Source organism: Poecile atricapillus, chromosome 1, assembly GCF_030490865.1.
Source record: "Poecile atricapillus isolate bPoeAtr1 chromosome 1, bPoeAtr1.hap1, whole genome shotgun sequence".
NCBI classification, from domain to species: domain Eukaryota; kingdom Metazoa; phylum Chordata; class Aves; order Passeriformes; family Paridae; genus Poecile; species Poecile atricapillus.
This window is the reverse complement of record NC_081249.1, coordinates 48,677,150-48,749,238: the sequence shown is the minus strand read 5'-3', so window position 1 is coordinate 48,749,238 and position 72,089 is coordinate 48,677,150. Positions and strand designations below refer to the sequence as shown.

The following is a 72,089-nucleotide window of genomic DNA, read 5'->3' as shown; positions in this document are numbered from 1 at the left end:
CGGACATCCAGCAGGACTGCAAGGAGGGGATACACCTAGTTCAGGAGCAGTTAGTAGCTACAAGAGTAGTTTTTATTTTTCAGATATTTTCAGGGCTTTATCCATTAAAAAAGATAAATTAAAAAATGCTTCTATTTAGTTTTTATTTTTTCCTAAAAGTTAAGGTTTTATCCCATAATCCAGATCATGAAGCTGCAACTTCAACATATTCACCTTTCCTGAGATGATCTTGACTCCTGCCACTCATTTGGCTGAAATTCCGTGTTTGGAATATTATAAGAACCTTTCATTCCTACACATGAAGTATTTAAGAGTAAATGAAACAGTGTTAGTAAAAGACAATGCATGAAAGTATTAAAATACCCCAGGTCTCTAGAGGTATATAAGGTATTTAAAATATTAAAATGAATTTTAAATTATTTGTTCAACAACTGCATATATATATGTATATTTATATGTATATAGATGTATATATATAAATAAATATAAAGTTGTGTGCTGAGGTGGGAGTTCTGCCACCTAACTTGAAAAACATTCACTTTGATTGGTGCCAGATCAACCTTTCCTAATTTTGCTCTAAGTATTGCCCATTTGAGCCTGGGCTGAAAACACAGATTCACCAAGTTTCAGTTTTCTGTGTTCCCTCCAGCTGTTTGTTACTGCCTCTATGCTATTTACTGCCCTATATCCAGCCCTAAAGCAATTTGTGAATACTTAACTCATTTCAGGAAAAACTGATTGGATTAATTTCTTTAGTTTAAGCAGTTTACCTGGTTTGCTTTGTCTGAAGTGGATTAGGAAACCCTAATATAAACTGTTCTTCTAGCAGAATTGTAGAAATGCTGAACTCTTTGGCAGTGACTTCCGTAGCAAGACCTCACTCAAAGGAGCAGGGCAGGGCAATGATCTCCAGGGACAACTCCTCAAAGCACAAGAGGACCATCCGGATGTGCAGGAAACAGCAGGTGTGGCAGGCGGCCAACTCAGCTGAACAGGGAACTTGAACTCCTGGCTGAGCTCAAACACAAAATGGAAATACACAGAAAATGGAAGTTGGGATCAGCTAGGAATTATGGGAATTGTAGCTTGAGCTTGAAGGGGTGAAGTCATGATATCAGGCTGGAGTTTAAACTGGTGAGCGATAGGAAGGGCAATGAGGAGGACTTCTATAAGTGCATTGGGAGCAGAAGGAAAAGCAGCAAAAGCACAAATCCACCACTGAATAGGATGGATGACTTGATGAAGGATAAAGAGAGAATGACAGATTGACTTGGCTCTTACTGGCCAGGTCTGTTTTGCAGCTTCCTAAATCTCTGTGGCAGAGTCTGGGGTGAGAGAACTGTTACCTGTAGTTGGGTATGTTGGAATTAGAGACCACTTAAACAAATTAGATGTGTGTGTTCTGTCCATGGGGCTGGACGGAATGCCTCAAAGATTGCTGAGGGAGCTGGTTTCTGGTATTGGGATACTCTTCAGCATGGTCTTTGAGAAGCAGTAGAGAGTGCAGGAGGTTCTTAAAGATGTAAGAAAGACAAATGTCATGTACACCTTCAGGAAGTGCAAGGAAGATAATCTGGGAGACTACAGGCTAGTAAGTTTCACTTCAGTCTGTGGAGAAGTTACAGAGCAAATCCTTCAGGAGACCATTTCCAGGTACATGGAGGAAAATAATGTGATTTAACAAGGGTAAATCATGCCTAACCAAATCTGACTGCCTTGCCATAATAGAATGTCTGGATGTGTTGTCAAAGGGAAAGCAGTGGGTGTCCATGAATGCTGAAAAAAAGTGGAAGGGATCTCTGTAGGCACTGGCATGTAGAAAGAGACTTATAAAAAGGCAAAAGACAATGTATTTCATAACTTTTCTAAAACATATTGCTCTTTATTTTTAAATACATCAATTTAATTGACAGATTTAATCTATGAGAAGACGTGAAGGGTTTTGGTTTGCTGAATTTATTACGCAGTGATGAGTAAGTGTTTATGTTCCAGATAATTCTTCATTTTCTTACCAGCTGATTGCCAAATCAATATAGTAGATGGTAACAGTTTTCACTGGAGGTATTCTGTTCCAAGGATCTCAGACATTCTGTATGGGCACATCCTTTTTCTAAAATAAAATATTTCAGGTTTAACAAAAGCTGTGGTTTTAGCTTAAGGGAGATTATTTCCACCTGGCCTCTGTCACCATGCTGCTCTGTCATAAAGCTGGTGCTGAGAAAGCAAGTTGGCATGGAAGGCTAACGGGAAGAACACCAGAGCCACACATCAAAAGAACAACTGGGATTTGTAACCGTTGAATTCATTTTTGCAGCAGTGTTACAGGAAGTGTTCATGCTGGCAGCCTGGATGTGTGGAGCCAAGAAAAAGAATGGAATGATACTCTGCCCTTTCCTGGGATCAGACAACAGGGTAAGTTGTAGCCTTCATTTTATGTCCAAACATGCACACTAAAGCTTCTACTTACCACAGCTAGAGAAAAAACAAACCAAATACTGTATGAGGCATTTTTCTTTTTATTTTGTTGCTTCCTCTCATTGCCTCAAAGTAGGCAATAAATATAAAAAAATAAAACACATTTGAAGCATGCACAAATAGTTAGTACACATTATTAAAAAGACTACTAATTTTCAATAGAATTTTATTTTTTTCATATCTGACACTGGTCTTGTGTATGCATTATGAAGTTATGAAAATGTAGTTGTTGAATGATACATGAGTTTAATTCTTCAGTGCCAGCAAAGCTTTTCTATATGTCTTTTTCTGTTGACATGAGGGTGGTACTGCTGTCTGGTGATGGGGAGGTTTTCACTGCTTTCTGTACAACGCAGTGGTAACTAGATCCTTCTGAGGTTGTTTCTTCTTGTTAAACCTGTGCTGGTCCATTGGGAGGTAGCTGAAGCGGCAGGATGTCTGATTCATCCAGGAGTGGCAGCTTTTGCTATTCAGTCTGCATCTCTTAGTTGCATGCATAGTACTGATTCCTACCACTCAATATGATATACATATAACTTAGAAGAAAAAATATGAAAAGAAACATGAATAACTAAGACTTGCTTCAAAATATGTTACTAGAGGTTGAAAAAGCTACAGTATCCCAAGGAAAACAGTGTTGTATCTAAGAAAAGAAGAAGTTTTGATGTACGAGAAATCAAAGCAAACAACTAATAAAAAAGAAGACATATTTATGAGTGATATCAGAGATATATTTATGAGTGGTGTCAGTGAAAAGCATAGAAGCCAGCAAACAGAGAAAACCAATGAAAACAGATTATGGAATGGAAGAGTAACCATCTGGGTTAAAGATAAAGTATTTTCTGAGTAGATCCAAACAAGACCAATACCAACAATAACAAATGCAGGATGACCCTAGTAGAATTGCATTGACTGACATAGAGAAAATAGAAGCATTCCATAAGTGCTTCAGTTCTTTATTATGGACCAAAGAGAAAAATAAATTATTTCTTCCTGTTGGATGATGCTGATCTAATATCCTCCAGTGGTACTAAGCATAGCTAGCAGGTGCAAGACATCACATGATTTTAAGTTGGCAGTTCCAATAATCTTGCAACCAAATCCTTGTCAAGATTAATGTTGAGATTAGTGTAAAGAACCTCTGGTTGCTTTTCAAGAAGCTTTGGAATTTCCAGAGGATTGCAGAGAAGGTAACATTGTGCCATTATTTTAAAACAGAAAATGGATAAAAGTCCAGACCTGAATAATGCAGGTCTGGCAGCCAGAGCACAGTATTAGGACAAATAATGGAGCAGTATGCATACACAGATTAAAAATATTAAAATATGTTCAAATACTTAATTTCAGTCAGTGAAATAAAATTTCTCTCAATAAAATTGAGAGAAATATATCTTGGCAAAGTTAATGAATATTTTGAATGAAGATCTGAGTTTGGTTGGACAACTGAGAAAATTATGGTAGAGGTTTGAATTTGGAATTGTGTGAGATTTTCACTAATATGCAACAGGTCGATGCAGCACACATTCAACTGATGCAAAACTGTTTATCAAGAATAGGAATAAAAAAAAAAAAAAAAAAAAAAAAAAAAGACATTTCTCTACAGCCAAATAGAGGATCTATCATATAGGAATAGAAAAGTAAGCCATATAAACAAGAGAGAGGACTTTCCTGTGAAATAGAGGTTCCGAAGTGGACATGTTACTTAGACCACATGGGAAAAAATTAGGAACTAGTATCCTTAGGTATATCCACCAGGCAGAAGTGGAAGGTTACAGGGTTGCCACACTTGGCAGAGAAGCAATTGCTACTGGAATAGAGTGTCCAGTTCTAGTGCTCAGAATTCATGATGAATGTGAATAATTTGGAGAAGGGTCAACAAAAAGCCATGGGAATATTAAGGACCTGGAAAGTCTCCAGCAGTGCAATCTACTCAGTTTATCAGTGTGATGACTTAAGGATAACTGGTCATGGTACATAAAACAGGACGAATAGCAAAGAGCTGTTCAGTCCAGCAGTCAGAGGTCTGACAAGCTCCTCTGTCAAAAAGGTGAAGTTAAAACCCAAACACAAAATAAGATACTATTTTTCTTAGTAATCCATTAAATTAATGGCTATATTCACTCACTGAAGAAGTCTGGTAGCACTGGCAGTTTTTAAATCTAGATTGGGTGTGTCTCAAAAGGCAAGTTCACTTATCCTGAAGCAGAAAGAACCGTGTGAGACTGTGGATTCTGTCATTGATGGGATCAGACTGGGTATTTGAGCTCTGCTGCTCTTTATCTATGACTGTATGGATATGTGCCCTGAGAGAGCTGGTTATCTGTATGTCATGACATGGGGATGATGCTACCTCAGATCTGATAAACAGTACAGCAGTATTATTCTGGTAATGAGCTCTGGCTAATTAACTGTGTCACGCACAAGGACCAGTCAGTCATCTGTGGTAATGTGACTCTGCTGCTTCCCTTTGTGGAGCTAGCTCTGTACAGTCCAGGGTTGTGCAGCTGTTTGATGTATGTACAGTTCAATATAGACCCTAAGCAAGTTTGTTTCCATGCACTAAAAAAATGGTGACCATAGAGTGCTTCACTCTTTAATGAAGGTAGAGTCATTACTGTAACTTGTATTGTGGTATTTTAAACTCTTTTATGTATGCAGATATATCTGAGACATTACAGGGTATCTGGTTCCCTCTGCATATCAGCCACATTAAAACACATTGTTCCTGGTTTTCTTAGCTGTTTTTTTGGCTCTGGCGTTCCTACTTGTATCATTTAATGAGAATCTTTGGACAGAGGGATTTATTGTGACATTATTCATACTGAGAAGAGGAAATAGATGATGAGGAAATGAATAACTTTTCTGTAAAAAACTGTGAAATGACAAAAATCTAATGGAGACATTTTTGCAGTTGTTTGTAACTGTTTATCATATCAGTCAGTAGGTGAGTCATTGCACCAGAACCTTTCTTACTCTTTATTTACTCCAGATAAATATTTGCAACATGCAAATAATTATTTGTATTACTGGGTCTCATCCCTGGAATTTTCCAGAGATGTTCTCTGATTCCATGATACCTGTGTGGGCTAGGGGTGTATATGATATACTCAGCCTTTAACAAGGGTTTCCTTCATGTTATAGTCACTTGGAACTTTACATCTTTCTAAAAAAGATTCCCTAAACAATGCCAATACACAAATATATAATGAAAACTCAAAATTTAAATTACAGCCTTCTCACTAAATGCAAACACAGAAATACTTTAATAAACTGAAAAATAAATAGGAATTACACAAAAAAATAGGTGAGAAGGCTGAGGATGAGTGTAAAAGTAGTGTACACATATGTAGGTTAAGTCATGGTAGACTAAGAGAGTAAACTGTATTTAAATTTAAGATGCCTGCTGAATTATTCTTCCTAAAGTAAATGTTTTTGTCTGTTGTCTACAGCAGTTTGTAAATAAGCCCCCAAATGTTCTTCACATGCTGGGATTCCGTTTGATCCTTAGGGCAATTTTAGTGGTTTCAAAGCAGATTAGTTTTGCAAGAAACAAAATCAATCTCCATTTGAAGTGTCCTCTAGTGTCTGGCAGGGATATTAATGTGTGAACTTACAGAGTGCATGTCATGCCCAATGCATATCTGACAGACAAGTGACAATATAAGGCTGCTGAGAAATCCTGTGTCACCCAAGTGGGTTTTGTGCTATACTAGGGGTGATGTCCTGTGACTGTGCTTTTTAAAACCTGAGGACTATGAGGTATAAAATATAATCTACAGAGCACCTAGCTGCACCAGGAAGTGTTCCCCCCGCCCCTGTCCTTTTTGTTCAAGAAGGTATTTCTGTTATAGTTTCATGAACTGAGTGAGCTGCTCATGTAGCAGCCCTGAAAATAGATTTTTGAGTTCCCTTCCCTTCCCTTCCCTTCCCTTCCCTTCCCTTCCCTTCCCTTCCCTTCCCTTCCCTTCCCTTCCCTTCCCTTCCCTTCCCTTCCCTTCCCTTCCCTTCCCTTCCCTTCCCTTCCCTTCCCTTCCCTTCCCTTCCCTTCCCTTCCCTTCCCTTCCCTTCCCTTCCCTTCCCTTCCCTTCCCTTCCCTTCCCTTCCCTTCCCTTCCCTTCCCTTCCCTTCCCTTCCCTTCCCTTCCCTTCCTTTGGATACTATTCAGTTCAGCACTGAGAATCCTGTCTCTCTCACACAAGAAGCCATTTCTTCAGACGCAGAACCTCCAGCTGACTGTGCTCAGAGTAGTAGCCATGACAGGGACACCAATTCTGCTTATCTTCTGCTTCAGAGAAAGGGATACCCCAGAAAACAACTCTTTAAAGGGGGTGTCTTGCTGGGATATCCAGGGTTGGCCATAGGACTGTTTTCAGTCCTTCTTTATTCTTTCTCACAATCTTACTGTCCAAACTCAGAGTGTGAGGTATTTTTCAGCAGAAGGCTCCACAGAATCACTTGGATAGAGCATGAACAGGAACCAAAAGAAAGGTCTGCTCAAGAGATCTCTATATTCAATGGTGGCTTGAGCAACGATACATTTGATTTATGTGAGACAGAAATAAGGACTAGCTTAGAGGTTGGACTTCAGCTTTTCCTTGACCTTGTCTCACATAATGTCCTCTTGAACACTCCAAACAAGATTTGTCTGAAAAGTAATCACTCTAAGGTTGTTCTGAACTGATGATGTTCTAAAACCACTCTTAAGCAGGAGCTATCTCTGTCAAGCTGAGAGATCATTTCAAGGAAGACTTTGTGAGATTCATTTCTGTGTGTGGTTCTGTTCAGCACTTTTGAAATTTTGGGCTGTTTATACACAGTGTGCACTTAAGAAATTGTGTATGAAATAGACTCTGGAAGCAGTCTGGGAGATGGTACTAGAATTCAAAATGGTCTTGATGAATCACAGACCGCTAAGGTGGCTGCAACCATCAGTGTGAAACTTTGTAAATGGGAGTAGTATATGCTGCTACAAGAAGCAAAGATCAGACCAATGTATAAAGATAATTTAAAGTTTTTATTATTTTAAGGAGAGAAAAGTCTCATTCTGGGACATACTGACAGAAGAATCATATGTATGATAAATATTTTGTAAAGTTCCAGCGTGAGATAACTTTGATTTTAATAGCTTTCAAATATTGTGCAGTAGTTTGTCAATGTCTGTATCACAGCAAAATGTCACAAGCTTAGGTACTTACACTGCAGTTGCAGCTGCAAATCTATAACCCTGTCTTACATAGAAGTCTGGTGGGTTTTTTTTTAATGTGGTATATATTTTCAGGAGTAATGTAAAAGTGTATTAATGTAAATGAGGTAAAGAAACTGACAAGCCTTGTTGAGTAGGGAGCCTTGAAGAGAAAATTTCTAATCCAAGTAGACAGTGTGTTCACTCCTCCTGTTTAGTTGCTATTAAGAAATGCATCTGCTTATCTTCATTAACTGTACTTGACATCTGTATATATGTGATGTGTGTTTCACAACTTCCTTCCTGCTTTTCAAGAACTGCAACAAAATCAAAGGTTTCTGAACAACAGAATTGGTACTTCAACGTCACTTGAAATGCATACAAGTGTTTATGAGACAAAATGGAGGAGAGTGTAAAACTATCACTGGTGTCACGTTACAAATAAGATATGCCTTTGCTTCTCACCCTCTCAAAGATGCAGGAGGTTCATCTTATTTAATCAATTAATAGGAAAAAAACTATCAGAAAAAGAAATTCTTGAGAGATCAGGGCTTTATATTTCCTATACAGTGAAATAATAATGAAGTGAGGGACACCATCATAACTTAATTCCTGTTGAAGGATATAAAAGAGTAAACAAACCCCAGACAGTCCACAGAAAGAAGACACATAGATTTTGAATATTTAAAATAAAAAGTAAATATACTTGCCTTGCATTATTAGCAATACCTGACATGCATTTGCCCACACTGAACTAAACTAAACTAAATTAAACTAAACTTAACTGAACTAAATGAAACTATTATCTAAGAACGTTCAACACATTTGTCTGCCAAATGTCCATTGATTTCAGCTGTCTGGCTATCTCACAATTAAGTCAGTTTTGATGTGTTTTAAGAGAAGTTTTCCAAAGTATCCACTGAATACCAGCACATATTTATACACATTAATTATATCCTCCCAAGCCCTCTTTTCCCCAGGGTATGGAGTCCCATTTCTCTCAACTTCTTATCTGTCAAATCCTCCAAAAGTGCATTTAAGAAATTAGATATCTTAAAGCAAATATTGCCAGTTCTTTGTTGATTGTTTCAAACAAATGCAATAAAGTATATTGGAGAGGCCCTGGAGAGGGACTATTTACAAGGACACATGATGATGGAAGCAGGGAATTCAGCTTTAAACTGAAACTACAGGTTTAGACTGAATATTAGGAAGAAATTCCTTTGTGGTGAGGGTGGTGAGCAACCTGGCCTAGTAGATGCTGTTCCTGCCTTAGTGCTGTTTCTTCCTGACCCAAACAGTCTATGAGATTTCTGAGTTGAACAGAAGTTAGTCTGGTTTGCTCTGGAAGCAGTGCAACTACTTCAGCCCGAGCTTGGAGAACACTGATCTCTGCAGCTCATGGCTTTCTACACTCACCCTTGTAGACATTCTTAATGCCTTTTCAAATATTTGAGCACTTTTTAAAAAATTGCAGATCATAATAAATCTCTCTAACTATAGAAATAAATGATACAAAAAGTTTTAGAAGCCTTTTAAGACATGCTTATAAAAATTAACAAAGTCAGTAAAAAAGGGGTGATTTAGATTCACTTAAACTTGAGTTGACTGACATATGCTTAAAGAAATCCTGAGATACTGATTTTACAATTAAATTTTGCTTTTCATTCAGACTCTACAAATTGTCAGCAGATTTGGGAGGCTCCCACTTTCTAGCATGGAAATGTGGTCATGTCCAGCACATGACAGGGCAGATGTCTTTATGCAGAGTATGAAACTGAAGAGTGGGGCAGGATGCTCTGCTAACCCATGCTGCAATTGGCTGGAAGAGAGAGGAAGACAGGGAACAGACTATAATTATTCAATTTGGAATTTGGCCAAGACACCATGGCTGGCATTCCTGCTCTTTTGCAGGAGTGCCTTGATGCAGGTTTTACAACTCACTGGGAAGACTGGAGATGGTCAAACCTTGATGAGTTGGAAAATTTGGTTACTTCTAGCTGAAAGTTGTAAGCTTTTTAGGCAAAAGCACAGTAGAAATCTCAGCAAATCACACATGCTATATATTTCTTGTATTTTTAGCCCCAGCTCTAGTTTTTTCAGTATGTTTTATACTGTGACCATTATCCTGACTTACATAATTTATGTATATTTGTGTAGATATCTACAAACACAGAAGTAAAAATGCATATATGCATGGATATGTTTACAGAGTAATTTAAAGGCATTTGACTTGCACATTATTACAATATCAGTTTATTCTTTTTCAGTCAACTAAAAATAAATTGTTGAATTCTTGCATAAACTGAGTGCTATCTAAACAAATATTAAATGGCCTCACCTTATATTACAATATTGTGACATATTGTTTTTCTTCTGCAGATATTTGTAAGTGACACATCTCAACTTCTGTATGAACACTGTTATAAGGATCAAATGCTTCCAGATACTAAATAATGAGTTAGTATCAAGAATATATCAAGAAGCTTGCCATATTCTGTCTATTTGTTCTTTAACATGAAATTTGGGCAAACAAATTTAACAAGAGAATTTTAGTAGATAGTTTGACAGGAAGTGTCTTTGTAACCTATTCAGAGGTGCTCAATAGAGAGCATTAATGCCATGGGTCATTTCACAATCTGTTTTTCACATCTTTCATGCTGTACCTATACCTTGAGACCAGTGGGGCCAAATTTGTAGGATGTGCTACCTGCTGTAGGTGCATTCCAGGAAGAAGCTCCCTGTATCTTTGGCAAGACCCACTCCGGTCCTGTGAATACCTGTTAGCAATTATGATGCTTGTTCCAGTTTAATTTAAAAAAAAAAAATAATTCCAGTTTGCTTGAAATCTGCCATTTCACTTGCAGCTCAAACTAAAACTTATGAAGTCCACCAGTTTTGGTTTTGTTAACTTGGCATGTTTCTCTCCTGCTCCTGCAAAGGCTGCACATGTTGAACCCATTTATCTGGGGAAGATGTGAGTTTCCTGGGGATTTGTCATTATTCTTTTTCCTGATAGCTTCAAATGAGAGCCATTGTCTGACTCCCTTGGTTTCACCATTGATCTGTTTCTTCAGGGTAATCCAGTGCATGACTTACACAAAGTCTGGGAAATGAAGATCATGACGAGGTAAAAGGGCAACAAATGCTTCCCCTCATCCCGTTCACCCAAGAACAAAACAAGCAAAAGCAACTTCTGCATGATGTGGCACCTGAAGAAGGTCTAGTTACCCTAATTACTTATCAGTGTGTCCTTTCAGATTTTACTGGATTTCGGGATTTGACTCCCACTTTTTTCCAAAGCACTTCTCTAGGGGGGCTACACAAGATGCAAAGTTTTACAGCAGCTCTGAAGATATCTACTGATATACCTATCATATAGATATTGATGCATCTGGCTACTTGCCACATTGTACTTTAAAATTCCTTCCAGATACTACCTACTACAATCAGAACATCTTTGGGTTGTCACAGCAATTTCAGGAAGATTTAGGATACTGATCACTAAGGTAATTAGTAATTTATGAAGGTTTTACTTTTCATTACAGTAGATTTTCCTTACTGATAGCAAGAAAAGGAATGGGGCAGTGGTGCCTTTTCACTGCCTGTGTAGCTAAATGACAGCATGTTGGAAGACTGAAAAGTCCAAAGAGATGTCATGGTTTTATTTAATGACAGCACTTTTAAGTCCTTCAGTCTGCCTTGATCTTCTGAAGTGTTCAGCAACTTGGCTTAGAGACTTGAACCCAAGAGCACAGCACGTACATGGAGAACTCTGTTGCCTTCTTGAGCAGAGTACAAGAATGTGGTGGTCAGAGCAGCAGGCTGCAGGACAGTGCAATAAAATGTGAACCACTCTGTGGACCAGACCCAGCCACAGGTTACCAGTCGGACGACCCTGCTCCACCAACACCAGAGTGCCAAATCTGCCCTGCTCAGGAGTGCTCAGAGCAAGTCAGTGTTTGAAGAATGTAAGATACACGTACATGAGCATTGCTGGGAAAGTTCTAGCACGTTTAGAAAACTGACAACATGCTGCAGTTATGGCTATCTGTAGAAGGCTGTAGGATCTTAAAGAAAATGTATAAAAAGTGCTTCCTCATAATGAGTGGCTGGTGAAGACCTTGGACCATAGCACAAGATAGAGGGAAAGGAAGTGAAGAGGCCATGAGAGATACTAAGTAGAACATTTACTTACAAGGGATCTCATCTCCACAGGTGCTTCTGCTCCAGGCACAGGAGATTTGAAAGTATGTGCTAAAGGTCCTGGGACCATGAAAAAAGTCAAATCTATGTGGATGCAATGGGTCACCAAGTAAACAGAAGGAAATTTAACTATTTGGAACAATACAGTAGTAGCATCAAACACATTTTGGGATGTACAGATACCACAAGCAAATAGAGCTATGTATTTGACCAGTTACAGCATATTTAATCTGATACAGTTTCCCACTGCTTCAAGGAAGGTAAATTAAAAAATACACAAAATTACACTGTCAGCATACAAAGGGATGATGGTTTTTATGTGGCATATTCCAGCACTGAATGCATAAACTTCTAAATTAATGAACGAAAAGCTTCTTGCCTTTTATTTGTGATGTCCCAAACACAAGAGAATTTGTGACTATATAAGGGTGTGTAGAGAACAGATTGCGACTGACATTCTGAGCAAAAACAAGCAGAGCAAAGATAGGCATGACTGTTCTAATAAACATCAGACAATTTTGCAATGCATATGCAAGTCTGAACTCTCTCCAATTTTCAAACAGCTATATAAAACCATCCCACCCAAAAGCTTTGATATTTATATTAGGATTGCTTACTTTTTTTTCCATCACTGTCACTGTTTAACAATTAAATGGGACCCCCTAGGAGAGAAAAGGTCAGACATCTTTTTGCAATGAATCAAAATTACAAATATTTTATTGGTAATTTAGAATGTTTACACTGCTTGATCCACAGAAGTTGCTATTTTAAGTGATCACAGAAAATGAAATATAGAATTATTTTACATAGCTATACAGAACAATTTTTAAAAATCCTTTAAACATTAGTTCAGTACATACAATATTCTCTTGCTAAGCCAGCTGTGTCTTAAGACCTGTTTGGGACACTGAAACATCACAGCTCACAGCAGATGCTCTACAACCGTCAACTTTTGCATTTGATTCTCTGAGGTTTAGTAGCAGTGTTTCAGTTCAGTTTTGGCAGAATTCAGAGCAGCTGGAGAACTTAACTGCTATCTGAAGGCCAAAACCCAGAGTTGTGATGTAGTTCTTACACGTTGTTTTTTTTTTTACCTTGAGCCATGCTGTGTGAACTCTTCAGACCACTGGGACAGATGACTCTTACTCTGTCACACCACTCTGGGCAAGCACACCGAACTCCTATAAAGACGCCTGTGTCCCTGTGCAGTTGTTCTGCTGCCTGTGACTCCGTCTGAGGATTAGAGAGCATTGGACTGGATGTCTTACCCCACAAGCTGATTTCACCCTCTTTTCCTATGTTTTCTAATCAACTCCTTAAAAAAAAAATGTATTTAGCTTTTTCTCTTTATTTGTTCAAAGTAGCAAATATCAGATGAGTTTTTAAAGAGCTGTGTTGGGCCCTAATTCTACTTGAACTGAGTTGAATGGTTAAATGTTTACTGATTTCAGTGAATGGAGGAACAAACCTGTTCTGAAACACCTGTGTGGAGTATTAAGAGATTTGACCTTAGAACTGTGTAAGAATGGAAGTTTTAAAATGCTTTATAACAGTAAATGAAAGGTTCAATAAAAATAGTGCTTTGAAGGATACTGAAAAAATAACAAACAGTGTACTTATATATGAACCCAAGAAGGAGGCAGTATATATGATCTTTATTTGCAAAACCTAAATATCTGACTTAGCAAGACTTAACAAAGAATTAGTCCAGGAAAAAATGAAAAGTATGTTACACAGTTGCCAATACAACAGCTATATTTTAAATAAAAATAACAATAATATACATGTACAATATTGCAGCGATAGAACTTGATGAAAATAACACTGATCAGTATCAAATCTATGATTCCACTTATTATTCATCCTTAACAGATGAAACACATTTCACAGAAATAGATGCAGGTAGGGTGATGTGAAGTGATATTCATGGCTTACCGTGAGAAAGTTACCATGAAAATTAAGGTAAAAGTGTAAAGAAGGAAACCTAAAATAGATTTTTATTTATAAAAGTTCAGCATTATAACAGCTGCGTGGATGTGCTGCAGCAAGATGGTAACAGCAACTTTATGGCACACACCACACACTCACACACACTCATGTGCCCATGCTCAAATGCATGAGCAGGGGTCCTCCTCAGCTTGATTATACAAGCATTCACTTTCCAGCTTTTGATGGGGGCAACATCAGGAATGGGGCTTATCACCCCATTTTTAGTTGTCTGCAAGGTAGCTGTAGCTACCTAGAGTCAGAAACCCACCTAAGGCAACATCAGCTGAACATTTTAATAGAAGCTGTTTTCATCCTGAGCACATTTAAGGCACTTTAGTAAAAAATCTGAAGTTAATCAAGACTGGAAAAAAAGGTAAAAATCCTTACATATGAGATCTGGAAATTTAAAAGAAAAAAATTCCTGAGTTTTGATAAATAATTTTATTATAATAAAATACCAAGCCTATTGAAAACACGTCTTTTATAAAAGCATGTTATATGACAATTTTTCTTGAAAAAGTCATGCCTTAGAGCATGAAATATGTTAATAAGTCTTTGGGGACATCTGTAACAAATTAATAGGAAATGAAAAGTCAAAGAAGGACCTGTCATGTATATACAAAACATGCATTGCTCCCGGCAATGCACATCGTGTTTACTACAGGCATCTTTATCTTTTTCTGTTCTTGCAGGGTCCTGCCCACATTTTAATACTTTACAATTAATTACATTTCACTAAACTATTTACAAAAGCAGAAACTAATCACACATCTTCTTACACCCATAAATATGGAACTACAGAAGTAGAATATATTTTAAAACAGTATGGTGAGTATGCTACATAGTACTGTTCTCTAGAAGTACAGTTCATTAATTATTTCTTTATGATGATTTAAATCTAAATCAAGATAGAAGTTCAATTTCTCTCTTTTTACCTTGGTTACATTTTTTTCCATCCAGTATTTCTAAAATATTTTGCCCCAAGACAGTATTTGGATTGCAAAAACTGTTTTAAATTGTCACAAAAGTATCTCCAGTAAAGAACCATCAGGCTCTGGAATGCCCACAGGATACAATCCATTTGTTTTCAACTAAAAACAGCCAAAATAATAGCTGTTGTCTGTATGTTTCTACTAGTATTAATTTTTTGCTTTTGGTGTGTTTTTCTCTCCTTTGCTATCAGTAAACTCAAATACTTATACTCAAAGTGCTGACAAATGCACTGAAGACACACAGTGGCTACAGAAAGGAATTTATAGAGCCCTTGGGAGGTTTCTTACAATAATAGGTAAAAACAATCATCAAAGTAAAATGCACTTTTGGATTTACTGCATCCTTTAATATTTTCAGCTGCTAACTTATAATATACCTGATAAAAATTCTACTTTTTAACATTTAGACTTCTATTACACAGTATTTCATGTTTTATTTAAAAAAAAACTCACAATAGTGATGGTGGTTAATTTGCTTTATAAAAGATAATACATTGAGTTATATATAATAATGGCTTTGATCCAATTAACTTGATATTATGCTGCTTAATAATTACTGTGACTTCAGTTCCTACAACTGTTACAGAGAATACAAATGATCGCTTAATGTACAGGAAGTGGGGATCATTTGGAAGTGCTGATTCAGAAGTATTCAAGTGCTAACAATGACTCGTTCTTTCTATGCTTTTCTTCATGTTCCATAAATGATGATTTCATAAATGTCCGTGATTTTCAACATGACACAGTTTTAGGGCAATTTTTTTTAACGTTCTTTTTTTGTGCAAATACAAAACTAGATTTTTCTGGATGTTACCATCTTGTTAAAAGTAATTGCCACTTTTACTTAAAAAGGCACCAGCATTAATGTAAGAGAATATACCTTTTATGCTTGTTTTATGAAGAGCTGTACTTGTTACTGGAGCGGAAATTATCATATCCGTGATCATTAGCTTTGAACTTTAAACAGGACTGCCTTTCCTCCAGGGACAACAGATCTTTGGATTGGCACCAGCAACACAAGCATGACTGTTAAAATAAAAGAAATAAACATTTTACATCATTCTGTTTTTGCACATGTGGCAAAATCCACTGAAAAGCTGCCCTTTTTCAGGAGTAGAGTAGGAAATGGCAAATGTGCAAGCTGCTGTTCTGGGACTGGAGCATAAAGCACAGAAATGGGGTTGAACTCTGAGCTGCTCAAATGGCACCATTAGCAAATTTACTGCTGGAGTACAGGAAGAGTTATACTGAGTAGTTATACACAGTAACAGCCACACACATACCCCTTCAGATCTGGCCTGCAATTCTAAATACTTCTGAAAATAAAATTATGACTCCTTGTTGTTCTTTCTCCTTTAATCTTTCTTGGGGAAGAAAAATGTGCTTTCTAAGCACAATGCTGCTATTTAGCTCATTGTTCTGAGGTGGAAAAAAGAGATTTAGAAGGGTGAAAACCTACATACAATTCACACTTTTACTAAATGTACTGCAGACGTTTTTCTCATGGTCCTGTCTGGTCTTTGGGAGCTGGAAGTACCTTCCTCACACCCACTTACTTCCACTCTCAGGATGCTGGAGATCTCTTATGTTCTCTCAGCTCCAGTGACTCTTTCAGGGAGCCAGAAGTATAGACAGGGAGGACAAGACCAACACTAAGACATCTGCAACCTGTGCTGACACAATTACGTGGCAAATACATTAACAATACTAGATGTAGAGCTGCCTGGCTTCTGACTGAAAGATGTTTTCGTCTTGCTAGTAAGGAATTTAAACAGCCAGGCAATAACCGTAGTTGTGGCCAGTGGTTAAATGTTTGGCAAGAAAAGAAAAATCTAACAATTTGCCATAGGCAATGTAAGGACTCTGATACAGTGTCTAAAGATAGTAAGGGTTCATGAAAAAAAGCCCAAATCTTCATATTTTCCAAGCAGACATGAAGGCTGAAGGACTGATGGGCTGCAAGCCATGTGCAGTCCAGAGCCTGAAATCCTGTGTGGATAATTAGTGCCCAGCTCTATTCACGCAGACCAAGCCAGAACTATGAACAGGTCTGTCTCACAAAATGTTGGTGCTGGAAAGGGACAAGTAGAGATTTGCATCCTCTGCCTTACATGACTGACTTAAATGCTCAGTCAGGATGAGGGAGGCCAGGGTCAGCACCCTCCCTGTCAGGATGCAGCGGATATGGCTATGTGAATCTCTGCAGCACAGTCTGAGTCTGCTTTGTCAGTGCTCTGGAAGTAGCTGGGTGCCAGCTTCAGTCAAGAAGTGATGTAGCACTGATTAGCATGGTCCCCAGAGGGTTTATTGTACACTCTGCTCTTTTGCTTTCTCTTTTGGTTCCCATCAAACCTTAGCTCCCTCAGATGGAGCTTCAGCAGGAGAGGGAGAGAACATTTACCATAACCCAATTAAAATTTAAAGTAAAATGTAATGACCATTTGAAACACTTTGTGCATGTTAAGAAACGAATTTAAGGAACTACCGACATCATCTTTTAACCAGAGAAGCAGTTCCCAGCAGCCACTTACCTTAAAGCAGTTTTGGAATCTTTTGCTCACCAAATACAGAGCTATTGGATTGATGCAGGAGTTCAGTGAAGCCATGTTAATACCGATGTAGTCCATCACAAGAAAAAAGCTGTAAGGAAATTAAAGTGAGACTTCTCATTTGCTCTGTAACGACTTAGTAGAGGTTTACAACTATGGAAATTGGACTTGGTTTCACTCAATCAAGACTAGCTATTAAATGTAATAGTAATGGAGCTTAAATCAACAGGATTAACTCATGCAGGTGTTACATGCAACAAAGTCGGAATCAGAAGATTCTTGTGAAAGTAATTTCAGGAGATCCAACCATCTTAACTTTTGGAAGATGTTCACAAGATCTTTTTGCACATATTGAATCCTAGCTGCTCTGTTGAAAGGGAAAAAAGGAACAGAAATCCCCTTTAATTCTCATAGCACCACATGACAAAAGAATAGTCCCAAAAAGGATCAGGAGGAAGATGGGGAAAAGAAAGGGAAATTCACACAATTTTCTTTCTCTGCTCTTGGAGTGAAACCAGAGGGTCCTGGATGAAGAAGCAGGAACAACTCTATACATACAGAGTAAGCCAGTTCAATAGGAAATCCAAATATGCTTATGAAGAATGCCCACAATATACAGACATTTTATTTTTGCATTCTTACCTTAAAAGTTCACATCTGTTGGGGTCCTTCTGATCATAAATAGTGAGTTTCAAGATTCTGCTTAAGTGAAGTGGGAGCCAACACAAGGCAAAAACAAGTACCAGACAGAACACAGTTTTGGCCACCTCACGTCTCTGAGAAGGAAAATTGGACAGAACAGCGTTACAGCTCCTCCCTCTCTCTCTGGATTGTTGCTGTCTTCTAATATCCAAATGTTTAATAAACAGAATAAAAAAGCCTATTAAAATAGGAGTTAGGAAAACATCAAATATCTTATTTTCTTGGAATGTGTGCTTGATCTCTTAAATTGTTTTAGATGTCTCGCAGTGATTCAATGTATCTCTTATTTAAAGAAATATGAATAATAATATGAAAAATCGAGGTCATGAAAACATTAATTTAAGCAATAATTTAAATTAAAATTAGGAACATATTTGTCTCCCTGATCACTTTCAAATACCAACTTGTTTTCAATTGCATTTCCTTGTGCTTTGATCTCACATCTTATTTTAAATGCCCCAAGAGATTCCAATTACAGCTCTAAGCAGGTAGGAGGAAAGGAGCATAAATACACATAGAACAAACATAGTTTAATTCTAGTGACGTCTGATGTTTGTGTCTGGGGCACTGGTACCTTGGAATGTATGCTGGAATATGTTATATTCTGCTAACATATACTGCTAACCTCACTAGGGTTCAGCAAGAACTTGCTTCAACATAATTAACAGTTTTATAGCACCACCTTCTAGACCAGAGCATGACTTCAGCTTGCATTACAAAATAACCAACTCTGATTATAGTAAAGAAGAAATAAAACTTATAAAACCTGAAACATTAAAACCAAATAAGAAAGAAGCAATTTTGTGATTTTCAGTTAAAATCTTAGGTTCCTGAGGGTTCTGATATACACATATGTATATGAGATCAGTAGCACCACTGCTAGGAAAGCTCTCTTTGCTTCTAAACCTGAAATCATACAAGAACAGAATGATGTGGCAGGAAAATCAATAAAGTTATTAGTTAGCCTGTCTACAGTTAGAGAGTGGTCAGGGATAAATTTTTACCTGTTTTAAGTGGTCATTTAAAGCAATCTGCATCCCACTTTTCTTTCGTAACATCTCACAAGTCATGAGAGTATAGAAAAATGCTGTGATAGCCAGTGGCAAACAGAAGTAAAAGCTGAACAGCCACCAGTCTTTAGCTTGCTTGTAGAACTGTAAAGAAAAGAGGAAAACAAAAACATGGTTAGGAATTAAATGCGGAGCATTTTGCTAGGTGTACTGTAACTAATTGGTCAGTCTGTCCTGAAAAGCATTTCTGTAAGGTGTACATTACAGGTGAGAAAAGAGGACAAGACAGCAGCATGTTCAAAGCCCACAAATAGCCAAAGATTTCTGAAAGCTCTTCTTTGAACCAGAATGCTTCAGAAATGTATTTCATTTGAACATTATATTCACCTACATGTCACATACACCTGTGCACATTACAATCCGCACAACACTGTGAAGATCCAAGGAACTCTCCCAGGGATTTTATCAATGTTAGTGACTTACCATCATAAAGGATGTTTTCTGTGTGGGGTGAAGCAAGCAGATTCTAAGATACTTTCCTCTGTACTCCATCGTAATCATGTCAAATGCAATAGCTTCTGGAACAGCCAGTATCACTGATATGACCCAGATCAGGACGATTTCCACAGCAGTCCACTTTGGCACTCCAATTCCTTTAATGCGACTCCAAGAAGCAACTGCTCGGTACCTGAAGCAACACCACACCTTTACAAATTCAAAGTATGAGAAAACTCACCCAGTTTAACTGGCTTAAATTCATCTAATTTGCATTGTACTGGCTGAGTAGAAAGGTGAATTTGAGCCAATGTTCATATAGAAAACAAATTAGAGACTTCACTGAAAAATGTGTCTCACCTGTCTATACTGAGGGCACACAAACTCAGCACTGTGATGCCCACCGACGCCTTTTGAATGAAGGGCACTAATTTGCACATTTCGACACCAAAGGGCCAGTCCTCTGCAAGCAGCTGTGAAAAGAAAACAACAATTATTTAAAAAAAAAAACATTCCAAATGCTGAAACATGGAGTTCTGTCTTGACTGTTTTCCAACAGGTCTTGTCCTACAAAGACAGCTGAATGGGGTTTGTTCAGTCTGGAGAACAGAAGGCACCAGGGAGACCTTGTAAGAACTTTTCAGTACCCAAAGGGGACTGGAAAGAGGGCTGGAGCGGGACTTTTTACAAGGGCATTTAGTCATAGAACAAAGGGGGAAAGGCTTTAAATTGAGATATTGTGAATGCCCCACCTCTGGAAGTCTTCCAGGCCAGGTTGGACAGGGCATTGAGCAACCTGGTCCACTGAAAGATGCACCTGCCCATGCCATACCATGGAGTTTAGAACTAGACAACCTCTAAAGTTCAAGTCAAACCATTTTATGATTCTATGCAAAACTTAGTCGAGAAGAACCTTTTCACAAGGGAGACCCTGAGGTGTGTGTCCTGAAAACTAGACAGTAGCAGTGTAGTCACTCCCTGGTGGGAGAAGGATATCACTTAAGCCTTAGTCCTGGCTCCTTAAGCCCTGCAAACTCCACTCCTCTTGCTTCCAACTTCATCATGCCAGCGTTTATGGGAAAAAATGACAGAGCAGGTCTTCCTCATCTAAGAATTGCCTTTATCTGCCTTGAGTGTTCATTGCTTTTCTTATTCCAAATAACACACCCTTGACCAGAAATACAAAAAATTACTTTTTTGGCTGATCATAATAGGGACAAAGTCAGTAAGTAGTGTGCATATCTGGGGTTGGGTTTATTTGAAGCTTAGTGTCTAGGCTCCATCAGCTGAGAAGTCAGGCAACACTGGAGAGAAATGTATCCCCCACTGTTTTTAGCTGACCATCTGATAACAAAATTAAATGACCCTCTGGACACTCCAGGAGCATAGGCAGATAAAAACAGCAGGTAAAATCATCAGATGAATCCCTCACTAACGGTCTTTATTGACCAGTTTACCAACATTCTGTATAATAATACCAAAAGGACTATCTGCACGTTCAGCATACCTCTAAGTACTAAGAAATAGAGAAAAACAGCACAATGCATTTCGGGTTGGCTCACTTACACTTTGAATCATGCACTTTAATGGAAATCTTGTCACATTCCCAGCTGCACATTTTATCTGATTTAGAGGAAAGGATTTACTGAACACAGAAAACACCTTCGTCACAGCTGATTCTATGAACAGACAAACGTCTGTAGCCTCAGTTTAGCAACATTTAGCCTTTGAACTCTGCTGTGAGCTTCTTTGATGGTCAAGTACACCAGAACAGCAGCCAAATCTTCCAGTTTTCATTAAAACAACATTCTCCACAAGGGTTGTGCCAAGAAATAGACGCAATTGTTATACAGAAGAGTAAACTTTTGGAGTTTCTGTAATTAGATTATCTAAGCCCATCTCTGTTTTTCATAACTTTCTTCAAATGAGGTCTTTGGAATCTATTGCAGATATAGGGCTACAAAATGGAAAAGGAGAAAGAATGAGGACTACCCAAAGGAGACTGGAAAATCTTTCCCTTGGCTTGGGTCTCTCCCAACAACTCATCTAAGAGGATTGTAAGAATGGAAGAACAGCTCATCCTACTGTGTGGATGTTTCTGCAAACCAGAAGTGCTATAAAGTCTCTAAGGTGGGTTCTGGACAGGTTGGATTGATGGGCCAAGGCCAAGCGTACGGGGTTCAACAAGAATTGGGTCACAACAGCCCCATGCAGTGCTACAGGAAGGAAAAGTGGGCAAGTGACTGGAAAGATCTGTCAGAAAAAGAACAGAGAGTGCTAGTAACAGCTGGCTGCACATGAGCCATCAGTGTGCCCAGGTGGCCAAGAAGGCCAATGGCATCCCAGCCTGTATCAGAAGGACCAGGGCAGTCCCTGTATTTGGAACTGGCGAGGCCACACCTCAAGTGCTGTGTCCAGTTCTGGGCCCCTCACTACAAGAAAGAAATTGAGGTTGAGGTGCTGGAGTCTGTTCAGAGAAGGGCAGCAAAGCTGGTGAAGGGTCAGGAGAACAAGTTGTATGAGGAGCAGCTGAAGGAGCTGGGATTATTTAGTCTGGAGAAGAAGAGACCTTGTTGTTTACAACTGCCTGAAAGGAGGCTGTAATAAAGTGGGGGTTGGCCTCTTGTCCAAGTAAGATACAACAGGACAAGAGGAAATGGCCTCAAGCTGCACCAGGGAAGGTTTAGATTAGGTATTAGGAAAAAATCTCACTGAAAGGGCTGTCAGGCATTGGAACAGGCTGCTCAGGGAAGAGTTTAAAAAAAAAAAAAAAAAAGATGTACACGTGGCTCTTGGGGACACGGTTTAGGGATGAACACAGTGATGATGGCAAGGTAGACGGTTGGACTTAAGGATCTTAAGAGATCTTTGCCAACCTTAACTGTTCTATGATTCTGTAACTGAAGGTAGCCACAGAGTTGCCTGCTCACATTGGTTTGGTTCAGCAATGTCCTTATGCAAAACATACATTTATGTCCATCTAAATTTAAACACATGGCCCATGAGAGTTTTTTGACAAGTCCTGATAAAATTTAAATATAATTTTATTTGAATGCAAAGGAAGTTAAGAACATTTCATGACCATGGGCTTTTGAGAATCTCTATAAAGTGTCCACCAGTATTTTCAGATACCAGAATACCTCCAAATACCTGCTTTAGCTTTGTGCTGTAATGGAATCTTTAAAATAACAGCAGTAGACAAACTGCAACATGGCCCATCTTTCTATTTCTTCAAGAATCTACTTAAATAAGACAATAAATACAATGCCTCCGCAGAAATGAAACAGAGAAATAAATTCTAAGGATTTATGTTTCTCAAGAATTTTATGGAAAGTAATAAAACAGAGGAAGTAGGGATGAGGTTGTAATAACCATACAGTATCTTTTGCTTACATGATACGGGGAAGCAACACAATCTGTAACTAAAGTATTTTCAGTAAAGCTTTTCCCTGAGACGACTTCTGAATTTCTGTAAGGGGGTGACAGTAACAATCTACTATTAAAACTGTAATGTCAATAATTACATGTATTCTAAATTTAACACCCTACATAATTGAATGACACCTGGACTAATTTATATCAATCAGGCAGTGAACCTCCAGCTTTCACATCTATTTGCCACAGAAATTAAGGAGTGGGTAGCAAGTACATGGTATACTTATTTATGGTTCCTGCTGTATATCGTACGTGAGTGTATATGAGAGAACTCACTGAAAAAGCATTATGAAGTAAAATATTTTCTTTGTAACTGAAATGCAGAACTTTGGTCAAATCTCTACTGCCAGGAAATTTTCAGAAAAAACTTTTATTTACATCTAGCTGGTACGTAGATACTCCCTGTCTCTCTTCCTTAAAATCACAACGGTTCAGCCACATGTTGTAGATTTTGCTGAAGTAATACTTATCTCTCAGGTGCAGACAGTCACACCTGTGCTCCAAACTGACTGGATTTGAGCCAGCTCCAGTTTGGGATTATAGAGGCGTGGCACATGACTGAATGCAGTCTACTGAGAGAAAGGGTGCATTAGCTTCGGTTTATCATAACATAAAAACATTACTTCCATTCAGCCAGCTTATATCAGGGCAGAATGGACATGCAGCTGTCTGCACTGGATTGCAAAAACATGTGCTTTATGTCTTGCAGCTGATGTATTGTGAAATTTGAGCATTTTAATGCATGAGTCACAAGTTTCTCTCTCTATCATGGTATTGCAAGTAGTTAATGCTATGGTTTACACCAAAAGCTTGAAAACATTAAGAAAGTAAAAGAAAAAAAAATTAAAAAAAGGAATGTTTTGAGTGCTGAACTATGTTTGCTTGCTGTTTGTTTTCTGTATTGCTATCCCCTTCAAATATGGCCTTGAAGTACAGTGAAGATCCAGTGTAAAATATTTGGAAGCATCACCCCTGTGGAGAATGATAATTCTTAGTGAAATACAGACGTAGCCTATTGCAATTTTGTATGAGTAAAATTATACTCTTATGAGTCACAATAGGGTAGCTGTAAAATGATTGTCATTTTACAAATGACAAATGACTTGGAGCCATGAGGGGAGCTACTGCCAAGTGGCAGCAAAGACAAAAATAATGTTGTATTTTCATAAGTAAGATGCCAAGAGTAGTCTACCACTGGCTGTATTCCGAGTGACCTTTCCAAGTTTTATTGTCACTTATTTTACACAGGCAAAGTTTTAATTGCTGAGCAGCAGAAATGTGTTTAAGATGAAATAGATCAAAAGGAAAGGGAAAACATTGCAGAATGAAGTGAAATCATACTTAAAAGAACCAATACATCTGATGCACGCCCAGCCAACAACACTTTCTCAGACCAGACAGATCTGAGCCTAAACTGACGTGCAAGCTGCAGAGCTATGAAAGAAGCCCCAAGAGATGCTGTGACTCACAGACACACCTGCGAATCACAATTCCCACTCTGCTTCCTCTTAGTTGTGCAAGAACCGAAAGATGTTCTCAATCTGCTGCTGGAACAAGCCAGGCTGTGAGCACGATGTGCTGCTCTAGGGCTCAGCTGCTGTGGTCCCCAGACAGGAGGCTGATACCTGGCTCCAACCCACTGCTGCTCAGGGGCTGCAGTTGGGCAGGAAGAAGCAGCAAAGCGTGCAAATATTCCCGTCAGTGCTCCAGTCCTGAGCGGTGAATGCACATGGGAAACGCGGAGCAGGAATTCGCGCTTCCGCCAAGCCGTGCGTTTACAGCTAGTCTCGTTCACAAGACATTGGACTTGATTTTCATCACTATAAACAGCAAGTTCAAGAGAAACCAGACATGCAGACATTTCAATATATTTCTGAAATGACTGGTAGATTTTCACCTGATATTTTATTTTTTCTTTTTGACATGGGGGGGATCATGCAGATATTTTACAGGGGCAAGCATTTTTCAAAACAGAAAATTTGCCCAGGAAATTAAGGTTATGGTCAGGGATAACTCAGACGATATTACAAACTTATTACCATTTAGCGATGATTATGTCAGGGTGAGGGTCTCCCCTCTAGACAAGAAAATATATTTCTGGCTTTCAAGCACAGCTAGAAATGCTTTACTGATCTATCCAATAAAAGTGTAAAATCTTAATATGCAATTACTTTCTTTTCTTGTATCTTTATTATAACTCCTGTAAGATAAAATAATTTTATAAGGTCATCTTGAAAATAACAGAAACTTCATAATGTGCTGTTGAAGTAAAGAATTTCTGCAATTTCACAACTCCAGTGGAAGAGCTACATTAAAAGTAACCACTTAGAAAGCCATGCTGCTGTCAGATTGGGATGCATATACACAGGGGAGATGAAAAAGCCAAAACAGACCAAAACTTGCTTTGAAATTTGTCACATGGATTTTTATACATGTGAATGTATACATGACAAATGTATACATAATGAAAAAAACTACTTCAAATTTACAAATCTATGCTGGTGTCATCAAACTTCAGTTTGGAGATCCACCTTGAAAACCATTTATTGTGTACTTATAACAGCATTCAGACATTTCTACTATTCCATATACTTGAATTCAGAATGGACTGTTTCCATCTAAATACAGAACAAACTTATCCCTCCCTGCCATTGCCTACAGAGTACAGACAGGTTTGTCCACTGGACAGTTCAGATCTTTCTTAAGTGCCTGCACTTGCTCACCATAAAAGGTTCTCAAGCAAAACAGACTGCTAGCTTAATATGGTCAGAAATCAATAAATTTTGTGTGAGAAATTCTAAGATAAACTCTGCAAGACCTCAAGTAAATGGTTCAGATCTTGAAAGAAACGATGCATTTCTTCCAATAAAATGGCCGCTATCTTTAACATTAGACAAACCAGTACCCAAGAGTTCTAAGGAATAGTGAGAATCCCTTCTAGAGACAAGCACCTTGATTAGAAAGTTAGAAAAAGGTTGGCTTTATCATAATGCATGCCCTACAGGTACTTGCATTACAAGAGTTAGTAAGTTCATCACAAATAAATTTCCATGGAAATCTTTTTCAGAGAATAGCTGGACTAAAAAAGGAGCCAATTTGTGTCTGTGTGGTATATATAGTCCCTAATCTGGCCTTTCTTGTATTTCCAGTGCTTGATAATGCCATATTATGTTAACCATAATTTTTATGTAATCCCTAAATTAAGTTAATGAAAATAAATCAGTGCCTACAAAGCTGACTCTGGTCCTTGATTACTGACATGGAAAAAGACCAGATTTTTTTCTTTCCCTTGATTTTTTTTTTCTCCTCTCTTCTAGTGTGCTCTGAGAAAACCTATGACAGTATTATCAGGTAGATATTCTTCCTCAGACATTTGTCGGTAGTCAGAGTTAAGAACGTTCCACAATAATGTGCAGAGCCTAGATTGCTCCCCTTGTTAAAAGTCCACTGGCATATGACAATAAATTTGATTTAATATACAGGAATAAATATCACAAAATAAGAAGGAGAGATGTTGTTTGTGTATTAGAAAAGAAGGAAGGTTAGTGTGTGATTTGATTATGGTTTTTTAAGCCTGTGAGAGGCAAAGCTAGTGTAAGCTTGGGATTTCCAGTCCAAATTGATGTTTTGGTTTAGACTTAACAACTTTATTTACTTGGGAAAGTCAGCATAAACTGTCCAGAACAGCAGACCCGTATTGTCAGGTGCACTGTCTTGTCTTCTAAAGTTTAAGTGCAGAGAAGGACATAAAAAGCTCATTGACCACCTACCCTATCCTTCTGCTCCCTAACTGCTGTTTGCTACCTCAAATTAACAAGGACTTAGTCTGTTTAGTGAAGTAGCATAGGATCAACTGCATATCCAATTAGTACCAATTTTGCAAAGTATCTACACTGCCAAAACATTACATATTGCAGAATGGCTGTCTCAGACTTTCCTCTGCTTCCCATTCTGCAGCTCAGAGATCCAGGCAGTACCAGACTATTTACCAGCACCCAGAATGACAAAAAGGTCAGCCAGGTTCTACATGCTGGAACGGAATGTCTTTCAAGCCCTTATTTCATAGCCAGTCTCCTGACTGTGTGACAGATTCTGATAATTCTCCATTTTCTACTAAACATATTGCATGATATGCAAATTTAGGAAGTGCAATGGACTAATTAGCATCCTATGCATTGGACTGCATTTGCCTCCCTTCCAGGTAACACCTGTTTTTCTTTAGATACCCTTGGCTTAGGAGATGTCAATTTTCATTTGTGCACTTTTTCAGCTACTTATGTATTCACTTAAATAGTCACAGGGGACATATTTTTCAGTTATCCCTTTTAACACCCAATAAAAAGTTTCTTCTGGTTCAGTTTTTGAATTGTCTCCTACGCGTCTGTCTGGTAAGCATTCACAGACACCTTCACACTTTCTAGGGCAAGTGTTGTGGAAAGAACTGCTGGCATTTTATTAACATGAGAAATTCACTGTTTCATGCAGCTGCCTTACTGATGATGTGGTAGCAAATTCTGTAGCTGGATCTGTTTAATGCACTCTTAAATTGTTTCAAACTGCAAGCTACAATTGCTAAGTATACTTGATTTACTGAGGAAGCCTTTGCTTCTCGTACTGCTGAGTTTTTTATTGCATTACAGTATGTATTCTCCCTGTTGCTCTGGAACGAAATGGGATGTAGAGTTGATAAATAGTTATCAACTCAAACTGCCCTCAAAATTTTTGATTAACTAAACACAGTATCTAATAGGTGTTTTTTCCTTTAAAAAAAAACAAACAAACAACAACTTGCATTTATTCAAAAATTCTGTCTTAAAATAGCAAATGTTTTACTCATTATCATAAGGAATAATATAAAGCAGTTATGGGCTCTTCAGTAAGATGAGTAGCAGTGAGGGAGATTTAGCACCTGAGAGCCACTACACAGCTCCTAGCATTATCAGTAGCACAACAAAAATCCCAGACTTGCAGCTGGTGTAATATTTATTGGTTAGCAGTCTAACCCTTTATTTCTCCTGCTCCAGCCTACTCACAATGATACACTTGGTGACATTCACTCAAGGTAAAAACTGAGGTATATTACTGCATATCAACATTAATTTTGAAATTATCACTGATTTGTAAAGCCTCATACTGAGAAGCTGTTATTGATTTAATCTTTTTGTTTTTTTCTGTAAACAGACAAAAGTGATCTCTTTGCTCAATAAATTTTTTTACAAACCACATTTTTAAAGCAGTTATTTTTTTTTCTAAATAACACCTTCATTCAAAAGAACACACTTCTTGCACAAGAATTAAGAGAGTGTATAGTATAAAAATCATTGAAACTTCAAATCTGAGAACTATCATGTAATCCAAATTAACTGGAATGAATTTAACACAATGATGACATTCCCTGCTTTGCAATGCTTAAATACTTTAAAAGGATAAAGAGAGAAGATTCTCTCATCTCAGCAGCTTCTGGGATAATTATTATGGATTCAAAATCTTTCCCTTCAATGCGGCTTTCTAAAAGTACAAGCAACAATCCCTAGCTTACAATCATGCATACAAAGTGAAGAGAAGGTGATAGATGAAGACTCTTCTGTTCACTTTATGAAGTCACTGATGGGTGCTCAGGGATCCAGACTATAAACTTTCAAAGCAGAAGGAGCTCTATTATTTCCAATATACCTTCAAAGAGTAGTGCTAGGTTGTAACTAGAGGCTGGATTCAACTGCCCAGTTAATTCCTTAGGACAAATGGATTGCACAAGCTGGATAGAGAAGACAGGGGCTGTACTCTCTCCATAGCAAGCCTTATCAAATCAAAACACAGACTCTACTGAAGGTGCAAGAGGAGCAGGTGTGGCTCATTCCCTCTCAGCCGTCCATCCTGCAACACTGGCAAAGGGCGAAAGGGTTCACGGCTCAGGAAGGCATCGTGCCACCCAACCAAGACATGCATAAAACCAATTAACTGAACGATCTTGGTTCCTCCTAGAAAAGCCCCCGTGCCAAAATTGACTGTGCAGACCCATTTAAACTATCATGACCAAGCATGCCGCAGCTGAGCACAAGGGACCAAGCGGTACCCACAGGAGAGTCTTCTGTGCCTCCCCTCCATTCCTCGACCAGCCTACTGAACAATTATCTACTGCATTTACTTCCTTTATCCCTGCGACAGCACCTGTTTCCAGGTGATTTTCAGAGCTTGGCCACTTCCATTCTGCCCCATTCCCAGCCTGGAACGCTCAGAGAGATGGGACTGAGGCACAGAGAGGGTGCCATCTGCGACCACATCTGAGCAGAATACCAGCCTCCGGCAGGGTTTTGTTGTGAAGTCCACGGGTGTTTCCCAGCCAGAAAGGGACGCGTCTCCCCGCGCCGGGGACGGGCATCTGCGGGGATGCCGGCAAGGAGCACCGAGGGGTGACCGCCCGCTCCCGAATCCATCCCCGGCCCCTCCTCACCTTGTAGACATTGATGGGGATGTCGATGATGATGTGGAGCAAGTCGCCCAAGGCCAAGCTGGCGATGAGGATGTTGGGGCCGTTCCTCATGCACTTGTTCTTGTAGATGATCCGCAGCAGCGTGGAGTTGCCGATGATGCCCAGGACGAAGACCAGGCAGGACACGACGGTGTTGATGTACTTGAAAGTCTCCTTGATCTCCGTCTGTCCCGTGCACATGGGGGGCGAGGCGGAGCGCGGCCTCCCTCCGGCCGCCCCCGCTCCCTTGGGCAGCGCGGCCGTGCGGGACGCGTTGTGCTCGGTGCCGCGCAGCGCGGGCGTCGCGGCCGTCGGGGGCGCGGCGGCCGCGCTCTGCCTGCCCGGGCCCGGCCGGAGCAGGGAGCCGTCCTCCTCGGCGGCGGCGCGGCAGCTGAGGAGCAGCAGGAGGAAGAGGAGAGCGGGCATGGCTGTGCGGCACGGCAGATTGCCCCCGCCGCCGTCAGCGCCGACCTGCGCGGAGAGAGGGGATAGACAGGGCGTCAGCTGCGGGGACACCGCGCCCCGCTCCTCGCTGCCCCGGGGCCGGGGCGCTGCCTGTCCCCGGGCGGTGCTGGCGCTGCGGGCGGCTCAGCCGGCAGCGAAAACCTGCGCGGCCAGCAGCCCCCTCCGGCCGAACCTGCTCGGCGTCGCCCCGCTCGTCTCCCCCTCACCTCGCCGAGCGGAGCCGAGCCGATCCTCCCCGCCCGCAGGCCCGGCGAGGCAAACGCGCTCCGCCGGCTGTCGCCGCGCTCCGCGCCCCGGCTGCGTGTCCCCGCCCGGGCCCGGCTGCCGCCGCTCGCCTGCGATGGGCGCTCCGCTCGGGAAGGCGGCAGGGACGGGCGCTTGCGGCAGAGCCCGGTGTCCGTCAGCCGCAAACCAGACCCCGTGGCCAAAGTCGTGCCGGCGGCGCGGGCCCCCCCTTTTCTAAAACATTCAATCGCATCTGGCCCATCAGTCACAGCCAGACCCCACCCGCGTCCTCCGCCCCCAGCGCAGCCCGGCCCAGCCCCCCCGCCCGCCGGCCCCGCGGAGCCTCCCATCACCGCTGTCAGGAGTCCCCCCGGCCGGAGGAAGGGCTCCCAGCCCCGGTACCGACCGGGCCACCTGTGACCTCCCACATGTCTTGGCAGCCTAAAGAAGCAGACTTTGCGGGCTTTGAAACAATTTTTCAGGAGGGTTGTTACAAGAAGTATGGGCATTGCTGGAAGACAGTTGGGAGGAGGAGGGCACTTTCCCGCTGTCCTGTCCGAGGCTCATCCCAGTATCTGGGTAAGGGATTCTTCCCGCTGCAGAAACCCCCTTGCACAGCCCGAGGGGCGCACACGCTGGAGAAGCTGCTTGTACAACGTCTACAAGTTTAGTGCCACGTTTTAAAGAGCTTCACAAATCCTTTCTTACATCAGAAACAGTGTTTTGACTGCTCTGAATCTGCAGTTCGGTTATCTGGTTGGTTGCCGCTTTGGGCAGCCTTAGCAAGGCGTCTGATCTCAGTGAACTCGTTCCAGTCGTTGCACTCTTTAGTGAAGCGTAAGGAAAGGAGGAAAGGGATTTATACAGGATTTTGTGGAGACTAAGAACAGCCTTTGCAGGTTGGAGGAAACCGCATGTCTAACTGAAGAGAGCTGAATTTAAAACTGTTTTTCAGCATCTTTGCATGCATCTCCCTGATGTTCTTTTTCCTTAAATAATTTCTGGACGCTAAATCTTGAATCATGCTTTGTTACAGAAGCAACCTGCTCACCTATATTATTGACTTACCCATATGGGAAAACACTGAAAACCACATGCTTTTCATTCAAGAACTGGCGATCTGATTTATTTAATCTTTCCAGCATCTCCTGCTAACATATCCTTGCACTACTGGAGCAGGCAGCCTTTTCTTGTGCTCATTCAACTTCCTTTTCACATCTCCATCTTTGTTTAAAATACTTCTCTATTAAACACCTTTCCCATTCAATCATTCTTGATCAGTTTCCTCATTTACGTCACAGTGATTTTTCTTCCCGTTTTAAATTACAGTATATGTGGAATAAAGCCATTAAAGTCACTTCTAAACTGTACAAGGGTACCTGGAAGGTGATTGCACTCCAGCTGGAAGACTGATCTTTCCAAGTTCAGCCTTTTCAAGACTTTGTTGTGCAACATGATTCGTTTTTAAACACCACGTCTGATTCCTCTCCCAAAGATAAAAGTATGAACATTGAATTCAATATTATATTCCAAGCCCTAGGGATTTAAACAGCTTTTTCAGTTTTCATGCTTCCATTTTCTCAATTTCCCATTCAGCAGTCATAAGTGAACAATGTTTTCCTGAATGCAATATTGATTTAGAAACTCTTGCCAATTAACACACCGTTAACTTTAACCTCAAAACGCTTTTTTACTTGCAAGGTTCCAGCTAAGTCCCAAAGGCTTCTATGTTGATCCAGACGATCAAGAAATATATTGTGACTACAGTGAGATATGTTTACTAACATTTTTATTATCAGTTTGCTACTAGTGGCACCTCCATTGCTGCCACTTACTTCATCTCCAGAAGTTTTAGGAACTGCAATTTAGTTACTGAAATGTTTAATCTTAATGTATACAAACTTAGTATATACAGAACTTTGGGCAGATGTTGATACCCAAGTCCTGTTACTCTTTAATATTGTGCAAAATGAGTCCACATGAGAAAGCATCTAAGCTACTTCTGGCTGCAACTAGCTAAATTTACCACCCTTTTTTATTTCTAGTTTTTTTCTGATATTTAAGGAATTAAATCCAGCATATGTTGTGGAGTAAATCTGCTTTAATTAATGAAAATTAAAGGAAAACAGTTTCACAGAAATTTGTGTGAGGATTAAGATAATACTGTATTAAATACCAAGACGATATGAGATATCTGGCAAATTAACTGTAATTTGGATGAAGATCAACTAACAAGGTTAATTTAAACTGCAACAAGAGAAAAGCATCTGTAAATACAATAAACTCTTGCCCTTTAAATGGCCTCTGCTAATTAATCTATGAAAGAAATTCCTGACTGAACCGTACGGAATACACTATTAAGATTATGTAAGCTGCTGCTAATGTGTTTGGCTTTTTTTTTCTTTTTTTCTTTTTTTTTTTTTTTTTTCTGGGAAGCAGAAATACTCCTTGTCCTATGGAAAGTTCACTTTTGTACAAAGCAGAGAAAGCTGGACCCTCCAGACTGCCTGTTACTCATTTTATTGTATTCTGCACTTCCACTGCATTTCATCCCAGATATAAGCAATTATATGAATTAGCCAGTCGCTTTTTAAATTATAAGTCAGATGCAACATTTTCATCAATGACTAATAATGTTTGGAGGGTTTTGATTTTTGTTTTTGTTTTTGTGTTTTTTTTCCTAATTTGGAATGTCATTTTCAAAGTAAAAAGACTGGGTGACTTGTAATCATCATCAGGATGATTTTAAACAACAGAAAGACTTTATTATGTTACATGTAATATAAATCTTGAGAAGTGGTCACAATTATGGCCACAATTAAAAAGTCCTTTATATTAACAAGCTTATGAGACACACTGCAGGATTGTATATTTTAATTCATATAATACTTTATTGAATCAATGAGAATTTTGTTCTGAGTTTGCAGGTACTTTTGCAAATCCCATTAATTTTCTGTTTATGTTGTTCAGCAATTGAAGCAGCCTCAGAAGTCTGCCCCATCAGGCCTGCTTTTCTTTCTATTGAGCCTGGTGGAAATTTGCCCACTAACTGGGGGAAGTCTGGGATGAATAGAAAGAATAGTGCTCGGTGTGAGCCACTCATTAGATGCATGAGTTTTATTAAAGTCAGAAATAGTCCTCTGTGTTAGAGAAGTTACTATAGAAACATCATGAGTGGCAATTTTGAAAGAATAAAAGTACTTTGAGAAATTGAGATATTAGGATATTGCAGGTTTGTAACTGCATATGTTCATGTAGGGGACAGATGATAAAGAAGGATGGTATTACCTGTCTCATTTTTTTTCTTAGTCTAAACTTACACAAAAAATATGGAATTCTTTTTAGTATGATGTGTAGCCATGCTTTGTCTTTGTCTACAAAGCTAAGCAACTTCTATAAATAATAGTGTTGTCTGTCAATTGCAGTGTGTTGACATTATACCAAATTCTTGAAGCAACCAAATGTTTTATCATAAAAAGTTACAATAGAACCCCACTAGCAGATAGCACCAATGAAACATGAAGTTTGGATGAAGATACCCATTTTCATGTAGATTACATTGTATATGATTGCAAGACCAAAACAATGAAGGACAATCAAATTGTACTAGGAAGAAAACATTTGTATGTCTCTTATAGTCTTTTTAATAAGAACTTGAGGATTTTTTTCAATGGAATTAAGTTCAAGCCTTTGAGTTAGACTGGTTAATAGCTGAAATTTTTCTTCCCATCTAGCTGTAAAATTAAAACCAGTATGCCACTTAATAAAATTTATTCCACTCATCCTTCCTATTCAGCAGCAGCAAAAGAAATCACAAGGTAAATTACAGTTCTGAAACTGATATAGCAGTATGTAATTACATTGAAGTATAAACCACACTGAATCCTTATCTATTAAGGGAAAAGTTACTGAAATGGGTTTGGGGAAGTAGCTTCAGAAACCGGAGTGTTTCTAAATTTTATGGAAATTATTAAAACTTTGTTTGATTGTTTGCTTGTTCATTTGTTTTCCCTCCATGATACTTCAATAGAATGAAAGTGAACAAGTTTACTTTTAAATTCTAACTGTAATAGAAGTTTAGATCAGAATCACCCAGGAAGTCTAGATAAGATCAATTGTTTAAAAAAAAGTAGATGTTTCAGCTGCTGTGTAATGTATGCATTTATACAAGAGAGGTGATAACTGACCATACATTGTTTATGTTACACAGAGACTACTCCAGGCAAGCTTTTCAAATCTTGATTAAATTCATTTCCAGACAAAATGCCTGACTAAACAAGAGCTGCTGTGATTCACTCATCCATGCTTTTTTGCAAGTGTGGCCATGTAACACAAACACTGCGTTCATCTGGATAGAGCAAATCTGCCATCACGTTCTGCCTTTAAAATGGACTGATAAGCTTCACACCAGTAAAATATTTTAGTTAAGAATCCTCAGAATAAGGAAATCCATGCTGTGAAATAAAAGAGAGATTTCATGTGCCAAAGAGCTGGCTGTCCACAGCGTCTTGTTTACTTCATGCTTGGCTCTGCACAGGATGGTTCCACCTAGTTAAAAAATCAAATCTATTACTGTGGGGCCAGGCCTAAGTGGTTCTTTCCACAAGGCACTGAGGCTCATTCCAGGCAGTAATGTGGCTGCACTTCCTAACAACTAAAATAGTCCCTGGGATCCTCTGCTTGTGTTGGAGAGGGGGACACTTCCATTTCTTAGGCGAGAGTTGTTCTCTTGAGGGGACTTGATGATCTTAAGGGTCTTTTCCAACTTAAGTGATTCTATGATTCTGTGACTTTTGCCAAACTGCACTGACAGACTCAGGGAAATAAGCAAGATATAATATTTAGATGCCATATACCCAAGAGGTAGAAGTACTGTTTATATGGTTGACTGGAAGCTACTCAAATGCTCAGAGACCTTGAAAATCTTTTTACAGTTTATGTCATGACCTTGGGCACTACAATTGTCTCTTATACATTTTAACTACTCATATGTAGTAGGTCCTTACTGATCAGATCTTTGAAGAAGCGCTTCACTTTTATTTCAAACAAATGTTGGATTGAGAATGAAAATAGTGCTTGGACAATTTTTCCAGTTTTGGGTGTTGGCCATGGAAATATATTTGTAGCTCATTAGCTCTCAATTCAGGGAACATCAAAGCACTGTCTTCTGCAGGTCAGCAAAGACTGATGCTGGCTATTATCTTTTAGAAGTTCCTAACATTGTTGGTTCTACTGGAAACCACATTTTAGTAGGAGGTGTTTGAAAGGTCTAATGAATTGAAACCACACTCTTTCAAATCAGTGCAGCTGCTTGATGACATGGCTATTTTAACTACATTTTTCAAAGGGTTGCTGAAGGATTTGTACTCTATGTAGACATTCTGTAGTTACTACAGATGCATGTCTTCTCAGGACATTAGCAAACAGAGCCCTTAATGTATTGAAAACAGGCATGTATTATTGTCACCTTGTGCATTTTGCAACAAAATCTACCTTCTAGAATTTAAAAAATGTCATGGAGTAATGTCTTTTCCTTTTATATGGTAAAGGCTCAAACTGTTAATATCCACTTTTACATAGATCTCTATTTAGTGCTAGAGGATTGCATGCTGCCAGCCAAGGCAGTACAGAAATTCTGTCTCAGATACTATTTTATTTATAGAAGGTGTCCTCTGCAAGAAGCCACAACCTCTGACTTTTCATTGATGGTATTAAGATTTTCTGGGTTCAAAAACTTTCTTTCCCTTATAAAAATGTGTCACATTATTTTAACAGACTGAGGAATCTCAGCTTAAAGACCTTCGAGGGTCCTTTTGTTCAGGTGTATGGTCACTATTAAAATAATCCTTTAACATAACCCCTATAGGTATTGACTTGCAACCTCAAAGTCCCCCATAAAAGACAGACCTCTCTGTTGCTACATGATGGACTCTTCTCTTAGTTTGCTGTCCTATATTCTCCCAGGTGCATTGGAGTTGTTTTGCTTTGTTTTTCTGGAATCCATTTTGATTTCTAAATTACTGTGGTTTTGTGTGACATTTTCTCCTGCTGTCTTTGGTCCTTCCATTGAGTAGGTTTGGTAGCCACAGATGCTACCATCAGAATCATGTAAGGGTTGAGGTTGGAAAGGACTTGTGAAGGTCATATTTTTGTGTCTCTCTGTTGCTGTCTCTCCAGCCACTCTCTATCTCTTTTGGACTTGAGGAGCCCAGACCAGCTGGCACAAACATGAATTATGTACAGTCAATCCACTTGCAGCCCTTAAGAGAGCATTACCATGCTTGTTTCTGAGTTCACAGATCTACAATAAAATTTTGTAGATGCTCTAAAAGCCTAGTCATGTATTTGCTCTTAGAGCAAGCCACCATTCCCTGAAGTGGACTTCTTTTCTCCTAACAGCAATCTATTTTTTATCTCCAGGAAATGGAGTATTCTTGTTTCAAGAGGAACTCTCCAAAGCTACTTCCTGCTCAAAAATACATTTTGATTTCTCCAGGGAAAAGTTCTCCCTAACCTGTTTTTAGCTGTCTCCTATCCTTGACCTTTAGGTACCATTTCGTTGTGACCTCCCCTTCATGACCCTTCCTTTTCTGTTTTGCTAGAGAAGTGTACCTGTATCTCTTTCATTTAAAGTTTCAGGCCAGTGAAATCATATTCCCCTCAATGTCAGTCAGAAATTAACTCCTTAGACTCTTTCCATCACTTTATTAAGCTGGACACTCTCTGCTATTGCCTTTATTTATTTATTTTTATTTTTTTTTTCAGGTAATGTACCGTATTATGGCATAATATCATGGCACACTTCTTTTTCCCATAGTTTTCACGATGCCTTAAATTTTAGCTTTCATATTTTTCAAATTCTGTGCTGCCTAGGTGTGTAGTTCTGAGTTTCATATTAAGTATTAGTGAGCTCTTTTCACAGAGGAGGTAGACAAAACAGTTCCTTTTCTAACTTGATACCAAGGACAGTTGTTACAAGTTTCAGGCCCAAAAGCATAAACAACGGTGGACTGAAGAGAGAAAACAAGAAGGATGGGACTTCGTAGCCTGAACCAGTGATTGGACAACTAACCCTGATATGCAGATGGACAAAAATTTATGAAAATGTGAGACCTTGTGACCAGTCATCCATTTTGTGACCATTTTTAGGTCCATCCTGAGTGTAGTCCTGGCCAGCCTCTTGTACTGCCCAAGGTGTGTCCTTTAAGGCCTTTCAATAAATACCTACTTTATTCTTAACTCTGTGTAGCCTCTGTTCTATGTCAGCCTTCTCAAGGCACCACTCATGGGGTATGAATGTATCCAGCTCTATCTCTGTTCCATTGTTTACTCTTCTCCACAGCTACTTGCTTCCTTTTTCCCTGATCTATTTTCTTGTTTTTGGTTACTTTATTTTTTTTCAAATTATTATTTTATTTTTATCACCCTCTCATTGAAATCCTGCTGCAGGCATATCTCTTCCTTTTATACCTGATATATTTTTTGAAGCCTCGACCACATCTATTAAAATCTTTCCATAGAAGAACTTGAACATTACTGGAGGACACAGCCACAGAATACTAATTCTTCTCAAGGCAATCCTCTGGTTCCTCCAACTGTCCTGCTTCAAAGCTTCTGAATATGACATGAATGTATTACCCTGAGAGACCTTCATATTACACATTCTCAGCCAAACAGCATGACTCAGATCTCTGTTCTGACAAACCTGATATTCAAATATTGCTGCAATTATCTCACCTTCCTTCATAAGTGAAATTTGCTGATTTTTTTTTGCTGTTTCATTTTTTGCCTCTGGAAACTTGGGCTTGCCCCCTTCCTGTTTGCAGAAGCTGATACCTCCTCTCCTTCCTAATGCCAGTATCTTCCTACAGATGTATTTATAGTCTTTTTATTGTAACTGAATAAGGTTGTGATTCCATAGGAGGTGAGCAGAATAAAGTGTGTTTAATTCTGTACTCAGATTTCAACTTTAGGTCTCAGAAACCCTATTCCAAACTTCAAGCTCTGGTCCACATGAATCTATCTTGCTAAAGGCAGTTTGTAAACTGGGAATAAATTCTTCAGGGTTTTTCACCTGCAGATAATGATAATGTCCTTAAAATAAATAAATATCCAGCTTCTTGAAAATGACAAGTAGATGTTGTCTTCTGCATCATTCTCACCATTCCAGGTCCATAGTGTAAATTTCTCCTTCTCCACCATGCCAGTCCTCTGGTGACCCAGAAATCCTACTCTAACACATCTTTATCTTCCTGTGCTCAGTAATCTGCACAACAGATAAAATAATTTGGAGAATTCACTCCCGTGCCCTGTGTAACTCTTCTCTGGCTGACATTTGTATACAACTGCCTTTTAGAACGGGACCATGTAAAATATGCAAAGTAACTGAACAGAAATTCACAGTACTGTATTACCTCATGTTAGCTGGTGTGTGCATTCAGTTTGGGTTAGAACATGTGGCTCTGGGCACTTTTTGGAAACAACTTTAACCCTCTAGAACTCAGTTTATATCCATGTCTTTTTTTTGTTTTTAATTTTTTTTTGTTTTTTGTTTTTTGTTTTTTTTTTTCTAGTCAGGAATGAAATTGTGCATTAGCTATCTTGCTCTTGGTTCTTCATCCTTTCTTTTTCTGGCCAGAAGTTGAAAAGGAATATTAAATGACAATGAAGAAAAGCAAGTGCAAATATTGCATATTCCAAAAGGGTCATTCTAATTTGGGTGAAATGTCAAAGAATATTTTAATATATCTTAGCCATTTCCCCTATTTCTGTTCATAGTCAGCAGAATGAGCTAGCTTCTATTATGTTAAAAATAAAGTACCAAAGTTGTATTTTTAGGTTAAATATAAAAGAATGATAACCCATTAGCCCATGTTCTCATACAGATTCCTTGCCTACCTACTTTAATGACGTGAATGAGCATCATTCCTTTGTCTATTTTTAAATACAGAATGCTCTTGCAAACAAGACACTTTATTTTAGTGTGAATTTCCTGGTTAAATACAAGTTACATCCCTCAGATATGATTCCTGTGCTTTTAGATTGATGCAAACCTTCCTTTGAATCGCTTCAATGAAAGCATTTCTTTCATAGCTGTGTTATGCCAGAAGTCCAGATGCAAAGAGCAAAAAGCCATGAGAATTAGGGCAAAGATAAGATGCCATAACGTTTAAGAATGCAACTGTAATTTTCTCTGCTTTTGATAACTTTTGTAGTAACATCCAATTTGCCAAAAGTATCTTATCAGTACAAAAAATGTTAAAATTAATTCCTACTAAATTTGAGTCCTTTTTATGGACTGATAATACAGATAGGCAGATTTACTGCTGTTTATTGATGGCATAAGGCAGTTTGGGTTAGTTAAAACTGTTATGCTTCAGACCAATAATGAGCCTGCCAATTCTCTGTGCTTGCCCTCACTATTAATAAGTGATGTGCTCCACTCCCTTTCTCATCATTCCTTTTTCAGCTGCTATTTTAAGTGAACCTTTTGCCCCTTTTAATATTTTAAACCCCAGCAGGCTCAATAGGTGAAAGATGAAATTGGTACATGTATTTCTTGCATCTGGAATAAAAGGGAACAGCTAGAGAATCGGATTCCTTCCTTAATTTTTCACGTTGTCTGTAAACGTGTAATCAGTGGTTCCTACCACATATTAGCAGTTGAATGACCACAGAATCATGGAATATGCTGAGCTGGAAGGGATCCACAAGGATCTTTGAGTCCAAATCGTGGTGCTGTACAGGACCATTCTCAAGAGTCACACCATGTGCCCGAGAGCATTGGCCAAATGCTTCTTGAGCTCAGAGAACTTAGGTGCTGTGACCACTTCCCTGGGGAGCCTGTTCCAGTGCCCAAACACCCTCTGGGTGAAGAAACTTTTTTTAATATCCAACCTAAACCTCCCCTGACACAGCTTCAAGCCATTCCCTTGAATCTTGATGAATATGTGCCTAAGAATGTACATCAACCATCATTTCTGAGGGCTTCATGTCCCACTTTTTACCACCTCTCTGGCAGGTGACTTGCTTTGTGAGCATGCCAGCCCATTGAACACCATGAACAGTTATGGATCTAAATTATGCTGTTCAACAGCAAGTTTTGGGAAACAGGAAAGTGTAATTCCACATATTTCTAATTAGCTGATGGATGGGTGAGTTAAATTCACCACTCTTGAGAGAACCCCCACATTGCAGTGTGGTTATAACTGTGCCAGCTAGGCCTGGCCTAGATATTGCCTGGGTGTGTTATGGATGGGATGATGTATGATTCAGACACAATTCCAGTAAAGAATCTGGACACAGCCACTTTATTTTGGTGTATATGGGATGGGATGCGTTGTGGAGAAGAGGGTTTAGATGTGTGCACGTAAGTTGCAGCATGCTTGGGTTCCTGACTAATCCTACAGACATATAGACATATTCTGCAAGTTCCGGGGAAGCCTTGAAGACAGAGTTACAGTGGACCTTGGAGTTGCCTTCTGCCAGCAAGGAATGACATGAAGTTTGTGAGTCCCTATGTAAGCAGACAAAGCTCTCACAGAGTCGGAGTAGGATCCACCTGTAATGCAGATAGCAGAGAAGATGAGCAGCTGATGGAAAAGGGTCATCTGGCAAAACAATTGAGCATTGCAGTCTGAACTGTAAGGGAATTGCAGCTGTGGAACATGGAAAAAAAGGACCCTTCCCTTTCTAAAGCTATGTGGAGACCTAAATAGCCTAATGAGCCTCTGCAGGTTGGCCATAGCATGTCTAAACAGCACTGTGTTAATTCTTCAAGAGTAGGAGGCAAATAAAACCTTCATCAATGACTAGACAATGGTAGATGTTTTCTGGATAAATGGAACTCTGTTTTTCCTGATCTCCTTGTTTACCCACAAAAAGTACGCTGGAGGCTCTGCATTAAAGTAATTTTCAAGCTAGGCGTCCGCATGACAGATGCTAAACCCGAAGCAGATTTTATAAGATTTCTTTGCATGAATAAAATCAGTTGTCTCTGAAGGTGATTAATTGGATCTGGACTTTGGGGTATAAGATTGCTCAGAGGATTTGTCTTCTGGGTAATCTATTATTCTCTCTCCTTTGGGCCTGGTGAGAGTATAGTGACCAATTCAGATTTAAATTTCAATCTTTTAGCTGTTTAAAACCTGATGAGGTAAAGCTTCGTGTATGAGTTTTAGCTTAAATAAGGTTTAGGATAAAATAAATAAGTTAAAAATAAAAGGTGTTTCCTGCATCTGTTTATTGAGTTTATCAGGATTCCTTAAATTTGTCTGTCTTGTCACATAAATTTTAGATACACTCAAGGACAAATGATGTCATATTCTCTCTTTTATCATTCATTCATCTTCTTAACATCTGTTTCCTAACCAATTATTTCTCCACATGCAACATTAGTCACCACTTAAGCCACCAGCAAATTTGGATCACCTTTTCTATGCCTGGGTGCCTATTCCATAGTTTCCATTTCTAAAATCACAGTTAGAGTAATACATACTTTGATTCAAATGCGTTAATATAAATGATCAGGATGAAACATTTCCTTTATCTCTATTTTTGGCTTAAGAAATTAGCCATAAGATCAGACCAAAACAAACTTTTCTTTGGCATTGATTCAGATGTTTTTAACCTCCTTCTTTTTGGGGAATCAATAATAGCACTCCCATCAGTCTTCTGGAGGAACAGACAGGGTCGTTCACAATAAATATATTTTGTGAATTCAATTATCTTAAAAACAGTGGTACCAAAATAAATAGATTCACATCAGTTGTTTATTTTTCTGGACAAAATCCAGGTGTAATAAATATGTCATGAGCAAGGGACACAGGATACTCTACAGTACTGAAGAGACTTTGACATTCTAACTTTTTTGTACTTAAAAATGAAAAACAGTATTTTCTGAGAAATGGAATTTTTTTTAATATGAATCATCAGAATGATTAAATTTATTGAGACTATCTGAAAGTCTAAAAACAATTTCTGTAGAAAAAAAAAGATTGACTGAATTTGATGGCCTAGGCCTTGTGGACTACGCACAATTAGCAATTGAATACAGGTTTTAACCTGAGAGCTTCCCATTCTCATACAAGTTGTTTGATAAATGTGAGTGTCAAAATTTGAACTGGTTTGATCCAACTAATGTATTAACTTAACTGAATATTTTTTGTTTGGAGTTTAGTTTCCCTGAACCCATATATTCAATGGGAAAATATTGATATATGCAGACTGTGATTTGGATCTATTGGCAAGAAAGGAAACTTTGAGCAATAATGCATTTGGTTTAGATGTCCCTTTCATCATATGTTACAAGAAAACTAAGAAGTATGAAAATGTGAGCTCATGCATTGTTCTGCCTCTGTCAATCTTTTTGTTAGAATAGTCCCTGACCTGGTTTGACTAGAAATAGTTATCTACATAGGTCACACCAGTGAAGTTCAATGGGTAGAATTTGTCTGAGACAAATAATTTCCCTTCCCTTCCCTTCCCTTCCCTTCCCTTCCCTTCCCTTCCCTTCCCTTCCCTTCCCTTCCCTTCCCTTCCCTTCCCTTCCCTTCCCTTCCCTTCCCTTCCCTTCCCTTCCCTTCCCTTCCCTTCCCTTCCCTTCCCTTCCCTTCCCTTCCCTTCCCTTCCCTTCCCTTCCCTTCCCTTCCCTTCCCTTCCCTTCCCTTCCCTTCCCTTCCCTTCCCTTCCCTTCCCTTCCCTTCCCTTCCCTTCCCTTCCCTTCCCTTCCCTTCCCTTCCCTTCCCTTCCCTTCCCTTCCCTTCCCTTCCCTTCCCTTCCCTTCCCTTCCCTTCCCTTCCCTTCCCTTCCCTTCCCTTCCCTTCCCTTCCCTTCCCTTCCCTTCCCTTCCCTTCCCTTCCCTCCCCTCCCCTCCCCTCCCCTCCCCTCCCCTCCCCTCCCCTCCCCTCCCCTCCCCTCCCCTCCCCTCCCCTCCCCTCCCCTCCCCTTCCCCTTCCCCTTCCCCTTCCCCTTCCCCTTCCCCTTCCCCTTCCCCTTCCCCTTCCCCTTCCCCTTCCTCCTGACAGAAAATAACACACTGGCATTTTCTAGAGTAGGAAAAAAAGCGTTTTGCTTAACGTTTTGCTGTGATTAGTTCACTTTAACAGAGTCGTGGCAGAAAGGAGGGAAAGATATCAGGAAGGAAATGATGAACAGGCATTTTTGCAAAGCTTGATACATCACCACTTCAAAGAGGCTGAAAACGTAAAAAAAAAAAACACAACCCTGTAGATATTTTTTACTTAAAAATAAGGGTAGGACATGTCTCACTTTTCTGATGAAAAGTTTTCAATTTCTTCTTTCAATTTCTGCCATCATAGTTTGTTGTTTAATTTGATGTATTACAAGTCTCTCTAACTTTGTGCTTTTCTAAAACAAAACAAAATGAAAAAACCAACACTTAACTCTACATCAGTGCTTGTGAACCTCCTCAGATATGATAACCTTAGGCATATGTTGTAGGTTTTCATCTCAAGCAACCAATTCCCAAAGTACAATGACAGGAATTCAAGTTGGTAAGTAACAGGGCCTTTATTTCCCCAGAGATACAAGTGTGGAAGTCAAGGGAAATACAATGACGTTGTTAATGTTTTATTTATAACCGTTTGTAGTCCCACCCTTGGCTACATTGTCTGAGCTGCTCTGTTATTTTCATAAAAAGCACAACAGGCAATTTCTATTTTATACAGATGATTTATTTCTACACGTGTGAGGAAAAACCCATTTTTATTGGCTTCTTGTGATCCATTAAAAGAATCTTGTCATAATAATTTATGCCTTAAAACACTGATTAGGTGAGCTAGATTAATTGGATAAATTTGGAAGTTGTAAGATTCTGGGCATTCCTTTTCATCTCACAAAAGATAATTTGACTTTAACCATTACTTCTGTGCTGATAAATACTCTAAAGCTGCAAAGATGTTAGGGACTTCAAGAAGCCATCACATGATTTTGCTTGCTTTAGCATAACTGTTTGCCAATTGTTCAGTATAATTCCTGGTATTTTATAAAATAACTTATTTTGTAAAACAGAAGTCAGGTTATAGGAAGCACAGTTAGACTTACAATTCATAATGCCTGTTCAAAAATCAAACCTATTAAATCTGTTTAACACTGTCAAAATGTTAAATGGTTACAGGGCACCATTTGCTGTAGAATTAGATATGCATTGGTCAGTATATTTTAAGAAATTACAACATTCATGTATTTTTGGCACTGTCACACTTAGGAAGTATTCGAGAGAAACTCCTGCCATGAGGTTGTCACAAAACACAGCTTATTAAGTTCAAACAACATTTAAATATTTGGACATCTGTTGGTTTATCCAAGCCTTCCAAAACTTGCCCATGACTTTCTGTATGAAAACACTTCATTAGGTACTTAGCCAGTTACCAAGTCTGAAGTGAATACGACCTGACAGAAACATCACAAATCTTTGTAATGTGGTTTTAAATGTCCAACTAAAGTCATCTAAAGTCAATTAACTGCAAATTGTGTGAATCAGCTTCTAGTGAAGTAAACTGTTATTTGGAAAAGTAACAGAACAAGGTTTTGCTTTTAAGGTGTTTTGCAGATCAAGTAAGATATTTCACTTACAAGACTGCTTAAAACAAAAGAAGTCTTCAGGTTCCACCTCAAAGGACTCCTGTGAACTCCGGTGAGATGAGCTCATGCCAATACTATGAAATACTGCGTTCTCCTGAACTGATATATGAATGAAGGTCTGGAAGATTTCTTTGAAAGGTATCAGAAGATGGGTACTTAAAAAATAACTAGGAAGTTGAAAAAAGTGTCTAAGTTACTTTAGATCATGCAGATAGACACTTCAGACTTTCCTATAGATATCCAGGACTGAATACAGGAAAATCTTGTCTGAAAAGCAGTTGAAGAACAACCTTAATTAAGGAGCTTCTTGAGAGCTGTGGAGCAAAAAAGGAGACTATATGATATAGAAGAACTATTTTGACTTTTCCTCATGAGGCAATAAAGAACCCTGAAGGAAATAGAATTTGGCTTTATAAGAGAATGAAGTTATCAAGGAGAAACAGGATTCTGAAACAGCTGCTGCATCTGCCAGTAGGTAAATCTCACTGCTACAGAGACCTGACGTGGCCATACTTCAGATATATTTGTGGAGAACTCCTCTTAGTGGCTTAGGTAAGGTTTCCAGGTTTTTTAATAGGGACTAAATTACAAAAACAGAAGTGTAATATGAATGTGGCAGGCATTTCATGTTTGATGTGAGTTTTGTTCTGCATTATCATGCAGAAGTCTAGGCAGTGTGTTCTGCTGTGTCTTCATGCACTCTCAGCTACAAGTAAAAGCAAATGTGCAACTGAATTTTAGCAGGCTCATGTAATAAAATGTATGGTAAACAGGATAATCTGAAGAGCTATGTTAATATGTAGCCTTAGATATCTTTTCTTACTAAATATTTGAATTTAGGTGAATTTCCTATTCTTTTCCCATTCCAGCTTTTTGTTGTTGTTTGGTTTTTTGTTTTTTTTTTTGGTTTGGTTTGGGTTTTTTTCCCCATTCTTAGCCAGTTTCATATCATCCTTCCTTTGGAAGTCTTTCTTTACTTTGAAGAATTTTTTTTGCATTAAAGGTTACACTACCACAGAATGACAGAAAAGCTGGTGTTTGGAAGGGACCTCTGGAGATCATCTGGTCCACTCGCTTGTTAAACAGCACCACGTACAGCTGGATGTCCAGGACCACATCCAGGTGACTTAAATATATCCAGCGTTAGACATTCCACAGTCTCTCTGAGCAACCTCAGCCAGGACTCAGTTGCTCTTAGAGAAAAAAAGTGTGTCCTGATAGTCAACTGGAACAAGTAAAGATGCAGGGAATAATCTGGATTGCACACTTACAACGTTTGGAGGTAAGTAAGGAAAAGCCTAAGTGCATGATGTAATCTCATTATACATGGTTGTGCAGTTTTCCTGTGTGATGAAGATAAGCCTGAGAATAGGATTTCTCCCCTTCACAGACACTAGAAAATGAAAGGGTATTTTAGGTGGCTAAGCAGTAGGAAGTTACTGTCTGAACTAGAATTAAATTTAGTCTAAATTTATGCAAATGTGTCCACAGAGTGGAATAGATGGGAACTATAGTGATCCTAGTAAATTACCTTTATGCTGTCACTGCAGAGATAAGACATTAGTAGGTACCTTTTGCCACATGTTGCTGGGCCTGTGCAACAATAATCAATTTTCTGTCAGAGGAAAAGCCATACAATGACAAGTGGTAGGTTTGGAAGACCTGATAGATCTTTTTTAACTCTGTAGGATCATAAGATATAAGACACTGCTTTTTACCTAATACATTCATGAAACCTTTTCTTCCATTACCAATGTGCCAATGTTCCCTTACCTTTCTACTGTTAAAATCATGCTAAAACTGATAGAGAATAGCTGTCTACAGGACTTGATTATCCACCACAATACTGATAATCTTTTAAGAGTAACATTTGATTAATTCATTCCGAATACACTATGTATCAATAGTTTCTTTCTGTTTCCACTTCAGAATTTCTAAATATATTTGATTCAGTTATGCTTTATTTTTGTACTAAGCCTTTTTTTTATCCTTGGCTGTGACTGAAATGCAGAAAATAACATAAGAATTATGAGCCCAAAATAATTAGATACGGATAATTTTTGAAGCAACAAGGGCATGTTAGAATGTGAACTGTGTAATCCATGCTGTTGATGCCCTGTGTTCCATACTTTTCAAAAGTGATTTGGGTTCTTTGTGAGACACCCAGGGTCTTATGACAATTTATCTTTACCCAGGTGTAACCTTAAGAATATTCACCTGTCTCTCCCTTAACAGTGGAGAGATAATACTTCCTTTATGTTCCATAACAAGTCCTGAATGCTTGCTTGCTCCAGAAGTGCTATGTACATTAACTTTAGAGGTTCCGTATATGTTTTTTTTCCTATTAAAGTATCATTCAGGCAGACTTGATCTGCTAATATGCTGATCACTTTTCCTGGTCCAGTAGGGTGGTTAAACAAATACTCTAGTGGATTCTGGTCTGAATTTCCATTGACTAAGGACAGTCCTAAGGCAGGGCTAGGTCCTCATGTTGCTGATGAGCCCGTATCACAGCATATAAACAAGTCATGCTGTTTTAGCCAAAGAACAATGAGACAAGTGAAAGAACAAATGAGCAGCCAGTAATCTGATCCAAAATGTCCCTCATCAGTGTGAAATACTGAGTACCCTAGTGTTTTTAATTATATATCACTTACTGTTTTGAATAAACAAGTCCCAAAAGATAGTGATAATCCAAAACCAGACCACACGAATGTTTGGAAAAACTTTTGTGACAAGCTGTAATTTTTTTCCAGGAGAGAATAAATAAATCATTCTTAATTTGTGTTGTTTTGATTTGTCCCTCTTGACATCATTCCTTTTAAGATGCTTAAGTATAATCCTTCCTTGTTTTTTCTGCCTGTACTAGTCTCACTTTCAAGGGACCACTAAGAGAGGATGAAGCTTCTGTAAGTGACTGATTGTCTGGTGAGAGTCAAGACCATGTCATGACTGCAGAGCAAAACAATGATGTTTTTATCCAACTTTCCTTCAAGACTTTAAAGAAGAATTGATAAGAACTTGCCAGGACAATCCTGAGGCAAACTGCATGAGGTTTTTGTACTTCAGCCTGTCATGCATATTGCTTTTGTTATTGTACTGAAGGAGCAGAGTTTACTGGCTACTGACTGCTCATAAACCAGTGCAAAACAGACAAATCTGGAGCTTGGTGAAACTGTCTGTTGTGTTTCTTAAAAAGGTATAGCCAACTTGTTTGCCATAACCTAAGTTAAAAAACCCTCATGTCCTGCTAGTGGGTAAAAGCAGTTAAGAATTTCTCAAGAAAGTGATTTTTATTAGAAAACTGAAGTTGAAATCAAAAATCTTTTGAGAAATGTGCTGCATTAGATAAAGATTTCCAAAGAAACCATTTCTCAAAGCAAGACAGAACCATTTTTGGCATGGGTTTTGGCATGCGGCATGAGCAGTGTTGTTTTGTCCAAGATATTTAAACAAGGTCAGTTCATCAGCATTTATCTTGATCCTTTGAAATTACTACTTTGAAAGAACTCCTAACTTTGGGAGGCTGGGTCAGATAGGAGCTGTCTTCCTAGGGCTGTGTGACCAGTTCTATCCTTTTTTTTTGGTATCTGCCATAAAGAGAAATGAAATTAGGAAAAAGAGGAAAAGAGCTAGTGTAGACACATTGAGAACTAGATCACAACTTAGGAATTACGGAGGGGTAATGGAGAGTTTAAGATGAAATGAAATGAAATGCATACAAATAAAACTACACTCAGGTACCGCACAACTTGAAAAACTCAAATGCCATTGAAAATTCACTCTGTGTCTTTCATGTTTCCAGCTACATCCAGGTTTGCTCTGTTTTTAGCAGAGCTGAATGTCTGAGCCTGAGCTGCAATCTGGATAATTAATATTCCTTTGCTCCCTAATATGCCCAATACACCTAATGTATTCTGGGCATGTATAACACACATTGACAGGTGTGGCTGACACTTTTTTTTTAAATGACAGTCCAGGGCTTTCTAATTATGCTTTTTACACAACAAGTCAATGGGCTTTGGCACCATCTGCCAGGACTTTTGCTGTGTTTAATTTCATGCAGTCACTGAGTAAACTGGAAACAGGGATGGGAAATTTTACCTCTTCTTCTCATGCTATTTCTGACCATTTAACTAGACCATCATGCTCCTCATCATGCTATTCCTTTCTGGCCACAATATTTGTCTGCACAGAGTAGAAGAAATTTTTTTTTATAGATTAGCTTTTTTTTTGTAGGAGTCAAAGTAGCAGAAAGAAAAATTTAATCTTGGAAGTGCACTCTTCTGAATGCACACAGGCAGAACGACACAGCAGGTACCTTAATTCATCCTCTGGGCTCTCTAGCTTAGAGCCCATTTTAATAATGACCAAAATACAAAACTGGCATGCCAATTCCAAAAAATGTATTTTCCCTGCCCAAAGAGGGGAAATTTTTGTAGGGAAATTGTAACTCCCTGTCTAAAGCAGAGGGCAACCAGTTGCCAAACACTGAACTCTTTTAACCAGTGCTTTTCAAAAGAAATGTTATATTTCTGGTTTAAAGAAGTCTTTAAAGTTTGTTATTATAGTTCAGAAGATTTCAGATATATTAGAAATTATTTTAGCCTTTCGGTTTAAGGCAATTATTCTTTTTAAATGCTAACTGGTGGGATAGCAATTTGAAAACAGTCACGGAAAGGAAATGTTTTGTACCTGTCAGAACTGACTGTGATTATTTTGTTTTGGGATTTTTTCTGTTTTGTTTTGTATTTTTAATTTCAAATTGTCCCACAGTTTGCCAAGTCTTGTTTTAAGATGCACTACACTATTATTATTTCTATTATTACTATTATACTATATATTGTTACTATTATTATTTTTCCAAACAAGCCTAGACCCATCAGAGAAAAGAAAGCTGGACCTAAGTGGTTTTTTCTTTTGTGCATTTTGTAACTTTACAGCCTTGTGAGTTTAAAAGCGCTCTCAACAAAAGTATCAAAAACAGGTTGTTGGAATGTTTTTTTTTTCCATATTAAAGAAGATGTGATGTGTAGGGCAGGAAGGAATGAAAAAGAGAAAAAGGAGAGAGAGATAGAGAAGGGTGAAAGCCCCAAGGGAATGAAAGGAATATGGAGTACAGTTTTACATACTATTATAATATATATATTATATAATGAACATCGCATGTTCATTTGTGATGTGAGAGTCTAAAGAGGAACATCTGAAAGCCCTGCAGTTTTGTGATGCCAGGTTTAAGTGAGAAATCTTGTGTATTACAAATACATACTAAATTAAATAACCTTTAACAGCAATGTTCTCACCCAAATTCTGTTCTCAGCCACATGTGCAGAAGATGTGATTGTTCAGAACTTAAGAGCCATGAAGTGGAAGGCCACCAGAATGCTCAGGAGGACAAACACATTTGCACTTTGGGAAAAGCCTGAGGGATGTTGGCTTGCTCAGCCTGGATAGGGGATAGTTTCGGGGAGATTTGCAGCAGTGCCCCTGCTCAGGGCACTCATCAGAAGACAGAGACAGGTTCTTTAAGGGGATGCATGGAAGGTGAACAGGAAACTACAGTGGTACATTGGAACAGAAGAGCTACAAAGCAAAAATCAACCAGCACCCAGATGTCCTGAGGATTGTCAAGCAGTGAAGCAGGTTGCCCAGAGAGGCTGTGCTCTCTCTGTCAGGTCTTCAAAATCCACAGTACCCAGCCCTGAGCAATCTGATTTGACCTCAGAGCTACCCCTGCATGGAGCAGCAGCTTGGACTGAGACCTGCCAAGGTCCCTTTCCACCTGAATAATACTGTGCTCATGTTACACTATGGCTGCTTCCCAAATGCCAATGCTGCTCTTACAGGTGAAATATGGTTTTATACCTTTAATCAGAAAGTTGTCTGAGAATGTGACTAATTGTTAAACTAAATGGAAACTGAGATACTGTGTCATGTATGATTTCTAGGACTTCCTTCCTCCTTCTCTCAGTAGGTGTTTTATTTTCTAACTTGCAAACAGACACATGCAGTGGCTGGATTCTACACATCAGAAGATTACCACTTATCGTACAATAAACCCTCAGAAGAGCTTCACAAAGCCAATTGTGCCAGTTGACCTGAGCACCATCCCCAGCTGTTTTATGTTCTAGCATAGATTTAACCTCTGGGCATCATCATTCACTGCATGGCAACATGTTCAGGGCAAGAGCGTGCATAGGTGGGCTCTTCACCCACGGGGCAGGGATACGAACATGGGATATTCTGAAAGTGTAGCATGTTCCCACGCTGCTTTAAGATGCTTATATTAAAGACAGCTATTGCACCAAGGGCTGAAATCCTTGATGACACTTAATTAGCTTTGAAAAATCAGGAAAGGTACAGGCTTACAGAGGAAAAGACAACCATATCCTTGGACCTTTGTTAAATCAAGCCATTGCATTTTATCAATCCCTAGTTAGTTCTCTCTCTTTCAGATTACTTTGAGAAAGCATATGCTGCTGAGTTAACACTGTGAAATACCGATGCAATACATTTTCTGTGGAAGAACAGAATATGCACAAAATAAATCTGTAATTCTCAATGTTTTTTATGAGCAAGGCCCCTTTATGGCCTCATTTGTCTCTATGTAACCTTTGATTGCCTAACTAGCTTTAATTGCTGGCTCTATTTGAAGTCCTGCTGGGCTGGAGAGTTAAGTAACAGATGCAGTAGCTGTCTCCCAGTAAATAAATAGTCTATGTCAGGCCCTAGGTTACTTGAGTTGCTGCTGACTATATGTTGGCATATTTTATTTGATTTCTTGAGATTTTTTTTTTTAAATCTATGTGGGTAATTTGGTCCACTTATTTATCTAAAGCAACTAAAGTTGTTATGCATGATTTGGGAAAAACAGAATTAGATTCTTGCTCCTTTCCATCACATTAAGCAAAACAATATAAGTGCCATGGTTTTAAAAGTCATATGTTTGTAAGTCGTTCCCTAGTAATAGAAGAACATCTTCTCTTCACATCATCATAATGTCTCATGAATTATTTGTGTACTGTCAAGGTTTTCTTTGGAACAGAATGGGAGATGAAGGAATTTTTAATTTCTTTTTCTTAATAATAACAGCAGCATCCTTGTCAAATGTAATGGATGAGCAATTACCATTTCTTTTAGTCTGACTATGGAACCAGACATAGTTAGTCAGGAATGTGAGGCTAAAGAGACTTTTATGTGTTTCCATTAAAGAAAGAGATTCTCTCTAGGTACATCAGCCACTGTCTTTGCATCTTCTATGTGGATTTTTTATGTCCTGTAAACCCTGCTTCAGATCTGAATTTAACTTTGGGTTAATAGTGCAACTTCATTTCCCTGACTGTTGCTTATATACTTCTTCTTAAAAAAAAACAGCAGTAAAATGTAGATGTAGCTTTCTTCAAAATAAAAAGAAAGTAAGAAAGCAAAAAAACCTATTCCTCCAAGACAATGTTTTAGAAAATTTTCTCCCACTACAACTTCTAAATTCTCTGAAATATATTTATAAAACAAAATAAAGAAATTGAATGATTGAATCCTTGTGTGCTTTTTTCAGGAGCGTTATACTTGTACATACTACTGCAGTAAACTCCATTTAACTACTCAGCTGAGCTGGGTTTATAATGCTTTGGTCAAACTGTGCCAATTATCCCAGAGAACGCTACAGAGAATCAGTAGAATAATTTCATCTACATGCTAGAAAGTCGGTGAATGTGCTGTAACTTTCTTCCCTGGGTGTCTTGGAATGTTATTACTTGGCACAGCTTAAAAATACCACCCAAAAAAGAAAAAAAGAAATGTGATTTAGGGCCAGATTCACTGACACATTCCAGTTGCTTTGTGCTTGTCTGGTGATAGAAAACAGCAGTAAACTAACAAGCTAAAGTGGATTTATGATTGCTTTGCATATCTGACATGGCATGGGGCTATTACAGCATACCAGAGGGAGTGTTCTCTTCCTTAGTGAAGGGCTGGAGATAAAGGATGTTTGTTCTTGCTTATACGGATTCCTGGTGATATGGAATAAAATCATAAAACCAGTCCTATATTAATGGTATTTCAGTATTGATTAAATGGCCTTTGCCTGCTAATTGCTGGTGGATATTAAGACCGCAGAAATGTCCCTTTAAGACTTAAATGGCAATGAACCCACTGATACAAGAAATGTTTGAAAGTTTTTTAAGCAAAGATTGTGCCTGCATCACATAGTGGTATGGGCTTTATATCCTTCCTGTTCACATAACTCTAACTGATCCAGCCTAAATGTGAAAGTCCATTGCTATCAAGAAGGAATGTCACCAATGTCATGCAGAGCAAATACATTTGAGTATGCTTTTCTGACTTGTGACACAAAAGGTTCCACTGAGCCCCAGCAGCATTAATTGCGAGGGCCTTTGTCGTCTCAGTTGAGGAATGCCTTAGACATTCAATTCGCCTTGGCTTCTCTGACACAGTGATAAGTGTGTGCAAATGTTTCACCAAGCACCAATTATTTAGAAAATGAAGTACTTGTATGTGCAGTAGCACACCAGGCAATGACTTTGGTGTGCATGCTCTAACAAATGCTGTCAGAATTCCCTCATTAAGGTTTTTCTTCCCTGCATTTGGAGTGTTTTCCTTGAGATAGTGTCAGTACTAATTGAGAACCATAGGTTTATATGTTAAGAATTGTATGCTCTGTAATATGGCTTTTGTGTGACGCTTGCACAGTCCCTTATGAAACAAGCAAGTTGTAGGACTCTGTCGAGATCTGGAGAGCTATTCTTCTGGCAGCAGGATGGAGTGAATTTCACAGCTGGGAAGAAATTAAATGGAAATATTTCTCAGAGTAGAGGGGTCTGTAAGGAAAGACTAAGTAATTCTGTGAGGAGCCAAACTGAACTTGCCGTGTCAGGAGCCATATGTATCCAGGAGAGGTGTGAGCATGAATGATGCCTGCATAAGAATGATACTGTGTAAGAGCTGCAATCAAAGCAAGAGGGAGAAGAGGGTTTGACTACAGGCTCAGGTGTATTTGCTTGGGTCACTCACTTCCTTCTGTGTCTATATACTGCAGACACAAAGATTAGTGCAAGTCACTTAATTTCTGGCTGGATGGCATGCCCAGCTCTTCTCCCCCAACACGTTGTTCAAGCAAGGGCTATGCACATGAGCCAGTATCTCCAGATGAAGTGCAGAAAAGTTGTATTTTTCTGGCGGGTGTCTCCTCTAGTAACTAAAATCAAATCAACTTTAAACCCTGAGACTCCAGTTTGAGCACAGCTATCCTTAGAAAGGCATCAGTTGTCAGATTGCAGTTTTTTGTGGCATTTTACAGGAAAGTCTAATTCAACATTTAAAAAGCTAATTCTCAGGTTATTCCTTGAAAACAGTGCAAACTTAAAGTTTAGTTGACAAGTATTATTTAATCAACAGTTCTTGGAGGAAAATATAAATACCCCTTATCTCTGATGAAAATATAAATAGAAATATCTCAACATTGTGAAACAGTTGAATGGTATGATGTACATAAACATCCACGGCATTTTTTGGCCTGTTTTTCAAGACCTCCTCTGTCTTGTCAGAATGCTCAGGATGATATATCAGCAGACTGAATGAGAAGAGATTACTGTTGCAGATCATAAAATTTCATTAGGGTAGAACTTTAATCTGAGATAAACTTGAATGTCTCTGATGGGAAAATTAGTGACCACCAAAGCGGCCTGGCCACCCAAGCCAGGGTTGATTTGGTTACAGATACTTTGTTGAAAGCCAGATGTAATGAAACAAATTCTTAATTCTCCTTGTGCCAGATAAGCTTGTTGGGAAAAATATTTTCAGACTCAGATATTTAACAGATATTCTACACATTTGCCAGATATGCTATCTATTGGGGTCTCTTTCTTCATCTTCCTCCCTCTTTACTTTTGTAAACACATCTATCTTTACACAGTTTCCATCATTTATGCATCAGTCTTGCCTTTCCAGTTCGCTGATTTGTCACCATATCATCTTTGTCGATGTGTCCATAACATCTAGTGGACAACTGACTGCAAAGTAGCTACTGAAGATGATATTGGCAGCCAATAGCATAATTCTGCCTGCAAGTGCAGCGTGTGCTGGCTTTTATGAGAAATGTGCTCCAACACTGCATTTTAGCAAGGGTTGCAAACAAAGCAGGGTTGCAGATCAAAGCTATGGCTATTTCAAATCTGGTCTTGAATCTGGGAAATCATGTATTGCTTTGTTCCCATTAAACATATGATAATTCATTTGTAGTAGAAAAGTACAAGATAAATTGCGGTCTGGATCCTTGGAGGAAGAAGGACTAAGTGGATCATAAAAGCAGTTAACCTCTGCATGTCAGCCTGTCTGGAGTAGATTTCAGCTTCAAAATATAAAGTACAATTCTGACCCAAATACCTGGAAGACCCATTGCTTTAAATTAAGAAGTTCAACAGGGAATGTGGCCAAGCCATGCATAAATGAGTTCTTTGGGTGATACTCAGAATGTGGAAGATGTTGGGCCTGTCATACCTATCTCATCTGAAGTGGATAGTCCTGACTGTTTAACTGGGGCTGTTTACGTGTGTGAGGATTACAGGATAGAATAAAGGCTTCTAGGGTCATGTTTGACTCTGGTTTCAGTCAGCAGAGATATTGACCATGCTGTGTATTTTGATTGACAATCAAATCAAACCCACCTTTTTGCTGGAACAAAAATTACTTTAATGTGGTATGTTTGGTATCAAACATCAAAATTTAAAACTGTAAATTAAGATTGATGAGACTGACTAGAAATCAAAGGCATAAAACCCCAAAATTTTCATTTTTTAAAAAATTTTGTGTTTCATATGGCTGCTTTATTTTGAGTTTAGAAAACAACCAAAACACCACAGTTTTTTAAGCCTTCTTTTTGCTAGAGAAGGGCTGAACGTTTCCTTGAGAATACCACCACAAAGCATGCAACTAGCTCTTTATGAGCAAGACCAGATTCTGTAAATGCAGTCACTGCATGCAGGGATGGTGTTAGAAGTTTTGGCCAGAGTAAAGTGTGGCGAGAAGGATAGGGGAGACACAAGTGGCTTGAAAAAGAATAGGTAATCTGCAGGACCAGGCTTCCCTCTTCCTTCTTCTCTGTTTAAGGCACAGGCTTGAGACTTGCTCAGCCCATATATTCCAGGCCATAGAGATAAAGAAGTTTACCCAAGCTCTCATTGAGTAAACCACATTATGCTGGGAACTATATTTGTTCCCCTGAACATCCCAGTACTCAGCCTGCGGCAAATTAACTCACACCACGAATAGCGTAGTGCTCCGCTTAATCATGCAATTGAGACCATGGAGGAGGAGAACACAGGAAACCTTTATTTTTCCACAGAACTGATACAGTACAGGCAGAGTCTGCACAATAATGCTTCATTTACTGCCTTTCTCTTGTTATTTACCTCTTGGTGACCTAGCAGAAGCAGAGGTCACTTAGCTGTATGGTTGCTCTGAGTTCTGAAACAGCTGTAGGAGACTGCCAGTTTTTCATTGTTTTCCCACAGTTTATGGATGGCTCTGCAATATCAATCTCTGCAGTGTTCTGAGAGAGGGAGAGAATGTCTAGAGCAACTGCCACTGCCCTCCTTCATCATCACACAGATTGGCTCTTTTCACATCTGTAACTACATAAGGGAAGACAGAAATGATAAAAAAATCTTCCAGGGCAGATTGACACCATGCAAAATAGTTACAGAGTTTCTGCCTACCTCAGAATCACTTTAATGCTGAGTCATTAATCCTGATTGGAGGATTGTCATGATACCTGCAAGATGTATTGGTTCAGAGCATTTTTATTTCATATTATCCTTTGAAAAGTGTACCTCAGGAAATTTTAAAACGTTTTTTCTTTGTAAAGGCTTCTATAGGAAGTTACTATCTTCTGTGGGTTTTCTGAGGGCATGGATGATTAAGTCAGGGTGACTAAGAAATCATGTTCATGTTTCAGTTTTCTTCCTTTCCAGAGTGTGTTTAGGCTGAATGTTATCTGTGGATGACATTTACTGTACATTATCAGCCATCTCTATTTATTCTGGATGTTTCTCAAAGGGCACCTGATGAGTCAGACTGTTTTTTTCTAGTGGGCCCTTCACCTGCTAGAGACAAGAATCTTTAATCCAGGCAAAGAAAAATCTCTGTTTTGTTTTTGTTTTTGTTTTTGTTTTTTTTTTCCATACCATTTTGTGTTTTATTTTACATTTGTAACTTCTCAATTTGTATTTCTGTTTCAGAACACACTTTCATGTTTTGCAGTCTCTATTTCCATGAAATAGCTACCGCATGATGCAATATGACGCAAGTGAAGTTTACATTGCCAAGAACATAACTTCCCAAGAACCCCTGGATCTTGGCCACAAGGTTGAGTATGCGCTTCTGTTTAGCATGAACTAAGCAAACATCTCCATGTAAGACCTAGGTGCAGTTTAGGAGATATTTGACTCCAGGTATTGTTCCCTCTGTGGGGGTGCCATGCTTTACTCCCCACATGTCATAGGTCCTCATACATTCCCCAGGAATCCCCCCAGCTCAGAAGTCCTTGACAGATATTTGTGCACTCCAGGAAATGCAAAATGCACCCTTAGTTCCTTGTTACCTAATGGTCTTTGGGGCAGGCTGTGATTCAGGAATTGCATAGGGAGGAAAGAACAGCAAAAGATAGCAACTCTCAGGATCTTCTGATGGTGAACTTAGTAAAATATAGTGAAATATTTTTATCTATTCTTTTATAATATCACTAATTTCATACTGATTGCTGCTGGATATATATTCATGTCCTGTGCCAGCAAAATTATTAGACCCTAAGTAGCCTCATTCATCATGCTCTTATTAATTAAAGGTCTTTTCCAGGTTGACATGAAAACATCTGCTTCTCTGCATGGTTGACACATAAACATCTGGTCCTCTACATGGCTGAACACTGGATTTGGCTGGAGCCTTTAACAGAGCTCCAATGATTTAAATGTACATAGGATTCAAAATCACCTTGGAATAATTTTCATTATGATCCTTTTATTCAGACTGTCATATATAAGTTCTTGTTTAGTCTTGACAATCTCACTTGGAAGGCGATTCTTTTGAAATGTATGTTTCTTAGATCTGTGTCCTGCTCATTTTAAATACATTGAGCTTGATTCACTTCTCAGATATATAAATATATCATTAATGTAAATGCATTGCCTTCCCTAGTCCTTTTTTGAAAGCATTCTGGAGCAAGTGCGTGCAAAATCTGACCTTCTGGTGATTGACTCAATGGTATTCAATCTCAAGCTTGAAAAAGTAAACAAGAAAATAATAAGAAATAATGAAGAGTCATAATGCTAGATGTGTTTCAGATGAAAAATTATTCCAAATTAAAATAATTTTGCTTAAAGGCCTAAATGTTAATTAAGACATTTATTTTTATTTGGCAGAAGGACAGAGGTAAGACAGCTCAGTCTTTCAAGGTTTTGGCTTTGTTAAGGTATAAAACATCGTGTAAACTAGTTTTTTGCAGCAGACCAAATATTTATTTGTCTGTCATGTAAGTATTTGTCTGGTTTTCAGGACACATTAGATCGAACAAATGAGGGATAAAGACTATTCATGATAGGAAAGAAATGCAAACAATTTTTACACTTGCATTTTGCAACTTATACTCAATGCAACAAGGGCTCAAGAGTGTTTCTGTGTCTTTTGCATGTCTTTTAAAGCTGTTTTTCTCAATTTTCTATTATTATAGAGCAGAGTGGGCTGACTTCCCTGATTTCCAAGTTTCGTAGCATTGCAGTGGTGATGCTCCTGTCCAGCCATCCATCAACAATTCAGATGTACTGGAAACTCTGATATTCGTTTATGAATTGGTTTAATTTCAACTCCACATTCAATTGCTCAGATATGTGTGCCTACATTACAAAAGTCCACATGCAATGCAACCTCCCACTATAATCAGTGAAGTCCATAAAGGCAGCATTGAGGGTTTCAGCACATCTAACTTAAGAGGTGGTTTCTTGCTGATAAGTGATTAATGTAATTTTCGGCTCAGAGAGGTATAAAACTGCTGCCTCAGAGGGGCATAAGTTTCTCAGATATCCTTACATACCTTACCTGACTTGTGAAATTTTCTAAAATACCTGAAGGAGTCTCAAATGTCAAATCTATGTTTAGCCAAATGAATCTCCCTCAGGGTGAATCCACCTGGGATTCAGGGTGAATCTACCTAAGATTCAGGGTGAATCTACCTAGGATGAATCCAGCAGCTCTCCATACCACATCTGACACAATGCAGTTGCTTAAATATCTATATTTGGTGCCTAGGGTCAGTCTCCCATGTGGTCTCCAGCTGCTTTTGTGGAAAATCACAGCTCTCCCACTGGTCTCGAGCCACATGCATCAGATATGTACAGATATTTTAGCATCCTTGGAATGTTAAATGGGACTTGATGCTTCTGTTCATGGAAGCATATTATGTCTGTGGATTGGCCAAGGCCTTGGCACAGTTTTCCAGAATATTCTACTTGTCCTTTTCCCGTTACTTAGAAGAGTCTAGGTGCCATTTAGGTCCTGTCTCACATCTCTCAGCCCCCTTGTAGCTGGGATCTTAGCCAACCTTGGATGTTATAGAAAACACCGCCCTTCTATGTTCAGACAATTAAGTTGAACACCATGTCTAATGTGAGATTAGATTCACAGTTCACAGGTGTAATGTGATATTCACCTTATTTTGCATGCTTGAATATGCAATACAATCCTACCCAAAGACATGTTCATTTCAATTGTATGATGCTAAGGGCTGCACAAACAGCTGTAAATCTCCCAACATACAGCATCAATTATGCCTCCTGTGTATATCTTTACTGAGAGTTAGTCAAGGTATTCTTGATAAAGAATACTTAATATTGTGTTATATATCATGTTTGTAACAGTATTGCTAAGCACTTCTTAGCTGCTTTCTATTATTAGCTGCTGGAGTCGAACAGGAAATTAATTATTAGAATCCTTAGTATCTTATCACTCTGCTTTTCAGTGCCTCATCTCAGTACACATTATTTCCTGCATTTTGCCTTGTGGTTCTTCTGCTATTCTCCTGTGCATTCTGTTTTGACTTGGCAATTTGCAAGAAACACTGTCTCCAACAAAAAAAGTAGTGTAATAGGACTCACTGCTTATTCTGAAATGGTTTATATAAAAAAAAAAAAAGTAATGAATCCAAATATTTACATAATGTGATTTACATGACTAACTTGTTGAACTTCTGGCTGCACCTGAAGAACAAGTTTTTCTAATGTGATGTGATTACAAATGTTAATCCAAACTATCTTCTCCGGTACATAAGAATGGGTCCTTATGTATGAAACCTGTGGTTATATACATGTATCCAGGTACAAAATCTGACTGCAGAATTCAGTAATTAGTTTCCCATTTTAATGACATGTCTGGAAATTTGATTCCATCATGGCAGTGGCTTCTCATTTTACTTTTCTCTTGCATTCTCTTTATGGAATTTCTTCTACTCATATTGCTATAGAAAAGGTTCTGAAAACTGGTTAGTGATTCCTAAGAAAATTGAATCTATGGTTTTGAGTTTAGCAAGAAGAGTTTGGAGAACACAGATTACATCATTTAGGGAGCATGTGTAGGCAAAAAGAAAACTGTTCTATGAATATAAATTATTTCACTGGGCATCAGGCATAAATAAGACTTTATCTTATTGCTGCTGGGTTGAAATCTCATGTTTTTTCTTACTCTTGTGGGGCATTACTTCTATTTCATGTTCTGACTGGTCTCAACATTAAGTGTTTGAATTATTAAATACTCCTAATGTGTAACTATTCAACTGAGAGATCAGGAAGGAAATATTCTTTGGTATGCTGGCAAACTCTTGCCTAAAATCTTTGAATTATTCATTATATGATTTAATTTGTTTCTTAAAGACCATGCTTCTATTGATCTATCCAGGAATATATATTTTGTGTGCTCCAGTATACCTATGTAAAGCAGTTAGGCTGTACACACTGCAGTTTGAGTTCATATGTGTACACTCATCTGCCCATGTTCCCTCATGTGTTCACCCATATGGACGTGTACAAAGACTAAATATAATGCAAGCATATAATACATGTATTATGTAAGTTATGTATTGGACTTAGAAACATATTATATAGGTGATTTGACCTATCTTGCTTGCTTCAAACTGCACTGAAATGGAACATAATCTAAAGTGAGAATCTAGGCTTCCTTATAGTCAGTGGAAAAGATATTTGCAGAAGATTTATCCAAGATTACTTGCAAAAATTGTCCTTTAGATGTTTTTTACTGATGGTAAAAGAGCTTTCTTCATGTCTAACACCTACCATGCACCTAGATAGAGTAAGATGAGAAGGATCCTGTACAAATATACTTAATTAAAAAAAAAGACACCATTCTATCAGTCTAATTTTAAAAATGGTAAACACCCAACTGCTATGCAGTAATATTTTTCTTTACAAAGATCATTCTGTTCTTTTATGAATTACTGCTGCTGTTTGGTGCTCAGCTTGACTGTGCTTCTTATTTCTTCATAAAATGAAGGATCAGCAGATGTACTGGTGGGAACAACAGAAACTGCCAGAATTTCTCTCCATTGGAGTAGCTGAGTTAGTATTGGCTACAGTATTAATTTTTTTTTTTTAACTCTCTAGTTCAGTCACAGGCCAGATGTGCACCAGTTCTAGAGTTAAGAATAAAAATTACCTTCATTGCTCTGTGTGTTTTTTAAGATATTGACACTGTCATGGATAATTTGACCTTTTCATTATAAATGTCTCTTAGAAATGAGAGTTGGCATAGGTGTCTCTAGACTCTTCTATGCTTGTGGAATAATATAAGCAAATTAATGTAAAGGAGAATCCAGGTAATTCCCTCACCTTCCCAGACTAAAAGCAGAGACAAAACAACCTCTCCTTTGTTGTGAAATCTCCCAGCTGAAGAGTATTAAAGAGTTCTATTAGCATTCAGCACAGACACTACCGAAGGAGTAAACTATTAATGTAATGTGTTCACTTGACATCAAAAATCATTGAGTGCTGCAACATGTTACTTTTCCCTTCTTAGTCCCCAGCTTTCAATGAACTGCAGGGATTTCATCTCTGATTAGTAATTGTTTCAAAGGAGGAATAATATGTGCTTGGGATATTCTATATGGAATATCTAGTGAGATCCTCATTCTTTTCCATTGTGGGTACTTTAAAACGTTTGTCTGAGCAGACTGACTGAATTACTACTCTTCATATAATAGCAACAGAAAGAAATAAAACAAATATTTTTTCAGTCTGGTTTGATTTCATACTTGCATTAGTAGAGCAACAAATCACAGCCCATTTATTTGTCCTCATTTCTTCCAGAACTATAATTTAGTTGTTTAAATTATCTGTATCCTAGTCCGTACTTCAAAGTAGAAGCATAATTTCTTATACTTTATGAATGCATAAACTTAAAAGAGGTGCCAACTTCTTTTGATATTTTTATCTATATTTACGTTTCCCTTCATCAAATAAAGCTTGAGCTTCCAACTAATGGCCTAATTGCCTAAATTGTCTGTGAAAGGATAATCTTTCTGGTGCACATCAGGCAAAGATGTGAAGAGGTTTTTGGCTTTTTTTTTGTTCCTCACAAACATTTGAACTTGCAAAGAGTATCTCATTTTGTTTTGTGATGTGTCAGGTTCAGTGTTAAAGTTTTTGCTAGCCAGTATGCTTATATTTTTTGGACTCCAGGAGGAGTATTACAGACACATGACTTGTCAGAGCAGGGGTTAGAGATATCTCAGAATTTTTCCAATATCCTTTGCTGGGTTTCTAAATGCGAAAGAAAAAATATCAATATTTTAAGACTGTAAATATAAAGAGACAAAACTGATAATGGTAAGAAGACAATATAAAATGCAGATGGTCAGTGGACCCTTTTCACCATCCTCTTATTTCACCATCTTGTTAGGTTCATTTTCAGGGAAACCATTGATGGTTAGCATGAAGGAAACAATCATTAGTGCTGTATACAAGTTATTCATCTAAAAACACACACAGAGTCTTCAAGTACATTTATTTGTATATCGTTGTATATTTATATATTTATATACATATTTGTAGTCATCTCACTGATGCAAACATGATTGAAGTTAGTTTGTTTAGTTATTTAGTTGTTTAGTGCCTGTGCATGCCAGATGTTGACTTGAAGGAAGTTATCATGAAGCAGGTGGCTCTCAGAGGTCTTTTAACTGGGATAGATTCACTTCTCAAAAAATCTCAGCCCCGTCCCAGGGAGTGAAGGTGAACCAGCTCCATGCAAACACTTGCTCAAGGATGACTCTTGGTCACTGCCATCCAAATGGATACAACTGGAGCAGGTGATGGGGGTTTGGACCAGATGATCTCCAGCATTCCTTTCTAACCTCAACCATTCTCTGATTCTGTGAAGTGATAGTTTGTACTCTGCACTGAAAACTATCAGCTAGAATATTTTTTACCTAGAAAACAGATGGTATTGATTATTACCCATATAACACCGTCAGACCTATAACAGAATTTTCCAGCAAAAGCTGTATTATGTTGCATGATTTAATTTTAATTATATTTCATTATATTACAATGGTCTGTAATCAATATTATATGATAATGAAATGTTGAATTTTGTACTGAATATTTCAGAGATTGATTTTAGAAAATCAATTAAAAAATTTAGATTTTATCTAGAATCTAGTAGAGGCTAGTAATAGACCCGAAGGCTCCTGAGGGGAGCTAGGAGACTCTTTCAAACGCTCATTAAGGGAAGAGTAAGTCTTCATTAAATGCTGGTTCTTTATTCATCCTAAATATCTCTGTGTCCCTAAACTCAGTTAAGATCTCGGTGTGAAAACTGCAATTGCTATAGTGCATTACTACTAATACTTGTAGACTTAGATATCTCTGTTTGAAACTAGTCAGTATTTAGCTGTGGTTCACCAGATCCACATGGAAACCATGGATCACTTAGTAGGAAAGGGAAGGAAGAAGTATGAAATTTAAAACCAATAGGTATCTTAGCAAAAAAGAAAAACACAATGGTGCAGGAATCTGGGATATATGTGGGTGTTTTGAAGTCAAGCTATGAAATATGTGTCTAATTTGAAATCACGTCCTGGCCAGTTCAATCTTGACCTCGAATGTATTCAGGGATGGGGAATCTACCACTTCTCTGGGCAACCTATTCCAGTGTTTCACCACTCTGTTTTCAATTGTTAAAAAATTTCTTTCTTATATGTAATCAAATTAACCCCCCTGAAGTTTAAAACCATTATCCCTGCTCCTATTGCAGAGGCCCTGTTATGAAACATGAAAAATTTAGAATTATACCTGCCTGAAGCCCAAATAAAATAAAAATCTAGGTTTAAACTTCAATGGTGCTGACCATTTCAGCCATGGACACATCACGTAATGATCACACAGGGATTTCTGCCTTGGTCCTGCATGTGTTGGTAGTTCTCCCTGACAGACCAGTTCAAAAGAAAGCTGGTAGCTTAAGTCCTGGAAGCAGTTTGCATGATGCTGTCCCTGGGCTAGCCAAAGCTGTGGACTCTGCAGTTAATTATCTCTGCAGATCATCTGGCTGGCATTGCCCATGGTGTCTTCAGTCCTGACACTTCTTGGGCAGAGTTTGCAAAATATAAAACTTTCCATCAGGAGTTTTTATTATCATTCTTATTTGTAAGAGAATCTGGTGCTCCGAATTTTTTGTCAGATATTGTATAAAGTATGAAGCACTTTACAGGCCATAAAATAATGTATGTGAATTCTTTAAGAAAACTTAAAAATACTTTTTTTTCCTTTTTTTCTGTTATTTTAGATCTTTGTTTAGCATGACTGGAATGTTTTACTTCACTAAAGCTCTCATTCCCTCAGAATTGAGGAAACTGATGAAATGTTGTCCAGAAATATGATTGATTATATTTTTTTTCCTTTTATGTGATGAATTAAACTCGTACAATCTTTTATTTTTTCTTTCATTATTGAAGTGTTTCAAGATAGTACTTTTGCCAAGTTACCTGATAAGAATTATTTAGTGGCTGAAGGAATTGATAAAAATATGAACTATAGATATATGTGCCTCAAACTCCTTGCAGTCACAAAGGCAACACTAATAAAAAAAATCTGAATTGGAAAATTTTTTCTTGTTTGTCCTTGACTTGCCAGCACTTAAATGAAGGTGCAGTGGTCAGGGGTACAAGTTAAAGGCCATAGACTGACTGAACACTGGCAAGAGACTATGGAAAAGGAAATGCCAAAATAACGTCAGCACAGAAAAAAAGTGACAGGAGAATTGATATGTTTTCCTGAATTACTTGCAGGTTTAGCAGTGGGTTAGAAAATGTCAAAACACAGGAAGAAGAACCTGTATAAACAAGTGTGGAGTCAATTATCAAGACATGACAGAAGTCTGAGATGAAAGGACAAGTCCCAATGAGCCACCAACATTTAAAACTTTACTTAAAATTTAAATGTTCAAGAAACTACTCAATTTAAATTTAATAGACTTCTACTCAGGAAGGTCCAGGAGTCACAAAGAACACTTATATAACCAGATTTCACTATCTAGCAAGACAGTGTGGCACAGCAGTGTACAGACTTGACAGATGTGTACTGCTGGTTACTAGTTTGGATGTATTTTTCCTGTGGATAAATATATCTTGCAAGTTCATTTCCAAACAGGAATAATAATATGTATTAAAAGGACAGATGTTTTACAGGGGAAAAAAATCCCCAAACCCCTCAAATTGTAAAAGCCACTGGAATGAAAAACAGCTGTAGATGGTTTCTAGTTGGTTTAGGTAGAGATGGAGTACGCAGTCAATCAGATTTCCATTCCATCTATAGTCAACAGTTTTAAAGACTGCTTTATTCTTTAAACGACAACTTTCACTAGGTGCTTCCCTACTAAGATGGAATATCTGTAGGATGCTTAAAGGAAGTCAGTGTTGACTACTTAAAAGTTCTTGAGGTATGCCCTTTAAACACTTCTAGCAAACAAATTGTGATCCAGGAATCAGGTAACTGAACTTTGAAAATGCTCTAAAATGCTAGTACTGTTTTATAGAAAGGGTGTCTAATAATTAAGAAATCTGAACAGTAATAAAGGAATTAGATCACCTTTGACTTAGTCTGAGCAGGGTATTGAATCCCCATCTCCAAAATGCTGGAGAGTGTCCTGATTAACAGGCCATAAGTTATAGCAGGTGACCCCTTCTTGAAGCAGGACTACATCGCTTCAGTAAATATGCACTGTCATTTGGTAGCCTAGTGCTAAGGGGAGAGAATGTCTTTATTGATGTTGCTTTGTTCCTTGGTATTTTGGGCACTGGCTTATAACATGGGGAATGTTTCTCTCTCTAGGTAGAGCTCCAGACATATTCACCACACTGAAAAAAAATAAAATTACAGTTCTCTGATGGACTGCTGTTATGAGAATGAGAAAGAGGCACCTACATTGCGTATTTCAGGTCTCTGACAGAAACAGAGGCTTAATTGAAGTGGCAGCAATATCATCATGTGGAAGTGCCTGTGTTTAGGCAAAAGAAATGCCTCTACTGGGAAAACAGCTTTGCTTTATACTGATCTTCATATGTATTTTAAAATCTCCGATAACTATTGTAGGAAATTTGGACAGGTGTGTTAGGTGACCTGGGTCATTCTCTGAAGCTATGCACCTGCAATTTCTGTTAACTATTATTGAACTGAGTAGGATGACTTCCACATGAAATTTAACCTGCAACAGACTGAGGAGTAGACAAGTGTGTAAGACATTTAAAATAATTGGTATGGACTTCAGCACAGTTAATTCTGATACTCATTATACCCACTGTCTTCATAACGTCTCATCAAAATCCTTTTAAGAACACCAATCTGAACATATGTTTCTTTGCTTAGGTCTCAGTTCTGGATTTTCAGCCTTTGATTATAGCTTCCACAGAAACTTCTATTATTTGTGTGTCTTGATTTAGTTCCTAACGCTGCCAGGCTTTGCAAAAGTATATGGTCCACTTACATGAACAAATCTGACCTTATTCCATACTACCTAAACAGAAAGTACAGATGCAGCAATGTGAGCTTTTATTGTATTATCTCTTTCCAATTAAAGGGTTAAGGGAGTCTAAGCTTCTTCTAAAAATGTACTACTATAAGAATTTACTATCTTCTCGGACAAAGGCTTTGAGGTTACACAGTCGGCTTTTGACTTGGTTGTTTAACTAATCCATGAATTTTGATCTCTTTAGGGAATGCCAGAAAACCCTTCAAATCCACCTCAACAGAGTCCACTCTTGCAGAAGCAGTTACTAGATGGAAGCCCAGCAAGTCTGACTTTCTTTACTTGCTAATTACAGTTTTATTTGTTCATATACAGAATTTTTGTGCTATCCTAATAAAGGATAAAATGCCTCTCAGTCTTATTACTTTTATGTTTAGGTTGAGTTTCATAATGAATTACTTTTTAAAAAGTACATTTTAGTGGGAAATATGTTTATACATTGGATTTAATATAAAGTATGCATCTATTAATGCTCTTAATTTTGTATGTTTTTGCAGTGTTAAGCCGTGTGTTTTCAGCAGCATATCATAAAGCAATGCAGAATTTGCGAGTCTTCATGTATTAACAAATTTGTAAGGCAAAAAGACAATGCAATAACAAGGATCAACAACCTTGTCATCTATCAGAAGAAAAAACTTCTGGCAATTTTTTTTTTATCATTTCTGAATATAGAAAAATTAAACAAAACTTTTCAAATAGAAACTGGAATCTATTTCCAGGAAATATGTATCTGTTCTACTTCTTAGAGAAAAGTTGTTCTTATGGGCAACAAGAAGACCCTAAACCTTGTATCAAATTAATATAAAACAAGAACATTTAAGCATCATGAAAATTTAGTGACTTAGAAATTATGTAGACTTATAAATTCAGGATTCAGGATGTTAACCCTACTGAAATAAATAACAAATACCTTGACTTGAGAATGAGACAAGACTTAACCTGCTTATAATTTGCTCAAAAAAGAGATGCCTGTGATAAACTGCAGACAACCTTGGATTCATATTTCATTCAACTGAGTGCAAAATGAACATACTTTGTAAGAAAAATATATGGGAAGAAAGTAACAGTCAATTGTGTGGAAGATAAGGAAACTTTCTATCTATCCAGACTTTTATTAGCCATTTTTTTCTCCTCCCTTTCCTTATTTTCCAGTCTCTTAATACTGAATTTTCCTGCCCACTGCTTACCAGGGTCACCATGAATCCACCGGTCAGTTTGTTCCTTAGCTGTGTTACGTGTGGTTTGCACCATTTATTATATTATTGCTGATAAGAAATGTTTTCTGAAAGATATTACATGACACATTGTTACCCAGAATTCATTGCTATAGAGATACCTAGATCTAGGAGTGACTTTTATTAATAAGTGTCATCTGAACTTTAACTCTCTTGACCGACATCTGTGTAATAAAGGTCAGAATCAGGGCAGAAGCCACAATGTAGTATTGCAAATGATATTTATGAGGTTTCTGGCTCCAAGTTCTGTGTACTGCTGGAAGGTTCTCTCTCAGTTCTCCTGTTTGAGAGAGCTTCATGTATGCAATGGCAAATTTAACAACTAAATATGAAGAACATGCTACATTCCTGCTCAAGAGATGACATTCTCCCATTAGTCCATTTTTCAGAAAATATCCAAAGACAAGAGAAAGACTGAAAGAGCATACCTGGGAACTGGCAGACAATGAATTAGCACCTAATTCTTCTGCCAGCCTGAAAATTTGCAGTTTGCAGTGTGCCTGAACAATACCAAGACACTGCATGGATGTTAAATTGGATTAAATGTATAATGATTTCATGGAGAGATAAAGCAGATTAATCCTTTCACTGCATCAGGGGATTCAAATAGCTTACTCTATTCCCACAATATCAGACATTATCCTGACTGACTGTTACAGCAAAAGTGCTTTTTAAAATGTGAGTTAATTTTGGATAAAGATTTTATAGCACAGCATGAATATTGTTTCTTCCTGTGTAATATTTTGTGCCTCTGAGCTTGTTGTGCACTAAGGAAAGCTTGTTCTTTTATGGTGAGTCTGAAAACACTGAAACAATATAAAAAGAATATGAAATGGAAGATCTTAAACTGGGATCTGGATAATGCATGACTTTTATGTCACAGTTATTGCAATTTACACTATTTAGAGATTTTAAATGCATTTTTTTAGAGACTTATTTTTGATTGAAGGGTTGACATAGAAAATCTTGAGGAAAGCAACCTATTTCAGGGGTTTAATATGTATAAATTTCGGTATTTCAATTTTTATAACTTTAAATTTCAATGAATTGTAAAATAATGGGGTTTTCTCCAAGTTAAAAAAGGGACACATTTTGATTTTTGCTTCATCTATTTGAAACCTGTTGTTAAGTAAGTTTTCAACCAAAGTATATCTAAGCAGAGATCATGCTTTTGAAAAGTCTGCTTCAGGCTCCTCTTTGCATCCAAACTACCAGCCTGGTATGTGATACTGGGGATTTGCTTGGTAAGTGTTTAACAATCATCAGCCATTATGTTTGCTTGGTGAACAGTGCATTTAGTGAAGAGCCCCCACTGCTTAGTTTAACCTTTCTCTGGATCTTGACTGGCTTGGGGCCAGGTTTGTGTAAAACGCCTGTTTTGCAATTTAATTTGAAGATGCAATTTTTTTTAATTCAGCTTTTGAAAATAAATTTATTTAGTTTATTAGAGTAGATGAAGCTTCTCAAAGAGTTGCATTCATTTCTTTATTTACCATTTCTCCCTTTGATAGGGGATACTTTATTGAATAGAATAATGGTATCTATCATCACTGTTACATACTATTAACCTCTAAGCCTGAGGCAAAGTCAAGGAAATAAAATGCACTGGCACATTCATCATTTGGCAGTAAAAACAGTAACGAAACAGTAGAACATTAAATTACCTATTCTCAGTCACATGACAGTCATAATCCTTAGGTATGCAGAAACTTGACCAACTGATTTTAACAGAATACCCTCTCACACACTCCTAGTCATAACATGAACATTTAATAGTTGTTATTTTTATTATTTTCTGCATAGTAGTTTTTATCTTAAAATCTGTTTTAGTACAGAATTACATCTAAGAGACAATTAATGAATATTCTCCATTTTCTTTATAATATCAAAAGAGAGCATGTATTTTGTGGGGCTGCTGCAAAGCACAAATGTAGATCTTCCTAGTTCCTAATTAGTTTCACATTCTCAGCAATTTTTTCAGACTCTTTTTATCCAGTTTAAGAATATTTTAATCTATGTTAGTGTAGTTACAGAGTCAGCCAGCTGAAAGCCTTTATGTGTTCCTCATATATCCTGTTTTCAGATCCTCTTTTTTAAATGCCATATTTTTGCCAGGTGCATAAGACATTTGTCCATTGCCACATTGATGGACCTTAAAATCAGTGCATTGTTACATTTCAAGGTAAAATTTAACATCACTGCAAGTCCTAATGATCCCTCTAAGACCTTAGCAATGTATTTTATGAGGCACTGGACCAGCTTTGCTCCACTAAAAAGTCATATGTGATACTGCAGACACAAGTCGTCATAAGACCCAATCTAACAATGACTTAAGGAAAAACTTATTTCCTGAAAGGGTGTTCAAGCTTTGGAAAAAGCTGCTCAGGGAAGTGGTGAAATCACCTCCCTAGAAGTATTAAAAAGATGAGATTTTATTTTTAATAAATCATTGATCTAAATGTAAATAAGAAGTTTTATCCAGGTGTTTTCGAATATGCATGTACCTTTCTTTAGAAGACTTCTGAGTCATGGCATTCAGTGTTCTGCATTTAGTACCTTTGAATATATTCAATTAAACATAGCTTAAAAAGAATCACTGTCATGAATGATCATAAACATGGCTTAATGAGAATCATATTGCCATTAAAAGAAATCAATTGTGAAAATAAAAGAAAATTAGTTAACAGAATAGACTTCATGCACTTTATCATACCTCTGAAAACACAAAGAAAGGAAGAAACAGAACTAGATAAGGAATCTCTTCTATTTAAAATGATAACTTCTCGACATAAACAAAGAACAGAAGCCTTATATTTTTATGAAACTGATGAAAATATCTACCTATAATGGAATTTTGAGGATAAGGTATTGTAATCTTTTAGCCTGGTGTTTATGATATTCTACTCAAGGTACCTGACTAGGACTTCGTGCAATTGTTCCAACAGAAGCTTTCCAACCATAAAGCTGTAGATTCAGATTTTTTGTGTTATGAGACACAAGGGACTTTTTAAACTTGTGAAAACAGAGGGAACAAAAAACAACAAAAGAAAACAAATGTTTGCAACCTAAGGAATGTGTTTCAAAGGTAAGGTACACTGAAGCCACTCCAAGGAGTCACTAAAAATAGAGCCTTATACCTACACTGGTGACATCCTAATCCATGGTTTATATTTGGATGGGTACGTCTATTCTGCATCTTTCTTAGACTTAAAAATATATTTTTCTAAACCTCTCCACCACTGTACAGGAGGGGAGAGCAAAAAGGTGTTCTAAGATTAAAGCTTTTTGAATGACAAAACCTTTTCTTTTTCAAAGGAACATTTAGCATTGTACTAAAATGAAATGCAATTAAAGATAATTTGATATTTTAAAAATATTATTATATAATAAACAGAATACAAAAAAACTCCCTACCCCAAATATAAGCAACATATTTGTTTATTGGAATTGAAAGAATTTACCTGAAAATGCCAGGTTTAAAGCCAAAATACCTAGGTAGATCTTGAGGCAAGGTTAAATATATCCCCTTTCTTGGTTACAAGAAGAGCTGTAGAATGTCACTGACATGAGTTCACAGTTTCATTAAGCTGGCTGAAGGTGACTGGCTCTGTGCTCCTGTCTCTTTTGCTGTCAATCTCAATCGAATTTTTAGCATCTACAAAGGTGGACTTGGTGAACTTGGGCTCTCATACAAGGCTCTGTTTTTTCCTGGAAACAAACCCTTCTTTTACACTTAGAGTCATGGCAGAATGAATTGGTCTCTGCTCTTAAAATTAAATTCCAACTTTCCATGCTTACATTGGCCTATGTCTGCAACTGATGGGGTTTCTATGGTTTTACAATTTTCTGGCCTTCATACCTTGTTTTACACAAGTTTAAGATATCAAATGTGCTTGGACTTGTCTTTGCTTTATGAATAGACAGATATCTTTTAGGTACTTACAATCTGTATCTGGCAGGT

The 72,089-nt window shown here is 38.2% G+C and overlaps 1 protein-coding gene across 2 annotated transcripts; it reads right to left on the bottom strand.

The window, feature by feature from the left end:
- Window positions 1-13,501: 13,501 nt before the first annotated feature.
- Window positions 13,502-30,457, bottom strand: EDNRB (endothelin receptor type B). Of its 2 annotated transcripts, XM_058854511.1 has the most exons (9): window positions 30,176-30,457; window positions 29,487-29,975; window positions 19,961-20,073; window positions 19,589-19,793; window positions 19,100-19,249; window positions 18,036-18,169; window positions 17,376-17,484; window positions 15,725-15,870; window positions 13,502-14,248 (listed from the first exon to the last, which is right to left on the bottom strand). In XM_058854511.1, the coding sequence occupies exons 2-8, from the start codon at window positions 29,928-29,930 to the stop codon at window positions 15,739-15,741; spliced, it is 1,287 nt and encodes a 428-aa protein (XP_058710494.1). In that variant the 5' UTR covers window positions 29,931-29,975; window positions 30,176-30,457; the 3' UTR covers window positions 13,502-14,248; window positions 15,725-15,738. The 2 variants fall into 2 exon arrangements, with proteins under 2 accessions (XP_058710494.1, XP_058710484.1); XM_058854501.1 differs by having other exon boundaries at window positions 13,502-15,870.
- Between the last annotated feature and the right edge of the window lie 41,632 nt (window positions 30,458-72,089).

Excerpts from the sequence above, each read along its gene's own strand:
- EDNRB (XM_058854501.1), bottom strand. The coding sequence starts at position 29,930 with ATGCCCGCTCTCCTCTTCCTCCTGCTGCTCCTCAGCTGCCGCGCCGCC. Across the intron at positions 17,485-18,035 it reads AACAGATGTGAACTTTTAAG|CTTTTTTCTTGTGATGGACT; the intron begins GTAAGAATGCAA and ends ATTTCCTTACAG. Across the intron at positions 15,871-17,375 it reads GATTCCAAAACTGCTTTAAG|TCATGCTTGTGTTGCTGGTG; the intron begins GTAAGTGGCTGC and ends TTATTTTAACAG.